This window comes from Stegostoma tigrinum, chromosome 42 (genome assembly GCF_030684315.1).
Source record: "Stegostoma tigrinum isolate sSteTig4 chromosome 42, sSteTig4.hap1, whole genome shotgun sequence".
Taxonomy (NCBI): domain Eukaryota; kingdom Metazoa; phylum Chordata; class Chondrichthyes; order Orectolobiformes; family Stegostomatidae; genus Stegostoma; species Stegostoma tigrinum.
In genome coordinates this window covers 2,215,419-2,286,724 of record NC_081395.1, presented here as the reverse complement: position 1 = coordinate 2,286,724, position 71,306 = coordinate 2,215,419, and the positions used below count along the sequence as shown (strand labels likewise).

Below are 71,306 nucleotides of genomic sequence, written 5' to 3'. Positions count from 1 at the left end.
GGGGCCTTTAATCCTTGGAAATGTTTGTCGTACAGTGGCTGTGGGTTTGTGGGCCACCGGGCCACTGTGATTCCTAGTGGTTTTGGGAGTTTTGTCGTCAGTTCCAATATGTTCTTGATGTAGGGCAGAATGGTTAGCATGTTAGGGTGTATTGTGTCCTCCTGTTGTTGTCTGTTTTGTAGGTATCTATGGATGAAGTTGTGGGGGATGTCTGTTTAAAGCTAGGATCTCGCACAAGTGTCCTTCCTCTTTCCTGCATAGTTCTGGAGCGTCCACAACCAGAGCTACTGATCTTTGCCAAAACTTTGAATAGCCTTACATTGCAGTAGCTTATCAGAAGTCCAGTAATATTACGTTCACTGCTTCCCCTTTATCTAGTCTGCTTGTTACTTTCTCAAAGAACTCTAATAAACTTGTCTGACATGGTTTTCCTTTCATGAAGCCATGCTGCCTTTGATTTATCACATTACATATTTTGAAACACTCTGCTATGAACCTTACCGCTAGAGCCCCAGCTCTGAGTTTCCATGCCTGATGATTGTTGTGTTGACACCGTTCACAGCATTGACTTCCGAGTCAGATCTTGGAGATCCGTACAGAACAAAACCAAATTGGCAGGAATGCTGAGCGCCGTTCCTTCCTTTAGAATAGACTCTAACGTTTTCTTAATGACAGACTTTAAGGTAATGGACCAAGTTACTTCTGTTGTCTCCTTCACTTTTCAGAATAAAAGTATTGCTTCCTTTAGTATCCAAAGCTACATCCAAATAGGTCTGGGTGATTTCTTAGTCTTTAGCTCCATTCCAGAAGTGACAACACTGTGGTGGTGGTTGTGGGGGGGTGTGGAGGGGCTGCATTAAGTGGGGTACAGGTCACAGATTTACGACAGCAATAGTGCATCAGCTAGTAGATTTGTGAGGCTCTTCAGGGAAAGAATGCCCCCTCGGAATTGACAAGGCTTATGGAAAGACCAGGTTTGGAAAACCCTAGAGTGAGGACAACATAAGAAATAGAAGCAGGAGTAGGCCATCTGGCCCTTCCAGCCTGTTCCACCATTCAATAAGATCATGGATGATTTTTTCATGGACTCAGCTCCACTTACCTCCCCCCCCAAACCCCCCACCCCAGCTCACCATAACTCTTATTTCCTTCACTGTTCAAAAATCTACCTTTGCCTTAAATACATTTAATGAGGAAGCCTCAACTGCTTCCCTGGGCAGGGACTTCTATAGATTCACAACCATTTGGGTGAATAAGTTCCTCCTCAACTCAGTCCGAAATCTACTCCCTCTTATTTTGAGGCTATGACCCCTAGTTCTACTTTCAACCATCAGTGGGAACAACCTCCCTGCTTCTGTCTTATTTGTTCCCTTCACAATTTTGTGTGTTTCTACAAGATCTCCCCTCATTATCCTAAATTCCAATGTGCATACATTCCGCATTCACATTGGGGTAAATATCTACATGAAATATCCATGCTGAAATTAACCAGTAAACCCACAGCATGATACAGTCGCGACGAGCACAGACACCCTCGTGACCTCGTGGCTCATCAGGCAGTTAGTTATATAATACATTGCACATTAACACAACAGTACACCCCTCCACCTTTATAAATTCCTGCCTGTTCATCTACAACAACTGTCAACAGATCACACTGTAATGACTCAATCCCCACCTGATAAGACTGTCCCACAGAGAGTTACCGAGAAGTCTGGACCTAGATTCTCCACGGTTTTGAAGAATGAAAAGTGATACCATACGTAATTCTTACAGGGCTCAACAGGCGAGATGTAAACAGGATCATAGAATCCCTACAGTGCAGAAACAGGCCATTTGACCCATCAAATCATCCAAACAGCTGTTTCCCCCAGCTTAGGAGGAGGGTCAGTATCTACAACCTGGACAATTTCAGGAAAAGGGCAGGCAGTTCAGGACAGAGAGGAGGATGATTCCCTTCACTCAGAGGGCAGAGAATGTTCGAAATTCTCTATCCTGGAGGCTCTGGTTGCTTTGTCATTGGGCAGGTTCATGAATTCTCAGATTTTCAATTGTAAAGCATCAAAGCATATGGAGTAGCACAGAAAAATGGTGTTGGGGCAGAAGGTTAGCCGGGACCTGGTTGAATGATGGAGCAGGCCCAAGGGGGCTAATGGCCTATCCTAGAACTTTATTTTTGCATTTTAGTTTGGGAGTAGGGTGGGAGAATGAGCATTGAGCAACCAACAAGGGAGGAGATGTAATTACAACATAACATGTTTACAGGAGTAAGTTTCTGTTCCTAATGTGAACATTCAATTTGATTGTTTCAAACCCAGGATCCTAAGATCTGGGATTAATGACATCTCCAGTTCTTGGTCCGATTTTCCTCCACTCTGTCATCGTAGTCAATATAATTTAGCCTCAACTCCTCATCACACGGAACACTGATTATTCTGTATGTCTCACTATCATAATCCTCAGTAACACTTTTTGAATGTTTAAGCATTCGATCTGCCAATATAAACATTCAAAATAGAAGCTGTGTATGTAAACTGTTCCCTGTCACAGGGTAGCAGAAGTCTATAGCCAGCAGGCAGCACAGTCGAGTAAGTCTCAGAGTCCCAGGCAAGGAATAAAGAGCTATTCTATTCATGAAATGTCTGTGAACAACATGCAGAAAATTTACTAAAGAGCATTCTAAAAATTAACCCCTTGTCTCCCCCATTCCGCAAAAAATCTGAGGGCTGGGGAGAAGCAATAGGGGTGATTACAAAGTGCAGCAGAGTTGGGGTAGTGGGTGGGTGGGGGATAGGGGCCAGCAGAAACAAAAAGAATGCTGGAGAAACCCAGCAGATCTGACTGCATCAGTGGAGAGAGAACTAGTTCACTCTTCGATTCTGGTTGGACTCTTCTTCTGTTCTACTGCCCTCAAAACATTAACACAATGCATTTCTCTCCACAGACGCTGCCAGACCTGCTGAGTTTCTCCAACATTCTATTTCCCAGCATCTGCAGTATTCTGCTCATCTTTGAGAGGACAGCAGCTTGTTTGAGGAATGGGGAACACTCAGCCCCTTCTTCCACTCTCTTCCCCAAAACCGGTAAAAGATACTCTGACCTCATCTGGGAACAGGTCGAACCCAGCCTCATTAAAGAAATTGACGACATCTTCCAGGCTGACATTGCCAATGTTATCTCAGATTCTCCAGCATCTGTAGTTCCCATTATCTCTGCCAATGCAATGCTGTGGCTGTGCTGCACTGGCTACAGAGACACTGTTGTTCACAGAGTCCAAAGTGTCATTGACAAGAGCAGGAGCTGTGCCTGGAGTTAATACTTAATCCTCAATCAACATCACTCAAATTGATCTGACCAGTGTTGTGGGATCTTGCTGTGCACTGCTGGGGCGACGACGGCCCAATGGTATTACCACTGAACTACCAATCCAGAAACTCAGCTAATGTTCCAGGGACCCGGGTTCAAATCCCACCATGGCAGATGCAGGGAAATGAACTCAATAAAGAGTCTACTGATGATTATGAAACCATTGTCTATTATCAGAAAAACCCATCTGGGTCACTAATGTCCTTCAGAAAAGGAAAGCTGCTACCCTTACCTGGTTTGGCCTACATGTGACTCCAGATCTACAGCAATGCAGTCAACACTTAACAACCCTCTGGGCAATTAGGGAATGGCAATAAATGCTGGCCTCGCAAGCGATGCCCACATCCTGTGAGTCTCCCACTGTGCAGGAATGTAAACATCAGGGAGAGACAATGGCCGAGTGGTATTATAACCAAGCTACTAACCCAGAGAATCAGGCAATATCCCAGAGATTTGGGTTTGAATCCTGCCATGACAGATGGTGGAATTTGAATTCAATAAAAAAAGTCTGGAATTAATAGTGTAATGATGACCAGTAAACCACTGTTAATTATTGGAAAATGTCCATCTGGGTCACTAATGCCCTTTAGAGCGGGAAATCTGCCATCTTTATCTGGGCTAGCTAACACATGACCCTAGACCACAGTAAGGTGATTGACTCCTAACTGCTCTCTAGGCAATTAGGGATAGGCATTAGATGCTGGACTTCTCCAGTAATACCTACGTCCTGTGAGTATATATTTTAAACATTGCCCCAGTGGGAAACAGACAGGGTGTCGAAAGGTAAGAGTGGAGGTTTGGGATGGGGGGGGGGGGGGGGGGGGGCGCGGGGGGGCATGGTACAGAGGGCACTGAACAAGGGAGGTAAAAATCAGGGAAACTGGAACTGGCCAATAACAGAAACAAAAAGAGAGTGACAATTGTCGCATTCTGCTCTGTCAGACAGTCCCTCAAGAGCAGGAGTTGTCAACTGGTTTAGAAACATTTCCCACCCAAAATTTAACTCAGCTGCAAATAAAACAAATGACCCAGTCACTACTATCTCCTGCAGAAGAGACTTCTGATTGCGAATAACCCTCTGAGCCAGGACATTTGTCCACATCTGTCTTCAGTGGGAGAGCCCTTTCCCTCAAACTGGGACCATCATTTCAACCTGCCCTCACAAGAGGAAACATCCTCTGGATATTCAGTCTGTCGAGACCCCTCAGCATCTTTCGTGTTTCAATGAGATCACCACTTATTCTTGTTTTTAAACATCTGAAAGTAATATCACCCACAACTGAACAGCCTTCCTTCCACCTACTCCATCACAGGTAATGCTGGCCCCTCCAAGGGGTCATGGAGCAGAGAGGTTTAGGGACGGAATTCCTGAGCTCAGGGAACCAGGCGCCTGAAGGCATGACCTCCAACAGTGGAGTGAAGGGAATTGGGGATGATTGAGAGGCCAGAACCTGAGGAGGTAGCAGAGTTAGGGAGAGGTGTACGAGATGGAGGAGGTGGCAGAGATAGAGTGGGGTGTGTATAGGCTGGAGGAGGTGGCAGAGATAGGGAGAGTTAAGGCCATAGAAGGATTTGAACATGGGTGAGACCCCAGAAGAAGAAACTAACAGAATCATACACACCTTGAGGCTGTTGATGGGGATTCACACAGACAAACCTGAGCAGACATGGTGTAGGCAGTCAGACACATACAGCTCAGTGGATGTAGGTCAGGTTTATGAAGGTGATGACAAATGGGTTAAAGACAATGGGTGCAGTTATTAACATGAGGAAGGTACAGAAAGCAAAGCTTTTACCTGCCATTTTACTCAGCCTATCAGAAGCCTCCCCACCAACAGGCCTCTCCATCTGCACAGGGTCCGAGACTGTTTGAGATTTCAGCTCTGGTCTCACTTTGGAGTCACTGGGAGGGGCTGTGTCCACAAGGGGCTGGGCCAGATGAGGGGTCAGGCCTTCGTCTCTTTCTGGCTCCTTGTTGGGAGAATATTGCTGGAGGGTTAGTTTGCTCAGTGCCTGAGGAGCGGTGGTTAACTGGGGCTGGGCTGTATCATCGGACCCCATGCAGCTCTGTCCATCCTTGGCTGTTTGATCATTCTGTGTGTCCCTCCTTCCTGAAGCGCTGAGATTGGCTACTTCCTGCTTCACAGCTGGTTGTTGGACTCCAGCTAGTCCCACTGAAGATGCTGACGCAGAATCTGAAACCTTGAGTGTTCCCTCAGCCACTCCCTCCTCGGCCTTTGCTGGACCATTAGCTGATCTGACAACAAATGTAGGGGTTTCAGTAACTATGGGTGTGGATTTGACAATGATCGATTGGGGTGAAGCTGGTTTCACGGAGACAGACTGTAGTTCCCCAAAAATGTGGCCCCTTTGGGCTGCTGATCTCCGAATCATCTCTTGTAAAGGAGAAGAACCTTCCACCACAGAATGCTCCCTGCTATCAGCACTGAAGACAGGAAAGTCTGCTGACCGCTGAGTTGTAGGAGAATCAGTTGGAGACAGGCCATGTGGGTGCCAGTGCAGTTGGTCCACATGGGACAAGGTTGGCAAGACTGGAGAACCAGATCTTGGCTCACGTTTGCCAGTATCTTCCACTGTAGACATATGCTCATCTAATTGGTAACTGGTGGCCAGAGGTAAGGAAGGGGAAACTGCACGGACTGAAGATACAACTTCTTGAGAAGGTATTGGTCTTTGTTCCGACACCACTTCTCCTGCATGACCAAGCCCAGGTGAAGTTCCAACCAGTACTGGGCTTTCTGCTGGACAGCCTCTGGTTTCTGCAGACAGTGTCCTATCTCCTCCAGGGCTTGTGGATTGAAGATTCACAGACTCTCTCTGTCTGTCACTGACCGCCTGCTCCCTAGACTCTGTAAGATTTAACAATGGCACAAAAACCAGTTTCTCAGTGGTGCCTGTATCACCTGACTGCTCGTTCCCACACCAGGGGGTCCCCACTGGGATGGACCTGACATCTTCAATAACAGTGTCATCAGATTCTCCGGAACTGTCTGCCTCCACATTCTCCAATCTCATGGACAGAACATGATCAAGGGCGGTGGTTCCTTCAAGGGCTGGGCATTGTGAGCTGCCCCAGGTTGAAGCTGGATCTTCACGGAGTTGGCGAGTTTCCTCACCAGGGGAAATCTCCTTTGCTTCTTTCTTCAGAGGTTGTGGCTCATCCATTGGGTCTTTGGGTGGTACCTCTGCTGAGGGGTCACTGCTCCTATTTAGAGGGTCAATCTGACCCTCATGCCCAACATCAGGCAGAGTCTTGATGCCAGCACTGGTGGATGTGGGTACTTGCACAGAGGGGTTCACAGGCTCATCTGGGGTAATCTTTATAAGCGAGTAAGGAGACAGTCCATCAGTTCCAGGGCCACTTACTGGCTTCAACATCTTGAATGAAAGTGCCAGGTCCATTTCAAGACCGCAGACCATTTTTCTTTCATTAGGCAGCTGAGAAAGTGGATCTCCAGGAATCAAATCCTGTGGTCTGCTCATTGATCCACAGACAGAAGGTTGAAAGCTTTTGGAAATTATGTCCATGGAAATCCCACCTCCTGTGATGGCATTTGGCCTGAAGACATCTCCTTCTGCGATGCTGCTTTGTCCGTCAGGTATCTCCTGTTGGACACCTGCTCGAGGGCAGGGCACTGTGTGCGGAAGGTCTCCTATCTTCAAATTGGACTTTGGCCCAATAGCAGCAACTGTATCAGCTTCAGTTCTGGCCATTGTTTGACCCAATGGATCAGTCTCAATCCCTGCTGTGAACAGGGGAGGCTTCTGAGGCAGGTTCAGATCCACCCTGCGCTTATCCACAATGGACAATGACTTTGAAGTGTCTTCAGCACAAGGTCCCTTCTCTTGCATTTCGACAAGCACCTCAAAAGGAGAGTCAGGACTAATTCTTTCCAACGAATCTTCTTCTTGTGAAGAATCAATTGAAGAAGGGTCACTTTTTGCTGGCTCCTCAGGAATGTGCTCTGCCCCAGTCCCATGGTGAACTCGCTCCATTTGACAAACTTCCACTGCTTCCAGTACTCGTTGAGATTCCTGTTTCCCAAATACCAGCTCAGGTTCGCTCATCCAACTGTAGTTATCAAAGACACTTCCTCCTGTCTGAGGGCCCCTGAAGGCTGTGTTCTTCCCAGAAGCATTCCCATCAAGGCTGCTCATTCCACGAGGGACTGCAGATCCTAAACGTTCCTGCTCACTGTCTGCCAGAGCAGTCTTCTTTGACGAGGGGTTCAAGGCAGATGATCCACCTTGACCCGAGAACACGTCAGATGTCACAACAGAGCCATGGGCAGAAGGTGGGAAAGACCCGATTGTTTCAGAAACGCTCACACAGCTTGGCTGTTGTGAAGACACACTGTGACCAGAGAGGAGCGTTTGGAGTTGCAATCTCTCTGTGAGCAGACAGCAAGAGAAATTCAGAAAACCATAAAAACCAGACAAACCAGTCTCACAGCATGCAATGCTTGTTGGATGCAAGGGAGACAGAAATGATCTCAGCAGCCATGCATGGAAGGACACTTGCCTCACAAATAAATCAGCAACAGCAATGCAGCACGAGGAAAAATGCACTTGTCACCACTGACCCCCTTACGAGATGAGGTAGTTAGGAAGAAAAATGGCAATTAAAAAGAGAACAGAAAACAAAAGAAAAGAATACAAACAACACGACAACATTTGCAGCCAGTACTGGGCATCAAGATTACAACTCAAAAGAGAAAGGATAGGTGTCATTGGATAACCTTCTGCCTTTAGAAAGGGTATTGTCACCAATGAATAAATACATTCCATTTCACCTTCTGCATCCCAAATCCCTCCTGCAATCCCACACCACAACACCAGAAACACTAGAACACTGCATCAAGACATCAGGATGACGACAATTCCCCTTGAAAGGGCTCCTTGAATTATCATAATAGACACAAAAAGCAAATAAAGCCAAGCAACTGGGACTCAAAGAATTGACTGCTCAAACTCTATAACTACTGCGTTCATGCATGGGCTCACAGCCTCTATTTAAGCTGGTCATACGGATATTACAATGAATTTATATAGGTCATCAATTAGATCTCAGCTGGAGTATTGCATGTGGTTCTGAGCGCCACATTACAGGAAGGACGTGAATAAACTGGAGAGAGCACAGAGGAGATTTGAAAATGGTTCCAGGGATGAGAAACTTCAATGATGAGGATAGTCTGGAGAAACTAAGATGGATTTCCTTGCAAAGGAGAAAACAGAAGTTTTCTTTAAAGTTATAAGGAGTCTGGACAGAAAATATAGGGAGAAATTCCTTCCCCCTTGTAAAGGGATCAGGAAGCAGAGGACAACAATGTTGGAAAGAATTTGCAAAAGCAGCAAATGGAGATGAGAGAAAGCTTTCTCACACAGCGAGTGGTTGGGTCAGGGCCGGGACGTGTTGTGAAGAATGATTCAGACAAGGCATTCAAGAGGGCATTGGAAGATTATTTAAACAGAAGCAATGTGTAGAGTTACAAGGAAACGGCAGGAGACTGGCACCAAGTTAAATGTCAGACACGATGGGATGAATGGCCTCAGTGCACCATAACAAGTCTGTCTAGACAAACTCCGAATCACTGCCATGGCCTCAATATAAACTGGAGGGTCATTAAGGTATAATTACAAGATTGTATCTAGTAAACCTTTTTAATTCATTTGTGGGACCTGGGCATCACTGGTTGGCCCAGTATTTATTGCCCGTCCCTAGGTGCCCCTTGAGAGTGATTTGGCGGTGCCAGTGTTGGGTGGGATGGTCAAGGTCAAAAATCACACGACACCAGATTATAGTCCAACAGGTTTATTTGAAGCTTTCGGAGTCTCGCTCCTTCTTCAAGTGTCAGTGAGAGAGGTGTCATCAGACACAGGCCCCTTGAGAAGATGGTGGTGAGCTGCCTTCCTGAGCCGCTTCAATCCACCAACACAGACTGAGAATTATCAGCTTGTGTTTGTCTCTATTTGCCTTTCCACTCATTCACTCCTTTGGGTTTGATGTTCTGCTAGCTGGTTCATTAATGTCCAAATCCAGGTGTTTTGAGAATGTGGCTATTTGTTAAAAGAAAGATTACATAAAATAATCCTAAAACAGAATGTCACAAAGTGGAACGATGAGATGCCGCTCTTAACCATTGGGGAAGACACCATGAGCTGGCCAAAGGTCAACATTAGCCCTGGGGTCAATCCCACCACCTTCCTTTCCAAGGGTCAAAGGCTCCTCCTGGGGTGCTCAATTCCCAGGCCTTACTGCCAGAGATCAATTCCCAGACTAGATCCCCAGGGTTAATCCCCTCCAAGGGTCAGAATCCCTCCCTGCCCCTGGACAGAGGTTGGATTTTGGGGAGAGCATGGGACAGATGCCTCAGGATTGAGTCCAGATGACAATCCAGGCCCTGAGCTCAAAGCAATGACCTATCTAAACTGACATTGAAGATTCTATTTTTATAAGTTGCACTCCTATAAACACAGGGTTTACGGGAAATGAAAGTAGAGGTAGAGAGGGTTAAACTTGCCTTCAGTTAGAGAGATATGCTGAGAGGAAGAAGAAAGCAAATTATCTGAAAAATATAAAAATAGCAGATAATTAGACCCCAAGGGAATCCATAGGAGTGACAGAATGAGCCTCCTGTCTCTGCCCATTTCCCAGCCAAGATGCTCAAGAGTCCTCATCGACACCCCCTTTCTCCCTCGTCCTACATTACAGACAAGCTTAGAGATAGCCATTAACACTGTCCTCACAGCTTGTAACATCTCCTATCTCTCTGCTATTGGATCATTAGAAACGTCCACTCTCACCATCAATGTCCTGCTCTCCCAATGATGATTGATCTTCTGTAGCATTGCTCATGGTGAGCCAGTGGATGGGTTAGATGACAACAATGCTCCAAAATGTATTATTCTAATAATGTACAGCAAGATATCTTTCAAAGAAACAAAGAAACCTCCAGCACAGGAACAGGCCCTTCGGCCCTCCAAGCCTGCGCCGATCAAGATCCTCTGTCTAACCTGTCATCTATTTTCTAACGGTCTGTGTCCATTTGCTCCCTGCCCATCCATGTACCTGTCCAAATATATCTTAAAAGACGCTAACGTGTCTGTGTCTACCACCTCCGCTGGCAACGCGTTCCAGGCACCCACCACCTTCTGTGTAAAGAACTTTCCACGCATATCTCCCTTAAACTTTCCTCCTCTCACTTTGAACTCATGACTCCTAGTAATCGAGTCCCCCACTCTGGGAAAAAGCTTCTTGCTATCCACCCTGTCTAAACCCCTCATGATTTTGTAGACCTCAATCAGGTCCCCCCTCAATCTCCATCTTTCTAATGAAATAATCCTAATCTATTCAACCTCTCTTCATAGCTAGCACCTTCCATACCAGGCAACATCCTGGTGAACCTCCTCTGCACCCTCTCCAAAGCATCCACATCCTTTTGGTAATGTGGCGACCAGAACTGTACACAGTACTCCAAATGTGGCCGAACCAAAGTCCTATACAACTGCAACATGACCTGCCACCTCTTGTACTCAATGCCACGTCCAATGAAGGAAAGCATGCCATATGCCTTCTTGACCACCCTGTTGACCTGCGTTGTCACCTTCAGGGAACAATGGACCTGAACACCCAGATCTCTCTGTTCATCAATTTTCCCCAGGACTTTTCCATTTACTGTATAGTTCGCCCTTGAATTTGATCTTCCAAAATGCATCACCTCGCATTTGCCCGGATTGAACTCCATCTGCCATTTATCTGCCCAACTCTCCAGTCTATCTATATTCTGCTGTAATTTCTGACAGTCCCCTTCACTATGTGCTACTCCACCAATCTTAGTGTCATCAGCAAACTTGCTGATCAGACCACCTACACCTTCCTCCAGATCATTTGCATATATCACAAACAACAGTGGTCCCAGCACAGATCCCTGTGGAACACCAATGGTCACAGGTCTCCAATTTGAGAAGCTTCCTTCTACTATTACTCTCTGTCTCCTGTTGCCTAGCCTGTTTTTTATCCATCTAGCTAGCACACCCTGGACCCCAGGTGACTTCACTTTCTCCATCAGCCTGCCATGGGGAACCTTATCAAACACCTTACTGAAGTCCATGTATATGACATCTACAGCCTTTCCCTCATCAATCAACTTTGTCATGTCCTCAAAGAATTCTATTAAGTTGGTAAGACATGACCTTCCCTGTACAAAACCATGTTGCCTATCACTGATAAGCCCATTTTCTTCCAAATGGGAATAGATCCTATCCCTCAGTATCTTCTCCACTAGCTTCCCTACCACTGACGTCAGGCTCACCGGTCGATAGTTACCTGGATTATCCTTGCTACCCTTCTTAAACAAGGGGACAACATTATCAAGTCTCCAGTCCTCTGGGACCTCACCCGTGTCTAAGGACACTGCAAAGATATCTGTTAGGGCCCCGGCTATTTCCTCTCTCGCGTCCCTCAGAAACCTGGGATAGATCCCATCCGGACCAGGGGACTTGTCCACCTTAATCTCTTTTAGGATACCTAACACTTCCTCCTTCCTTATGTCAACTTGACCTAGAGTAAACAAACATCTATCCCTAACCTCAACATCCGTCATGTCCCTCTCCTTGGTGAATACCGATGCAAAGTACTCGTTAAGAATGTACCCCATTTTCTCTGACTCAGCGCATATGCTATAGGGAAATACTGCCTCTCAATAACCACTGAGCCTAATTGGATTATCTCACCCTTGGCACCTTCCCATCCATTTGCAGAAGGGGTGACACTTGATTGTTCACTTCCACCCCCCTCACTGTCCAAGATCCCAAACACATCCTCCAGGTGAAGCAGCATTTCACTTGTATTTCTTTCAATCTGCTCGGCTGTACTTACTGCTGACAAAGTAGTCTCCTTTACACTGGGAAGACCAAACACAGACTGGGTAATCACTGTAGAAAACTTCCACTCCGTGTGTAGAAATGACTCTGACCTTTCAGTTGCTTGTCATTCAAACATACCATCCACTCTCATGCTACTGTTTCCATCCTGGGACTGCTGTAGTGTTTCAATGAAGCTTAATGCAAGCTGGAGGAGCACCACTTCATTTTTCATTTTGGCACTTCACAGCCTTCGGGGCTCAACATTGTGTTCAACATGATGACTGTCCTCCATTCTGATTCCACACTACCCCCTTTCCCCACTCTGTCACTTGTTTGTTGTCAGTGAGGCTGACCTAGTTCCTGCTATTAATACCTATTCTTTATCTATAGCACTCCTCCACTACACTCCCTTAGCACTTCCTTTTGTCTTCCATCTGGGCACCTCTCTATCTGCCCCCTTCTCTCCTCCTCCCCCTCTGTCAGTAGCACAAACCCACTATTTGTCAGGCCACCTCACTCCTAAAGAAAAGTTAAACAGGACTCAAAAAACATTATCTGTTTCTCTCTCTCCTGATGCTGTTGGGCCTGCTGAATTTCACCAGGATTCTGTTTCTGGGATTACAGGAGGTAAGTTATCACTTCCAAAATTTCAGCAAGTTCCCAACTGCCCCCATCAGGGTTGGGGGAAGCAAGGACTCATCATAACATGGAATAGATTTTCAGAGGAAGTGGAGGAGGCAGACAGTTCAGATGCTCAGAGGAGAAAACAAAGTAATAGACAAAAGAAAAAGGACAAAAAAGCAGCTGGAAGCTGACAAGTGGTAACTGGAATGAAAGGAGACTGTAAACACCAGCATCAACTCAATGGAGCAAATGGTCTGGTTCAGAGTTGTGTGATATGTAAAAAATATCTTGTTATCTTAAAAATAATCAAATTGTGTAGAATCACCCAGTATAGGTGGAGGCCATTCGTCCCATTGTGCCTGTGCTGCCTCTGTGAAAGATCTACCCAATTCATACCCCTCCAAGCTCTTTCTCCTACAAGCCTGCAAATCTCCCTGATGCCCCTCCTTTAGAAAGTTCCTGTTGTTCTTTCAGGTACTGCATCCCAGATCAGAACAACTCAATGCCTCAAATAAAACATTCTCATCTCCTCTCTGCACCGCCACCCCAGGTCCTTTCCCCGATTCTCTTCAACCTGGGCACCTCTGGTGACAGACGCGCTTGCTGAACAGTATCTCCTTATTCACCATGAGAAGTCACCATTGTTTTAGAGAGATGGAGAACTCTAGTTTCTCAGTCTACCATCCACCCCACCCCCCAACCTCAAACATTACAACACCATTCCAATGCACGGCATCTACAGTGACACAGATAATACCACACAGTATGCTGATCCCACTCTCCATGCTATACTTTGCGACACGGTAGATCAGATGATTTGATCAGTGCTGGAGTGAAAGTCCACAAAATGCATAGATGGAAGAAACATGGGTACATTAGTAGGCCATTCACCCCACTGAGACTGCTCATCGATAACACCTCCCACACCACCTTATACCACTCACTACCATTTGTCTCTGGAAGCCTATCAATCTCTGTGTTGAAATGCACTCAGTGATTGAGCTTTCAATGCTTCTGGCTGAAGACGTTCCTCCTCATTTCATCACTAAATAGTCTGCCGCTTTACTGAGATTGTGTCTACTGGCTCTAGACTCAAGAGTCAGGGGAAACATGCTCACTACATCCAATCTGATGGTGTAAGTTTCAATGAGGTTACATCTCATTTTGGGCAACTCAAGCAAATACAGATCCAGTCCAACCACAGCAAGACCTGGATAATGCCCAGGCTCAAGGTGATAAGTTATAGTCACACAACACAAAGTCACTGCCTGGCATTATCTCCAAGAGAGAATATAATCATTGCCCCTTGATTTTCAATGACATCACTATCACTGAATGCCCTGCTGTAATGTGCTGACCGGAAATGAATGCAGTACTCAAAGCCACACTTTGAGTATGGACTAACCAAAGTCTTATAAAGCTGCAACAAGACATCCTGACACTTGTACTCAATTCCCTGGCCAATAAAGACAAGCATGCCATATGCCTTCTTCACCACCCTATCTACTTGTGTGGCCACTTTCAGGAAGAATTAAGAATATTTGAATCTCTACCTTGTTTTCTTTTTTGCCTATCATTCTTACCTCCTCGACTCCCCAAAGCCTGCCAATCTACAAGGCACAAGACAGGAGTGTGATGGAAGATTCTATAGCTGCCTGGAAGGTGCAGCTCCAACAACATTTGGTAAACTCTCAACATCGAGGAAAAAGCAGCCTGCTTGATTGACACACATCCACAAACATCTACTCCCTCCACCACTGACCCTCAAAAGCTGCAGTGTGTATTTTTAAAAAATTCACTCACAGGATGTGGGTGTTGCTGGCTGGGCCAGCGTTTATTGCCCTTCCCTAAGTGCACGGAGGGGCAGTTAAGAGTGAGCCACATTGCTGTGGGTCTGGAGTAGCATTTAGGCCACACTAGGTGAGGATGGCAGTTTCCTTTTAGCTCATCTTTTACTTTTTACATAGTTAAACAGGCTTTTACAAATCTGCCCTTATGCTACTCTCTGGTTTGTATTTATATTTCCATTCCCCTTCCTTGATGAGTTTCTTGGTCATCCTTTGAGGGTTTTTAAATTGCTCCCAATCTTTAAGTTCACCACTTTTATTGGCTTTGTTATAAGCAACTTCCTTTGATCTGAAGGAATGTTTAATATGTTTTGCTACCTATAGTTCGGTTGTCTTTTCCATTAGTGTTTACACCTTAGAGGATGTACATCAGTTGCAGAGCAGGGAATACTTTAAATGACCAGCATTGATCATCTATTGTCCCTAGTTTTTTATGGTATCTTCCTAATCCATCATAACCAACCTGTCCTTTATATCTTCATCATTTCTTTTCAGATTTAAGCCACAACTTACAGAATTAACTATATAACATTCAAATTTAATGTAAAATTCCACCATACTGACGTCACGCCTTTCTAACAGCAATATTAACAATTAATTCTTTCTCACTACCTAATGCAAAACCTTAAAAAGCCTGATACCTAGTTGGCTGTCCAACAAACCATTCCAGAACCCAATCTGATACACACTCCAGGAATCATCCATCTCAACATTATTAGTGTTCATTTGGTTAACCCAGAAGGTGTAAATTGAAGTTGCCCATTATGACCCATTATTACAACATCGTGTGCATCTCTAATTTCCTGGTTGACTTGTTACCCAATGTTAACCACTACTGTCTGGCCTATAAAACGGCTCCCAACCATGTTCACTGCCTCTTGCTGTTTCCTAGTTTTCATCAAAACTGATCCAACATCTTGACCCTTTGGTCAAAGATCCTGTCTCAGTAATGTACAGATTTCAGCCCTTATTAGAACATAGAACTGTACAGCACAAGAACAGGCCCGTCAGCCCACAATGTTGTGTCGAATGTGACGCCAAGTTAAACTAATCCCTTCTGCATGCCCTTGGTCCATGTTCCTCCACTCCTTATGTATTCCTGTGCTAATCTAAAAGTCCCTCAAACACCCGTATCATATCTGCCTCCACCATTATCCCAGCAACAAGTTCCAGAATCCTACCACACTGCCAAAAACTTGCCTCACATCTCCTTTGAACATCCCCCCTTCTCACCTTAAATGCATGCCTCCTAGTTTTAGGCATTTTAACTCTGGGAAAAGGAATCTAACCATCAACCCTATCTATACATCTCATAATGTTATCCCATAAAGTCATCCGATAATGTCATCTCAAAGTCTCCCCTCAGTCTCTGCCACTCCAGAGAAAACAACCTGAGCTTTTCTAGCCTCTCCTTATAGCTCACACCCTCTAATCCAAGCAACATCCCAGTAAACCGCTTCTGCACCCTCTCTAAAGCCTCCATATCTTTCCTGTAATGTGCTGACCAGAAATGAATGCAGTACTCAAAGCTACACTTTGAGTATGGACTAACCAAAGTCTTAAAAAGCTGCAACAAGACATCCTGACACTTGTACTCAATTCCCCGACCAATAAAGACAAGCATGCCATATGCCTTCTTCACCACCCTATCTACTTGTGTGGCCACTTTCAGGAAGAATTAAGAATATCTGAATCTCTACCTTGTTTTCTTTTTTGCCTATCATTCCTAAGTGATCAATGTTCTTCGTCTTACAGCTCCTCATCATGCTCACCATGTTGCCACTTCAAATCAACTCCTTTACCTTAACTTTTCTGTTCAAATCATCAACTGTATTGTAAATACGATGCACATTCAGATAGAGTGCCTTTAGTCATGCCTTTCTAAGATTGTTCTCCACTGTATCAGGATTCTATTTGACTCATCTTTAAATTTGCTGGTGTCTAATTTCACAGAATACCGACTCTGGCAGAGGCATGGCAAGGGCTGGGAGGCCCAAAGTGGGACAGCAGCAGTGGAATGGAAAGTTGGACTCAAGTTTTTTTTTTAATCTTATTTTAAGTTAACGCTAATGGCGCCATATATGTCCAGCGAAGGTACACACTTTTCACTCTATTTTTACACTGGATACATGTGATAATAAATGATTCAATTAAAATAATTCAGTTGATCTGCTCGCTGCTCCTAGTTTGATTTCCCTCAGATCTGAACTGCTTTTCAGTTTCTCAATCCTCTGCCAGCCCAGTTTAAATCATCCCCAACAGCAAAGCTCCTTATGAGGCTATTAGTCCCTGTGCTGCTAAGATGCAACCTGTCCATCTTGTACAGTCCCATTCATCCAGAACCAGTTCCAAAGTCTCAGAAATCTGACGCCCACTGTCACACCAGTTCTCCAGCCACATGTTCAAATTGTTAAATTCAACCCGACAGTAATCCTGAGATTATCACTTTTGAGGTCCTGATTTCTAATCTCCACTTTAGCTCCCTGAAATTTACTTCAAGGAGCCCATTCCCTTTCCTACTTGTGTTGTTGGTACCAACATAGACAACCACCTCTAGCTGTTCACCACCGCCCCCTTTCTTCAGAACAACATCCTGCAGTTGCTCCGTGATAACACAGAATCCTGGAGTCACATCCACAGCTGCAGAACCACCTCTGTTCCCCTAAATAATACACCAGCTTTCACTACAGCTCCTCCCCACTTTCTCATGGGCCACTGACTGGGATCTGACTGCACTCCTGAGGTTCACTTGCCCACACCACTACCCAAAATGGAAAATTGAGTGACAAACAACATCATTCCAGGGAACTCCTGAAAGATCTGTCTGGTTCTCTTTGACTACCTGACAGTCACTCTTTTACAATCTGCCTGCACATTCCCAACCTGTGGTGTCATGACCATCACCACAAGGACTCCAGGAACCCGCTGAGCTCTTAAATCCTTATGTAGCCAGTGACAAACACTTGTGTTGTCAAGGACATGGAGCATGCACACTATCCACCTGCTGTACGGCTGAGTTACCCTGTCACGTGTTAACCTTACAGACTACTTGGTGTAAGTAGGCTAGCCTACAAGTGGCTCCTTCTGCAGCTGTAGGAACCCAGTACCAGAGAATGAAAAAGATGATTAAAATAAGCACTTACTACCCACACAAGTGAACTCCTTGCTCACCAAACTCATATCTTCTCACTAGCTGCAAACTAAACTGAGAGATTTAAGTTCACACATATTTTTAAACAATCTGTTCAGACATGGTATAACACACCTCTGGACTGGGAGGACTTGAACCCAGGCTTCCTGAGCAAATTCAAAATGGCGGCAGACTATCAGGGCTCATCCACTCCCATCTGCTTTCTTTTCTTCTTTTTACTTTCTGTTCTTTAAAGCCTTGAGAGTGGTGGGTGAAGGAGGTGGTTCCCAGTGAAATCAATGCCAAGATGAGCCGGGCATGGCTCTGACCCAGCTTGGGGTCTCCTGGCAAGCGAGCAGCAGGTCATGTTCAGTCCCGACCGCTCCAGACCAGCCACGTTCTTTTTCACTCTTTGTCATCATTTTTACTTTCCTTCAACTTCCTGACGTCATGGTGAGACCAGAGCAGTGTTGGTAAGGACGCCTGGATTTGTAGGCCCGATGCATGGACTCCTGGAAACGCATTGGGACGTCGGCTACAGCAATGACAGAGCAGGGACTCCTGGCTGTGGCAGGCCCAGAGCATGGACCTCTTGGCAGCAGTGAGTCATTGACTGCAGTGGAATTGGTGCCTGGATTGGGAACTCCTGGCTGCGGTGGATCATTGATACTCTAAGCTGAATTTCAGTGACAGATTATATTGATTACCTCATTAACTAATCAACTGCTCTCTAGTAGAGCTGGTTTACTATTGCAAAAATTTGGAAAAAACCTATTTCTAATTTAGAATTAACACACACCCTCTCCCAGTGAAGCTCATTTAATGCTACAGCTGCCAATAAACTACAAAGATATTCAAGAATAGGTAACCAGCACAGACACAACGGGCTGAAGAGACTCTCTCCATGCTGTAATTAAAAATCTGACTTTAAACAAGCCACCAACCAACCGTCTCCCTGGCTGCAACGTCACACCGTTCGGTCAACAGAACCAGGCAAGTTGTTTCCACTGCTGGGTGAAACTAAAACTGGGGGCAATATCCTCAAATTAAGGGGAAGCAGACTTAAGACAGAATTAAGGAGGAACTTCTTCACCCAAAGGGTTGCAAATCTGTGGAATTCCCTGCCCTGTGAAGCAGCTGAGGCTTCCTCATTGAATGTTTTTAATGCAAAGATAGATTTTGGAACAGTAAAGGAAATAAGAGTTATGGTGAGAGGGTGGGTAAGTGGAGCTGAGTCCACGAAAAGATCATCCATGATCTTATTGAATGGTGGAGCAGGCTTGAAGGGTCAGATGGCCTACTCCTGCTCCTGGTTCTTATGTTCTGTGAACTGCAACCCTATAGCTATACCTACAACATAGTTGTGATTCACTTCACTCTGAAGGCCTACATCATCCCTGCCCTCACTTGAGCTGTGGCGACCGTCCAGGTTAAACTCACCCTGAGAGACAGCAGCCTGCTCTCCCATTTAATAATCCCGTTCATAGTTAGAATTCAGGTACTGTTAGCCAAGACCATAAGACCCTGATAAACAAACACAGGGTCAACCCAGAGCTCAGTTGATCAAACTGCCCGTACTTTCTGAAGGCAGCAAGCATTTCAATGTTGCACACCACATACGAACAGCCAGAAATATGAGACTCCAGGACGTGTTACTGTATTGCTACATGCTGACTGACACATTCTGTATCCCACACACAATGTTCAAGTTCAGATTCCGTCCCCAATCTCTTGGTATGTTTATCCTCTCAAACCCCTCAGCTTCCTCCCCCGTGTTGGTTCAGCACCCCACTTACCAAACTGGGGGCTACACCACCACAGGCACCAGCTCTGCACCTTCAACTCTGCTGAACTCACCCAAGAGATTGCCACATCCTGACAAGCAAGACATGGCAGAGTGAACGAGCACGCAATTCGATTCTGGGAGGCATCACAGGTAATGCTTTCAATGAGCAGCAGAAACGACTTTGAGAGGGGGACTCCCTGGCGATTGCCCCCTCCACCCCACCCCACTCATTTGACCCCAGGACTATATGGCATGTTACATGAATGGTTGAGGACTCAATCGAGTTTTGAAGTATGAGCGTGAATCTCATTGAAACTTACGAAACACAGAGAGAAAGAAAAACAGAAGTTGCTGGAAAAGCTCAGCAGGTTTGGCAGCATCTGTGAAGAAAAATCAGAGTTAACGTTTCGGGTCCAGTGACCCTTCCTCAGAACTGTTCTCACGTTGAGTGGTCATATGGCCTGGAGCTCAAGTCCACCAAAGAGGAGCTCAGCAGAGGGCAGAATCCCATTCCTGTTGGCTGACTGAGGACATTCGGGACTACTGAGCAAAACATGTCAACTAAACACTGATGAAAGACCTTGCATGTTCCCTGGGACCAAGAAAGGGCAGGGCTGGGAAGGTGATTGTGTTTAAGTCAAAGTCATCATGAGGAGCATGGATAGGGTGAGCAACCAAGGTCTTTTCCCCAGGGTACGAGAATCCAAAACTAGAGGGGCATTAGTTTAAGGTGAGAGGGAAAAGATTTAAAAGGGGCCTAAGGGGCAACTTTTTCACGCAGAGGGTGATGTGTGTATGGACTGAGCTGCCAAAGGAAGTGGTGGAGGCTTATACAATTACAACATTTAAAAGACATCTGGAAGGGTGTATAAATAAGAAGGGGTTATGTGGATATGGGCCAAATCCTGGCAAATGGGACTAGATCAGTTGGACTGAAAGGTCTGTTTCCATGCTGTACATCTCTATCACTCTCGAATATTGTAACGAATCACAATATTATAGTGAATTTGTTTGTGATGTGATAATGCAATGCATTTTTTAAAAAAATGAGCGAGATGCCTCAAACAGTTAGGAAGGCCACTGCAGCCTAATAAGATCAGCACCTCAGACTGGGTTTTGAGGTGCATCAATTCCACAGGAGGTCATCTGCTTCACTGCAGAGATAGAAAAGGCAGACAGTAAATCAAGTATCAAAATCGAGTATCAAAAGCTGCTGGTTGTTTAACGGTTCACTACCAGCTGTATGTCACAATCACACTTCCAGTGAGGTAAGAAATAAACCACAAACAAAAGTGAGTCTCCAGTCCCGTTTCTTGTCATTGGATGTTGCAACTGGAGTTGTTATAAGTGACAAAGTTTCCCTGGCTGCCTGTTTCATATCCTGACTAGCTGATGCAAGAGAGTGAAGTGAGACCACATATTGTGAGCACAAGATGCATGAGGAAGTCCACTCAATCCCAACCTGCTGTCCCTTCAACAACAAACTGGACTGATACAACTTTTCCTACATGCCTCAGAATTCCACAGTGTCTGGTTTGGAAGAAAGCAAGTAGCACTGAAGATTAGAATAGCACAGGAGTTTTCCAGTGAGGGAAAAGCCTCCCTCACACCCTCCCCCTCTCAGAAAGAGCACCAAAACAGAAAAATTAGGAGTAGATCACTTACCCCTCAAGCCTGCCTCACCATTCAATCTGATCATCTAACTCTTTCCCCACTTACTCCACAACCCTTTTAATCCCCTTAGCTCTAACGATTAGATCTAACCCCCTCCCAGAAAATGTTCAATGTCCAGGCCTCAACCCTCCCATCGTATCATTCAACCATCATCCCACGCCTCTCTCATTAAATTCCACTTCAAATTTTTAAAAGTTCTTTTATTTGTTCATGGGATGCGGGGGTCCCTGGCTGGGCGAGCATTTATTGCCCATCACTAATTGCCCCGAGAGAATGTGACAATGAGCTGCGTCCTTGAACTACTGTAGTTCATTTGGTGTAGGTTACCCCCAGGGTTGTTGGAGAGGGAGTTCCAGGATTCGACCCGGTGACATTTCTTCCCTGGGATCATCCTGCACAGAGAATATTTACATCACCTTTCACAAACTCAATGATCCAACACACTTCACAGCCAATGACAATCTTACTTGAACAGTTTTGAAGTGTAACATAGGAAATGCAGTCACCAATTTGCACACAGCAAGCTTCCACCAACTGCTACATGATAATCACCGGATCTCCTGTTTTGAAACAGTGGCCGTGACATGAGGGATTTTCTTTAAGATAATGCAGTGGTAACTGCTACATCAGCCAAAATAGACAAGGCCAATGGTGTGTTATTAAAAGATGGCACCTCCAACAATATAGCACACCCTTGATTTATTCAAAGAAGAGAGATCCGAGGAGGGGAGAGTCAGGAGGTAGGAACCTAGTCCTCTCCTTGGAAACTCTGAGGGCCCAACATCAGCCATTAGAGAGTGAAAAGGGAGAGCTACAGAATCCCAGCTTCATTGTTGAGACCATTCAGACAGCAAAACCCATGCAAAGTGTAACTGTTACTACAAGGTGGTGTACTGACCCCTCAGCACTGGGAAGCACTCACACAGCCCTCCCGAAACCCAGAAATAACTGCACTCCCACAGTGACATGAGGGTTCCTCTCAACACCTCCGCATGACAAGGCAGGGAGAAGCAGCTTACCATTCAAAAGCACCGGGTGGGAGTTACTGTCTGAGGGGTATGATGAAGGGGCAGGGAATGGGAGGTGGGGTGAGGGGGGAGGTGCATGTTTGATATTTATTATCCACTATGGAGGGAGGGTGTGTGTCTGGGATGAGGGGGCAGACAGGTTATTGTAGGTAGAGAGGTACTGTCTGGGTGAGGGAGGGGCTTGAGGAAACAGCCATTGTTGATGGGGATGGGGGCTGAAAGGTGTTGAGGTTGGTGGTGTAAGGTTGGGTGTTGGGGGGAATGGGAGGGATAAGATTGGGTGTATGAGGGACTGGTTATTGTAGGGATGGGAGAGTTGGGGTGGGGTGGGGAGGGGAGTGTGAGACTGACATCAGGGTGGTGGGGCAGCAGTGAGGACAGGGAGGATGGTAAGGGGGGGGTGGGGATGGGGATGACTAATGCCAGGTGAAGGGGCAATCAAGGTATAGGAGTGAGTAGGGGTGGTTAGGGTAATGGATGAGGGAAGGCCAGTTATTTCTGTAGGAGATGTGTCAGTAAGGAGGGGCGAGGGGCTGTGGGGGTGGGTACGGGTGGGGTCAGTTATTGCTGAGGGTGGATGAGGGGAGTGATGAGAAGGGAGTGAGGAGGCTGCAAGAAGGGGGCATGGTGGTCAGAGGGGGCGAGAGAGGGGGAGCTGGGGGTGTCGGGACAGGAAGGTTGTTGTGTGTGGGAGGGATATGGGGGCGGGGGGAGTTGTGTGTGGGGGGGATGTGGGGGGGGGGGGGGGAGTTGTGTGTGGGGGGGAGTTGGTGTGTGGGGGGGATGTGGCGGGGGGGGAGTTGTGGTGTGTGGGGGTGAGATGTGGGGGGACAGTTGTGTGTGGGGGGGGAGTTGGTGTGTGGGGGGGTGTGGTGGGGGAGTTGTGTGGGGGGGGGAGTTGTGTGGGGGGGGAGTTGTGGTGTGGGGGGTGGAGAGTTGTGTGGGTGGGGAAGAGTTGTGTGGGGGGGGGAGAGTTGTGTGGGGGGGGGAGAGTTGTGTGGGGGGGGGAGAGTTGTGGTGTGCGCGGGGTGTGGGGGGAGTTGTGTGTGGGCGGTGTGTGGGGTGGGGAGTTGTTTGTGGTAGGGAGTTGCTATGTGGGGGGGGGGAGTTGTGGTGTGTGGGGGCTGTGGGGGGGAGTTGTGTGTGGGGGGTCTGGGGGGAGTTGTGTGTGGGAGGGTATGGGGGGGAGTTGTTGTGTGTGGGGGCTGTGGGGGGGGGGAGTTGTGTGTGGGGGGGGAGTTGTGGGGTGGGGGGAGTTGTGGGGTGGGGTGGAGGGGGGAGTTGTGTGTGGGGGGGATGTGGGAGGGAGTTGTTGTGTGTGGGGGGGTTGTTGTGTGTGGAGGGTGTGGGGGGGGAGTTATGTGTTGGGGGGGTGTGGGGGGGGAGTTGTTTGTGGGGAGAGTGTGGGGGGAGAGTTGTGTGTGGGGGGTGGGGAGGAGTTGTGTGTGGGGGGTGTGTGGGGAGAAGTTGTTTGTGGGGGGGTGGGGGGGAGTTGTTTGTGGGGGGGGAGTTGTTTGTCTGGGGGGGAGTTGTATGTGGGGGGGGAGTTGTTTGTGGGGGGGGGAGTTGTTTGTGGGGGGGGTGTGGGGGGGAGTTGTGTGGGGGGGGAGTTGTGTGGGGGGGGAGTTGTTTGTGGGGGGGGGAGTTGTTTGTGGGGGGGGGAGTTGTTTGTGGGGGGGTGTGGGGGGAGTTGTGTGTTGGGGGGGTGTTGTGTGTTGGGGGGGTGTGGGGGGGGGTTGTGTGTGGGGGGGTGTGGGGCGGAGGGGAGTTGTGTGTTGGGTGGGTGTGGGGGGGGACGTTGTTTGTGGGGGGTGTCGGGTGGAGTTGTGTGTGGGGGGGAGTTGGTGTGTGGGGGGGATGTGGGGGTGGGGGGGATGTGGGGGTGGGGGGGATGTGGGGGTGGGATGTGGGGGGACAGTTGTGTGTGGGGGTGGAGTTGTTGTGTGTGGGGGGTGTTGGGGGGGAGTTGTTTGTGGGGGGTATGGGGTGGAGTTGTGTGTGGGGGATTTGTTGTGTGTGGGGGGGTGTTGGGTGGGAGTTGTTGCGTGTGGAGGGGGTGTTGGGGAGGGGAGTTGTGTGTGGGGGGTGTTGGGGAGGGGAGTTGTGTGTGGGGGGTGTGGGGGGGGGGAGTTGTGTGTGGGGGGTGTGGGGGGGGGGAGTTGTTGTGTGTGGGGGGTGTGGTGGGGGAGTTGTTGTGTGGGGGGTGTGGGGGATGGTGTGGGGGGGGGGAGTTGTGTAGGTGGGGAGTTGTTGTGTGTGGGGTGTGTCGGGGGGAGTTGTGGTGTTGTGGGGGGGGGGGGGAGAGTTGTGTATGGGGGGGGGAGTTGTTTTGTGGGGTGGAAGTTGTTGTGTGGGGTGGGGGTGTGAGGGGGCAGTTGTGTGTTGGGTGGTGTGTGGGGGGAGTTGTGTGTGGGGGGGGGAGTTGTGCGTGGGGGGGGGAGTTGTGCGTCGGGGGGTGTGGGGGAGAATTGTTGTGTGTTGGGGGGTTGTGGGGGGGGGGGGGGGAGTTGTGTGCGTGTGGTGTCGGGGGGGGGAGTTGTGTGTATGGGGGTGGAGTTGGGGGGTGTGGGGGAGTTGTGTGTGGGGGGGGGGAGTTGTTGTGTTGGGGGGGAGTTGTGTCTGGGTGGGTGGGGGGGGAGTTGTTGTGTCTGGGGGTTGTGGGGGAAGTTGTGTCTGGGGGGGTGTGGGGGGGGGAGTTGTGTCTGGGGGGGTGCGGGGAGTTGTTGTGTCTGGGGGGGTGTGGGGGGGGGGAGTTGTGTCTGGGGGGGTGCGGGGAGTTGTTGTGTCTGGGGGTGTGGGGGGGGAGTTGTGTCTGGGGGGGGCGAGTTGTGTCGGGGGGCGGTGGGGGGAGTTGTGGTGTCGGGGGGGTGTGGGGGGAGTTGTTGTGTCTGGGGGGTGTGGGGTGGGAGTTGTGTCTGGGGGGAGTTGTGCGTGGGGGGGTGTGGGGGAGAATTGTTGTGTGTTGGGGGGTTGTGGGGGGGAGTTGTGTGTGTGTGGTGTTGGGGGGGGAGTTGTGTGTGGGGGGGGAGTTGGGGGTGTGGGGGAGTTGTGTGTGGGGGGGAGTTGTGTCTGGGTGGGTGGGGGGGGAGTTGTTGTGTCTGGGTGGGTGTGGGGGGGGGGAGTTGTGTCTGGGGGGGTGTGGGGAGTTGTTGTGTCTGGGGGGTGGAGGGGAGTTGGGGGTGTGGGGGGGAGTTGTGTCTGGGGGGGGCGAGTTTTGTCGGGGGGCAGTGGGGGGAGTTGTTGTGTCGGGGGGTGTGGGGGGAGTTGTGTCTGGGGGGGTGTGGGGGGGAGTTGTGTCTGGGGGGGTGGGAGGGGAGTTGTATCTGGGGGGGGTGTGGGGGGGGGAGTTGTGTCGGGGGGGAGTTGTGTGTGGGGGGGGAGTTGTTTGTGGGGGGGGGAGTTGTTTGTGGGGGGGGAGTTGTTTGTGGGGGGGGAGTTGTTTGTGGGGGGGGGAGTTGTTTGTGGGGGGGGTGTTGTGTGTTGGGGGGAGTTGTGTGTGGGGGCGTGTGGGGGGGGAGTTGTGTGTGGGGGGGTGTGGGGCGGGGGGGGGGAGTTGGGTGTTGGGTGGGTGTGGGGGGGGGGAACGTTGTTTGTGGGGGGTGTCGGGTGGAGTTGTTGTGTGTGGGGGGGGAGTTGTGTCTGGGGGGGTGCGGGGAGTTGTTGTGTCTGGGGGGTGGGAGGGGAGTTGGGGGTGTGGGGGGGAGTTGTGTCTGGGGGCGGTGGGGGGGAGTTGTTGTGTCGGGGGGGTGTGGGGGGAGTTGTTGTGTGTGGGGGGTGTGGGGTGGGAGTTGTGTCTGGGGGGGTGTGGGGGGGGAGTTGTTGTGTGTGGGGGGTGTGGGGGGGAGTTGTTGTGTGTGGGGGGTATGGGGGGGGAGTTGTGTGTGGGGTGGGGGAGTTGTGTGTGGGGGTGGTGTAGGTGGGGAGTTGTTGTGTGTGGGGCGTGTCGGGGGGGAGTTGTTGTGTGGGGTGGGGGTGTGAGGGGCAGTTGTGTGTTCGGGTGTGTGGGGGGGAGTTGTGTGTGGGGGGGGGGGGAGTTGTGCATGGGGGGGTGTGGGGGAGAATTGTTGTGTGTTGGGGGGTTGTGGGGGGGAGTTGTGTGTGTGTGGTGTCGGGGGGGGAGTTGTGTGTGGGGGGGGGAGTTGTGTCTGGGAGGGTGGGGGGGGAGTTGTTGTGTCTGGGGGGGTGTGGGGGGGGAGTTGTGTCTGGGGGGGTGTGGGGGGGGGAGTTGTGTCTAGGTGGGTGGGGGGGGAGTTGTTGTGTCTGGGGGGGTGTGGGGGGGGGAGTTGTGTCTGGGGGGGTGGGGGGGAGTTGTTGTGTCTGGGGGGTGTGGGGGGGGGAGTTGTGTCTGGGGGGGTGCGGGGGGGGGAGTTGTGTCTGGGGGGGTGTGGGGGGGAGTTGTGTCTGGGGGGGTGCGGGGAGTTGTTGTGTCTGGGGGGTGGGAGGGGAGTTGGGGTGTGGGGGGAGTTGTGTCTGGGGGGGGTGGGAGGGGGAGTTGTATCTGGGGGGGGAGTTGTGTCGGGGGGGAGTTGTGTGTGGGGGGGGGAGTTGTTTGTGGGGGGGTGTGGGGGGAGTTGTTGTGTGTTGGGGGGGTGTTGTGTGTTGGGGGGGTGTTGTGTGTGGGGGCGTGTGGGGGGGGAGTTGTGTGTTGGGTGGGTGTGGGGGGGGAACGTTGTTTGTGGGGGGTGTCGGGGGGAGTTGTGGTGTGGGGGGGAGGGGGCGGTTGTGGGGGGGGGTTGTGTGTATGGGGGGGGAGATGGGGGTGTGGGGGCGAGTTGTGTCTGGGGGGGGGGGGGGGAGGTGGGCAGCGAGCGGTCCGGGCGGAGCCGCCTGTTCCGCAGAGCGCGCCCCCACGCGGGGCCGATAAGGACGGGAACGCGCTGACGCCGCAACGTCGCGAGCACCAGGGTGCGCGCGCGCTTTCATGCGAATTAAGAACGGACACGAGCCCACAGACCAGACACATCCCACACACCCAGACCCCCTCCCCAGCCCCTTCTCCCCCCATACACACACCCACCCGCACCCACACCCAGACCCCCCTCCTCAGCCCCTTCTCCCCCCTCCCCCCCACATACACACACCCACACACCCAGGCCCCTTCCCCAGCCCCTCCTCCCCAGAGTCCTCTTTAAGGTCCATTTCCTACCCCCTCAATTCACCCTCTAGTCCCTCCTTCCAGCCCATTTCCAGTTCCAGCACTGTCCCCCCGCCCCCTGCCCCAGCACCGTTTCCCCCCCCCCGCCCCCTGCCCCAGCACCGTTTCCCCCCCCCCGCCCCCTGCCCCAGCACCGTTTCCCCCCCCCCCCCCGCCCCCTGCCCAGCACCGTTTCCCCCCCCCCGCCCCTGCCCCAGCACCGTTTCCCCCCCCCCCGCCCCCTGCCCCAGCACCGTTTCCCCCCCCCCCCCGCCCCCTGCCCCAGCACCGTTCCCCAGCACCATCGCCCACCGCCCCCCAGCACCAATCTGTCCCTTGCAGCCCTGCCCTTGTCCCTGATGGTGCCGCTCAGGGCCCCAGGCCCGGCCTGGGAAGGGGCAGTGCAATGCGGTGATTTCAAGAGAGAATATCCCTACAGCCCTGACTCACCCAGAGAGGCGCCCGGAGAGGACGCGACCGCTGCATCTCCACTTTCTCCGGACGAGGAAACGAGTGAAGACTGGTTCTGAGCTTCCATTCTGCCGCCGCCTTGTCCTCGGCTTCTCTCCTGATGCAGCTGCCTGGGCTCTGAATGTGTAAAGCAGCGAGGCTCTGGTCACTGGGAGGAGCCCTAAGCAAAGAGCTGTGTCTGCCTGAAGCGGAGGATCTCGACCTTTGAGGGAGGGCGGAGGTAGTACCATCAAAACACAGACTGACTGATACTCGGGTAGATAGCACAGCGGGGTAGCTCGTAAGGGAGCAACGTGACATGGGCACTGGGGAAAGGTCCCACAACCTGTGTGCAGTCAGGGCCGAATTTCAGGAGAATATTGTTGCGTCGTCTTTAGTGTTTGCAGAAGCATCGGTGTTTATCGGGGGGGTGGAGTCAGTTCCATAGACAGTGTAAGAGTCTCGGTTTTACTCTCCTAAATTACGACAATGACTACAGTTCACCAAATACTGCAGAGACACCCTGACCTGGAGGAAGAAGCTGAAACAAAAGTGCAAACTTTTTATATTTGCATCATATAGATCCAAAAGATGCAAAAAATACTAAATATTACAGGACTGCTTGAACCTCTGACAGTGCAGCACTCCCACACGACAGACTCTGACATCTTGGCCCTGCCTCAGAATTGACCCTCTGATAGTGCAGTGTTCCCTCAGGACTGACCCTCGGACAGTGCGGCGCTCCCTCAGGACTGACCCTCTGACAGTGCAGTGCTCCCTCAGGACTGACCCTCTGATAGTGCAGTGCTTCCTCAGGACTGACCCAGAACAGTGCGGCGCTCCCTCAGGACTGGCCCTCGGACAGTGCGGCGCTCCCTCAGGACTGGCCCTCGGACAGTGCGGCGCTCCCTCAGGACTGACCCAGAACAGTGCGGCGCTCCCTCAGGACTGGCCCTCGGACAGTGCGGCGCTCCCTCAGGACTGGCCCTCGGACAGTGCGGCGCTCCCTCAGGACTGGCCCTCGGACAGTGCGGCGCTCCCTCAGGACTGGCCCTCGGACAGTGCGGCGCTCCCTCAGGACTGGCCCTCGGACAGTGCGGCGCTCCCTCAGGACTGGCCCTCGGACAGTGCGGCGCTCCCTCAGGACTGACCCTCGGACAGTGCGGCGCTCCCTCAGGACTGGCCCTCGGACAGTGCGGCGCTCACTCAGTACGTTATGATCTGGACAAAGGAACTGAGGGCATTGTTGCAAGATGGATGGATGGACAGATGGGTAGTGTTGAGAAAGCGATCCTGAAGATGACCAGCTTCTCACATGAGAAGCGGTCGATTTCTCTGGGTTTGTACTTGATGGTGTTCAGAATCTCATTGAAACTTACAGAAATACTGAGAGGCCTGGATAGATTGGACATGGAGAGGATGCGAAGGCACAGACTCAAAGTTAAAGGATGACCCTTTAGAACTGAGATGAAGTCAAATTTCTTTAGCCAGAGGGCGGCTAATCTTTGGAACTCGTTGCCACAGAGGGACATGAAGGTCAAGTCATCAACTGCATTTAAGACAGACTTGGTTGGGTTGTTGATTAGTGAGTGGATCAAAACTTAGGGCTATAAGGCAGGAGAATGGGATTGAGAAACACATCAGCCATGATAGAATGGCAGAGCAGGTTAGATGAACTGAATGGCCTAATTCTACTCCAATATCTAATGGTCTTATGATTCTCCAATCTTGTTGGTATTAAGCAGATTGACCAAGGAAGCATCAAAGAGGCACACTTTAGGGATGGGGGTGGGATGAGGTTGTAAAGAAAGGCAGAGAAATTAAAAGTTTGTCAATTTCAGATCTTGGAGTTACCATCAACTGAAGGCCTGGCTAGTGACAGATGAGTGGAAGGTTTGGTGAATGCATAAGAGCTAGACTTAGCCGATTAGAAGTAACGTCAACTCATGAAAATTTTTGATGAGAACAGAAATCTGCTTTTAAAAGGAGAGAAAGCAAGGCAGCCATTAAGACAGTAACTGGAAATGTCCAGCATTTAGAATTGCCCTGTCACTAAACTTTACTAACTCATCACTTTAGACAGCTCTTTTATGTTGAAGCCCAGGCCTTAAAACAGGCAGACTGAATCTAACGAAAGTAACCTCAACCTCTCCAGGCCCCTTTCCTCCAGCGCTCCCTGTGGTGAAATTTCACTAACTTCCTCCTTTCACATCAGAAATTGTCAGTGTGTGAGTCTGAGGTCATTCAGAGTCTAATTGTTTACTTATATTATCAGTTTTTTTTCCACTGGTGAGAAGTGTGAAATAGAATAATTTATTACTTTTCTCTTTGACTTTGTACTGCATTGTGACAGTGTGCAAATGTATTTGTAATATATTGTTCCTGACACAATGTCAAAGAACGTATTGTTTTATATGGGTGAGGATATTATACTTGATGTAAGATACAATGTATTATTTTCTTCTGAACTGCAACTGTGTCCTTTAAAGCTGGAAATTCTGCTTTTTAAAAACTTTAACTTGCTGTGAATTTTTACAATCCTAACTAAGAGACTGCTGCAGTTCAGTGAAATTACAAGACCTGCAGATGCTGGAGTCAGAGATAACAAAATGTGGAGCTGGAGGAACACAACAGGCCGGGCAGTATCAGAAATTTCTTCTGAAGAGGGTTCCCGAACCAAAACGTCAACTTTCCTGCTCCTCTGATGCTGTCTGGCCTGCTGTGTTCCTCCAGCTCCACACTGTGTTATTACTCCAGTTCAGTGTTGTTTTAATTAATGTAGGGTGTGGGTGTTGCTCCCTTGGACAGCATTTATTGACCATTCCCAAGTGCCCCTGACAAGGTTGTGATCAGTTGCCTGCGGTAGACCCACAATGCTGTCATTAGGCGATTTCACGTGTTTGACCCGGAGTTCATTCAACTGAAGTAAGTTCTTAGGTGTAACTTTGGAAGCTGCAGATATTCTGGGTCTGGTGTTTACGTTCTTGGAGCTCCTCATTTCTGTAAACACCTCAGCTTTACAACCTCCCAAAATCTCTGTGCTCCTCTGATTATGTTCATATGTCCTGACCTTCGTTTGACCATCAGGTTTCAGTTTCCTGGTCCATAAGTTCTTTAGCTTCCTCCCAAAGACTTTCTCACTCTCTCCCTCTCTCTGTTCAGAGACTTTTGAAAATCTACCTCTACGGTTAGGTTTTCTGTTCCTACCTTAATATCTTCTTATGTGGCTGACTTGTCTGATAATGCTACTGAAAAGAGGGTAATGGATGTTTTATTAAGTTAAAGATGCTACATAAATGCACATTTCTGTTGTAGAATTCACCTGATTTTTCTTGCACCAATTTCAATTAAGCTAAACATTGCTCTATTTTTATACTTATAACATAGCTGTAAAGTCTGGAATATTTGCCAGTGAAGAGCCTTCACTCCCTCGGCGCTGACCCTCCGGCAGTGCGGCGCTCCCTCTGTACAGGCACTGGGTATGATAGCTGACTTTAAGTATCTTGAGTCACTGGAATGCATTCAGGCCTGCAATGTTGATGTTCCAAGGGGACATTATTGTGCAAACCCAAACACATTCACCTTCTACTTCAACTATAAAAGCAGACTCAGCCACAGCTCCCAGCTTTTTGTGTGTCCTTACAAGGTAGAGAAAGCCATTCAGTTGGACATGGCACAATGAGGATCCTGGTCCTCAGAAACCGTCATCCACTGTGAGTCAGCATATTCAGGGAGACTGTTGGGGTGGGGAGCACAGTTTAAAATAAATTCAGTAGGAATCAACTTGGATCTCCATCTTGGCTGACAAATTTAACTTTATTTGGATTGTATTGTTTTGTTCAGTTTGTTCAAATTATTTGGCTGCACATTTGGAAACAGGAGAGCTGCACAAATCAATGTTTACTTTTAACACCTTGATAATCAGGCCCGGGATCTGTCATTCTTTCTTCCGAATGTGCTCCCTGACAGGTCCCCACAGTGGCACCAAGCTTCACACAGCATCAGTCCCTTTCTACAAAGCTCTGATACACATGATTTACTGTATCCTTCCAATATACCCCATGCCCTATACTGTGTCAATCCATTTACCCCACACCCTATACTGTATCCTTCCAATATACCCACACCCTATACTGTGTCAATCCGATATACCCCACACCTTATATTGTGTCCTTCTGATATACCCCACACCCTATACTGTGTCAATCCGATATACCCCACACCCTATACTGTGTCAATCCGATATACCCCACACCCTATACTGTGTCAATCCGATATACCCCACACCCTATACTGTGTCAATCTATATACCCCATGCCCTATACTGTGTCAATCCGATATACCCTATGCCCTATACTGCATCAATCCGATATACCCCACACCCTATACTACGTTGATCCGATATACCCCACACCCTATACTACGTTGATCCGATATATCCCACACCCTATACTACGTTGATCCGATATATCCCACACCCTATACTACGTTGATCCGATATACCCTACACCCTATAATGTGTTATTCTTGAGGGCGATGGGCTGCTGGTATTATCACTGAACTGTCAATCTGGAGACTCGGGGAATTTCTGGTGACCCAGGTTCAAACCTTTCCAGGGCAAGTGGTGGAATTTGAATTTAATAAACATCTAGAATTAATAGTCTAATGATGACCATGAATCCATTGCTGATTGTCAGGAAAAACCCATCTGGTTCACTGTCCTTTAGGGAAGGAAACTGTTATCCTTACCTGGTCTGGCCTACACATAACACCAGACTCTGAAAAATGTGGTTGACGCTTAACTGCGCCTTTGGACAATAAGGGATGGGCAATAAATGCTAACCAAGCCAGTGATGCCCAAATCCCATGGATGAGTAAATAATAATAAAAATTCCAATTTACTCCCCACTCCTTTACCTTACGGGTGGCATGGTGGCTCAGAGGTTAGCACTGCAGCCTCACAGCACCAGGGACCCGGGTTCAATTCCAGCCTCAGGTAACTGTCTGTGTGGAGTGTGCACATTCTCCCCGTGTCTGCGTGGGTTTCCTCCGGGTGTTCTGGTTTCCTCCCACAGTCCAAAGATGTGCTGACTAGGTGGATCGTCCATGCTAAATTGTCCGTAGTGTTCACGGGTGTGTGGGTTATAGGGGGATGGGTCTGGGTGGGATGCTTCAAGGGACAGTGTGGACTTGTTGGGCCGAAGGGCCTGTTTCCACACTGTAGGGAATCTAATCTAATCTTACCTTTGATACATTCCATATCCTTCATCTTTTATTTTGATCTTCCTTGTGAGAGTGATGCTTGTGTGCTTTGAATTTGGTGTTGATTGTAAATTGCTGGGAAGGTAATGGTGACACACCACCTCAAGCATGTGATAAAACTGCTCCAACTATCATTACATAAAACTCCAGGATTCTGACCCAATGACAGTGAAGGAACAGCGATATATTTCCAAGTCAGGATGGTGAGTGGCTTGAAGAGGAATTTGCAGGGGGTGGTGTTCCGAGATAACAAAGTGTGGGGCTGGATGAACACGGCAGGCCAAGCAGCATCTTAGGAGCACAAAAGCTGACATTTTGGGCCTAGACCCTTCAGAGAAAGTGTGTCTGCTGCCCTTGTCCCTCTAGATGGAAGCGTTTGTGAGTTTGGAAGGTGATGTTTGAGGAACCCTCTCCAAAAGGTAAGACTAAAGGGAAAAAATACTCTGTTTGGGATTATTAATGTTATCTATCAGGGTAAGATGTCTTCTGCTGCAATTTTTATGTCTGATTTTCCCAGTCAGTTAGCTCAGTTGAGTGGACAGCTGGTTTGCCATGCAGAGCATGACAGAGAATTCCTGCAATTACCATGACTTTTTGTTTCAACCTTTTCACTTGCCTGGCATTGTAACCCTCTCAGGAGTACCTCACTGCTATCCAAACCTGACCTTGTGAGGTTCAACAAGAGATGAGTGGATGTTGATGAGCTGGAGCTAAGCAGTCAAGTCTGCTGAGCCAGGGAAGGTCCATGAGATTGGGCTTCTCTCTGGCTGTGGATCATGCTGAGTAGCCAATTAGTATTTGAACCATCAGGGAGTGCTAGTGCTCTGAGCTCATCTCAAATCACATTTGAATCGCTGTTGTTGCTTGCCAGTGAGAAAATCAAGGCCAGCACTCAGTCCATATTGACAACGTATAGTCAATAATAATGCTTAACCTGAGGCCAGTTCAGACTGTTGCCCTGAATTCCCAGACAGACATTTGGGAAAAGGGATGAGTGCAAAAGGATTTAACAGTGAGACACCTGTCACCCACACCAGTGACTGGAACCTGTTTATCACGATTTATACTGTGGCCCTTCATTGCAGCATTCAGAGTGCGGGAGCTCACAGACTGTGATGACAGTTGAGCATGATGAGATCCAACTGCTAACTTGACAATTTGTTACAGGTGGGACCTCTTGGGTACATTGTCCCAGCTATTACTTAGATTAGCTGTCAGAACCTGACTTACAACTTTACAATTGCAAGCTAGTGAGGGAGCCAAGCAAACAGAAACTGCCTGATAATGGCAGGTGTCTATAAACCATCATAAAAAGATGTAAACTGGAAACCTGGTGCAGGTAGGATACAGGAAGTCCCCATTTAATGTTGTTCCTGTTTAACATTGTTCATTGAATCGTATTGATCACTGGGAGTTTCACATTGGGCCTGACACTTGACAATGTGACTCCCATTGCCAACATTTTTTTTATTTCAAAATATATTTTTTCATAAAAGATACATATGCACATATATTGTACAGACCGAACTGCATTTGTGACTGTGATATGTCAATTAAGCAAGCAAACATTGAAGTTTGACTCTTTCCATCAAACCAAAGGTACCTCTCACTCAAAGAAGGCTATATTTACATGCATTTGAGGCACCAAGAGGGTCCAATTACTGAAAATGTGAACAGCTTCTGCTGTATCCTGACCCACCCTGTCACTGCCAACTCTCAGCTTGAGACTTGCCTCTTGCCGCTTATCTCCAGAGCCAGGGTTTGAAAAGCAGCAAGCAGAAGAGGCAGGAAGTTCAATGACAGGAAAGGTCCACAGCAACTGTGTGGGCCAGAAATTGTGTGATAAGTTCAAATAGAGGCACTGCAAGAATTTGAAGACAGAGTTGACTTATGCTCTACACGCCAATATTCATATTTGAAACGAGGCAGCAAATGACTCTGAGGTTTATAAGGGTTTTATTGTAAATCTATAGTCTAAAATAAACATTGGTTTCCATATTTTCTTTCTGACCTATGCCCTATTCAGAAGCCAGCTCCTTACTGGGAAAGAACTGACTCCTCCTCTGTTTTAAATAAATCCAAACACTTCATTAAAAGGTCACCAAATTGGGGCAACACAACATGAACCAATAAAATTGAAAAATTAAAATACAAGAGAGGAGAAAACAGAAGTATGGGGCCATCAAATTAAACTGGTATTTGAGAGAGAGATCGTGCAATCCATCCCCTGCAGTGTCTACCCATCTCAAAGATATCAAGGATATTGGTGGAAAGTATATGAAGAACCTAACTCTCTCTCTTTGAATAAACCATCACCACCAAATGAACCAATTAGAACCTAACTCTTGATTTTCTAATCAACCTGTTCAGAGATGTTACGATGCACCACAGTCCTGTCGTCAAATCTGGAACTCCTGGTCTAGGGATAAGAACATTTCTACTGGCTGTAAAAATCCAGCTTTTGTTTTACAATAACTCACAACCAAAGCACCCATTTGAAGAACCCAACATTTTTATCTTTTAATTAACAAGCCCTGCCCACAGTAACCCAGCTCTTTTATTGTAAACACGCTCCAAAATTCGCTAACAAAAACAACTAAATGGTAGCAATTAACAAGTACAGCCCATGAGGGGCTAATATAACAGTTCTATTTAAGAAAGGAAGGAGACAGAATGTTTCAACCGATGAGTGAGTTAGTCTAACATCTGTCATTGAGAAAATGCTAGAGGTTATTTAAAGTTTTGTGGAAGATTTGTAGCTCGGATTGTGGATGAGGTTGTAGATATGCTCACCAAGCCAATGTATTTGATTCCAGGCATTATGTTACCCTGTGCCTCATCAGTGCGCCTCCGGTGAAACATCAGTGCTGTGTCCCGTTTGTAATTTATATGCCTTGGTTTGCTGGGGTGGTTGGCATTACTTCTGGTTTTTATTATTATTATCGAGGGAATGGCAGGACATTTAGGAAATCATAATGAAGTTAGGCAGAGTCAACGTAGTTTTGCAAAGGGGAAACTGAGTTTGCCAAATTTATTAGAGTTTTTGAGTGTGTACCGTGCAGGATGGACAAAAGGAAACCTGTAGATGTGTTGGATTTAGACTTTCAAAAGGCATTTGATAAGGTGCCTCAGAAAAGGTTTTACACAAGGTAAAGGCTTGTGGTGTTGGAGGCTCATCGGAGTTTGGAAGGATGAGGGGGGATCTAATTGAAACTTTCAGAATACTGAATGGCCTGGACAGAGTGGATGTTGGGGAAATGCTTCCATTGGCAGGAGAGATTAAGACACGAGGGCACGGCCTTAGAGTAAAGGGAAGACCTTTTAGAACAGCGATAAAGAGAAACTTCTTTAGTCAGAGTGTGGTGAATCTGTGGAATTCACTGCCACAGAAGGCTGTGGAGGCCAGGTCATTGAGTACATTTAAGACAGAAATAGGTAGGTTTTTGATTATCAATGGTTAGGGGGAGAATGCGGGAGAATGGGATTGAGGAACTTACCAGCCATGATTGAATGGCAGAGCAGACTTGATGGGCCAAATGGCCTAATTTCTGCTCCTATGTCTTGTGGTCTTATGGTATATCAGCACAGATTGAGGATTGGCTGACTAACAGGATACAGACAGTCAATATAAATGGGTCTTTTTCAGTTGGCAAAGCAGGAAACAGTGTGTAGGCCTCAACTATTTACAATCTATATTAGTGACTTGGATGAAAGGGCTGACTATATTATAGCTAAATTGGTTCTGATACACAGTTGGATAGGTGAGTAAGTTATGAGAAGGATACAAAGAATCAGCAAAGAGATATTGCTGGGTTAAGTAAGTGGGCAAAAAAAATTATCAGATGGGTTACAATGTAGTTAGATGTAAACTTGTCCACCTTTTCAGGAAAAATAGAAAAGCAGCATCGTATTTAAATGAAGAGGAATGAGAGAATGCAGTGGGGTGTTTTTGCATGTGAATCTCACACAGTCTGCACACAAGTAACAGCAAATAATGGGGAAGGCAGGGGGAATGGAGTATAAAGGTGGGGAAATCTTGCTGCAACTGCACGGAGTGCTAATGTAACCAACCTAGAGTACTACAGTGTTGGTTACCTTACTTAAGGACCATGTACTTTCATTAGAAACATGAGATAAAGTCCACTTGGCTGATTCCTGGAATGAATGGGATGCCTGGCAGACAAAGGATGAGTAGATTGGTCCATCCTCATTGGAGTTTGGAAGCATGAGGGGTGATTGTACTGAAACACAGAAGATTCTGAGGGGGTTGTTGGGGGAATCTACAGTGAGTTTTAAAAATGAGAGAGTCTCCCACTTTAGGTGAAGATGAGGAGGTGCCTCTTCTCTGAGATGGTGAATCTATGGAATTCTCTCCCCAGAGAAATCTGGAGTCACGGTTACTCAATATATTCAAAGCCGAGTTAGATTTTTGATTGACAAGGGAGTTGAGGGTGATGGGGTACAGCCAGGAAAGCAGAGTTGAAGCCACAATCAGAGCAGCCTCTTATCAAACTGATGGACTGAATGGCCACCTCCTATTCCTAATTATCATGATCTTACGATCAGAGTTTGATTTTTTTGCAATCTGTTTAAAAATTGAAGATCTGTCACCTTGCTGATTATAATAATCCAGAATCAGACTGAGCTAAAACAATGCAAAGCTGCTGCTTCTTATAAACTCTGCCAAAATGATTTGTTTCAGGTTAAAGTGTGTGATCACCCTACAGCTCACAACCACCACATAAAACAGAAAGGGAGAAATGGGGGTTGGGCGGCAGTGAGATGAGTGACGTTCCTGAACAACGTTTTCAATGCTGCAGCAGCAGGGAGAGAGGTGAGGGATGTGACTGGAAGAAATGGTGGATAAAGAAATGGAAGACTTAGGAGCAGATTTAAGCAGAAAAGAAAATGAGGGAGAGAGATGATGCAGGAATAAAAGATGAGTGTCGTAGGGAAACACTGAAATGAAGAGTGGGGTGGATGGTGACGTGAAGAGCTAGCTTCTAGAGATTTCTGTCTGCCTGTGGCACATCATTAAGTGTGATGCAGTGAAACATTGTATTCACAGCACAGAGTCAGCAAATTGGCAATGAGCTGATTTATTCACTGTCTTTACAGAGGGAACATAGAGCTGTCTGAGAGCCAGCTGGATGCTACAGGAACTCGGAGCTACTGAGTGCATCTTGTGGGACTGTCAACAGAGAGGGGTCTGATTGCGATGGGTGGGGGGCTGTGATGAGGAGGCATCACTTCCAATAGCAACCAGTAATAAGGTTTGGACAAAGAAAAAGCTTGTGATTATTTAGCACTTTTCAAAGTGCTTCTTTGAATAAACGCTGGATTATGTGTTCACGTTTTGGAATGGGGCCCAAACCCATGACTTTCTTAGTTAGAGGTGAAAGCTTAAAGCTGTACCTGCCCAAACTGATACTGTGACAGTTCAAGGGCTCCTCAGAAGAAGGCAGCAGTTTTGGGGCATGCTGGTTACCGGGAGCCTATGGATGGTGACCAAGTGGCTTGACACACTGAATCAGTGACCCCGGGTGGTAAAAGCAAAGGATGCAGGAGAGAACTACCCTTTATTAGCTAAATATGTTCCTGCTCCTTGGGATATTTCATAACAACACAGACGTTCCTGGATGTTGCCATTATTGATTAAATATACAGGGTTCTTTTTGAAGTTTGGAAGTTGTCGGTCCTTGCTTTTTCTCTCCTCCCTTATTGCAAATTTAATTTGTGTGTGCGTGCGTGTGTGTGTGTTTACAAGTCAGACAGCTACTTGATCATGAAATGGTAACAAAAAACGCTGGTGATCACAACAGGTCAGGCAGCATCCATGGAGAGAAAGCAAGTTAACATTTCAGTTTTACGTAGACTCAAAATGTTAGCTTGCTTTCTGTCCATGGATGCTATCTGACCTGATGTGATCTCCAGCATATTATTTTTTTGGCTTCAGCACAGATTCCAGCATCTGCAGTAATTTGCTCCTACTTGATCACAAAGCCTGGTTCTCGCTTCACCCGATCCCCTGAGGTCATAGAGGGCCAAAAGCATGAAAACAGACCCTTCAGCCCAACTTGTCCATGCTGCCCAGTTTTCACAATTTAAACTTGTCCCATTTGCCTCTGTTTGGCTTATAACCCTCCGTAACTATCTCTCTAAATGTTTATTAAAATGATCAAATTGTTCACTTCCACCACTACCTCTGGCAGCCTGTTCAGAACTCTCACCACCCTCTGTGTGGTACTGCTCAGTTATTAATCCAGTTGTCTTTCCCAAACTGACCCCTAATCCTGTCAGGTCTGAAGACCTCTCCCCTCTGTATAAGTGTCCTGTGCTTGAGAAACCACCCCACAGTCCACCTGATTTGTAAGGCCCAGGGACTGTACATCAAAACCATCACAAGGCCCTTGTACTGTTCAAATATTCTATAGAGAGGCCCAGACCCATCATAATGTTGGGTTCTCCACTCTCTGCTGACACCCAAATCTTCTTTCACTCCCTCAACTCTGCAGCACCTGAGTCTGGATATATATCAGCACTTACCAAATGTTTTCCCACTGAGATCTCATTTCCAACTTGATAATTGTCCTGAACCCTCAGTGAGATTCGAGGGAGTGAGGACAAACACCGAAGTGCTGGTGAAACTCAGCAGGTCTGGTTAGCATCTGTGCGGAGAGAAACAAAGTTAATGTTTTGAGTTCAGTAGACTTCTTCAGAGGTACATGGTGTGGGAGCTGAAGGAGTAGTGGAGGGAGCTCTCAGACAAAACGGTACTGCTGTTCTAACTCAGTCAGAGTTTCAGAAGTCACTTCTGCCTCAGAACTTGCGACTTATGCAAACTCCCAATCCCCCAGTTTGGAAAGCCTTGATCCAAATGGTTCCCAAAGTTTTCTATCACTGGAGGTATGCCTGCATCAGTTGTTAACTGATTGACAAGGGCTTAATTTCAGTTGAAATATTAAGTCTGGTTTTGGTTTCTGCGCATGACACGATATAGGATATACACAGTATCTGGAAAAGGTGTAGGGAGTACGGCGATGATTCTCTGTTTAAAACATCTCGTTATCAAAGATAAATCAAGATGCAGGATGATTCACTTTAGATGAGATCAAGGTTTATAGAATGATGAATGGGATAAGACTGCATCTCAGTAGATAGCTGTTTCAATGACATAGGTTAGAGAAGAATTGGGAGTCACCATTCCAAGCTGAATAAGGCAACACCAGTTCTGATGAAAGGTCACAGACCTCAAACATTAACTCTGTTTCCCTTCTCATTGTCAGACTAATACAGAGTTTTCACCATTTTCTGTTTTTATTTGGTTTCACTATGACCATTAATTCACTGCCTCTCAGACAGAAGAACAGGAAGGAGACAGTAAGATTATTCCATGCACCCAGCTCCCAGCCCTGCCTTTTAAATCAGCTTGAGAGATAAAAATGGCCCCCATCTGTCAGTGAGTCAGTGTGGGAACAGGACCATAATTTGGGGGTGTGAAGATTGGAGGTGTTAGAGTAATGGATGTGAGTTACAGTTGGATGCAGGGGAGAAATGAGGGGTGGTTGGGGAGAATGTGTAAGGTTTTGAGGTTCTGGCTGGAATTAGGCATAAGGTGAGGGATACTTGGTTGTTGGGGTAATGGGGATGGGAGAATTGTGGTTTGAAATATTTTAGGTTGGTGAGAGTAGCAGGTGAGGGTGAATGGGTAAGGCAGCACAGTCCAGTTTGTTTGCCAGATCCTCAAAGATTTCAGATCCCAAATGATCCATTTTAGAATCCTGTTCAAATTTCAATCAATCCTGTATCCTAGTGGATCCCATTTAGAATTCTGCTTTGATATCACAGATCTTAAGGGATTTAACTTGGAATCCAGCCCTGATCCTAAGTGATCTAGATCTCCATGAGAAACCCCAAGGCTTTCTATACTTATGCGAGGAACAAGAGGATGGCCAGAGTGAGGGCAGGGCCAATCAGGGATAGCGGAGGGAACTTGTGCACGGAGTTGGAGGAGGTAGGAGAGGTCGTAAATGAATACTTTGCTTCAGTATTCACCATTGAGAGGGACCTTGACATTTGTGAGGATGGCATGAAACAGGCTGATATGCTCGAACAGGTGGATGTCAGGAAGGAGGATGTGCTAGACATTTTGAAAAACATGAAGATAGATAAGTTCTCTGAGCCAGACGGGATATACCCAAGGTTGCTACGGGAAGCGAGGGAAGAGATTGCTGCCCCTTTGGCAATGATCTTCGTGTCCTCACTGTCCACGGGAATCATACCAAATGATTGAAGGGTGGGAAATGTCATTCCCTTGTTCGAGAAATGGAATAGGAATAACCCTGGAAATTACAGACCAGTCAGTTTTACTTCTGTGGTCCACAAATTATTGAAGAGGATTTGAGAGATAGTATTTCTGATTATTTGGAAAAGGACAGTTTGATTAGAAATAGTCAGCATGGCTTTGTGAGGGGTAGGTCATGCCTCACAAGCCTTACTGAATTCTTTGAAGACGTGACAAAACACGTTGATGAAGGCAGAGCAGTGGATGAGGTGGATATGGATTTTAGCAAGGCATTCAATAAGGTTCCACCTGGTAGGCTCATTCAGAAAGTAAGGAGGCATGGGATTCAGGGAAATTTGGCTGTTTGGTACAGAAATGGCTGTCCAATAGAGGACACAGGGTGATAGTAGATGGAAAGTATTCACCCTGGAGCTCGATGACCAGTGGTGTTCTCCAGGGATCTGTTCTGGGATCTCTCCTCTTTGTGATCTTTATAAATGACTTGGATGAGGAAGTGGAAAGGTGGGGTTAGTAAGTTTACCGATGACACAAAGGTTGGTGGAGTTCTGGACAGCGCAGAGGGCTGTTGTAGGTTGCAATGGGGCATTGACAGGATGCAGAGCTGGGCAAAGAAGTGGCAGGTGGAATTCAACTCAGAAAAATGTGAAGTGATTCATTTTGGAAGGTCGAATTTGAATGCAGAATACAGGGTCAATGGCAGGATTCTTGGCAGTGTGAAAGAAGAGGGATCTTGGGGTCCACGACCATAGATCCCTCAAAGTTGCTACCCAAGTTGATAGGGTTGTAAAGAAGGTGTATGGCTTGTTGGCTTTCATTGGCAAGGGGATTGAGTTTAAGAGGTGTGAGGTTATGCTGCAGCTGTATAAAACTCTGGTTAGACCACACTTGGAATATTGTGTTCAGTTCTGGTCACCTCATTACAGGAAAGATATGAAAGCTTTAAAGGGGTTGCAGGGGAGATTTACCAGCGTGCTGCCTGGACTGGGGGGCAGGTCTTATGAGGAAAGGTTGTGGAAGCCAGGGTTTTTCTTAGTGAAGAAAGATGAGAGGTGACTTGATAGAGATTTACAAGATGGTGAGAGAGGCATAGATAGAGTGGATAGTCACAGACTTTTTTCCAAGGGGAAATGACTATTACGAGGGGGCATAATTTTAAGGTGATTGGAGGAAAATACAGGGGAGATGTCAGAGTCATTTCTTCACACAGAGAGTGGTTGGCGTGTGGAATGTGCTGCCAGCAGTGGTAGTGGAGTCAGATACTTTAGAGACTTTTAAGTGACTCTTGGATAGGCACATAGAGGATAGTAAAATATAGGGTGTGCAGGTTAGATTGATCTGAGTAGGATAATAGGTCAGTACAACATCGTGGGCTGAAGGGCCTGTACTGTTCTATGTTCTATCTCACATGCTGAGAAATCCCACTTGGAATCTTTTCTACATCCTAAACAATCCCAAATCCCGTGTGACCCAAGATCCTGAGCAATCCTGTGTAAAATTGTGCCCAGATTTGCATAATTCTGTGTTCTGTGTGATTCTATTCAGAATCTTGTCCGTAGACCAAGCAATCCCAAGTTCTGTGAGCCTAGATACCAGGTAATCTTATTTTGAAGTCTGCATATATCCTAGTTTCTGTGTGATCCTTGAACAAGTACAATCCTCGATCTCACATCATCTTATTGGAAATCCTGCTTGGATACTTTAAGACCCCAATGTATATGTAGTCCATGATCCCACATGACCCCAGACCCATGTGATCAATTTGGGAAGTATGTAATAACTTTAAACTCTCATGACCCTATTGGGAATCCTGGGTCTCAATCCTGTAGCTTCCTCATCTTCTGTGTGAGCCCATTGAAAATGCTGCTGAGGTTTTGATCCACAAGTGTTATAACTGGGAATCCTGTCTGAATCCTAACCCTTATTGATTCAGCACCTCCCTCAATCCCATAGGGTTTTGTGCCCAGGCAAGAATCCCAGTGTAATATCATGTTGCTTCAACTCGTTAGGAATCCCACCCACGTTCCAGTCTCAAAGGATTCCCAGATCCCACTCTAATCTCTTGACCATCAGACCAAATTCCTGATCGATATAACGCCAGATTTCAATCAATCTCTTTGAGAATCTTGTTCAAATACTGATCCTCATATGAACACAGATCCCACTGGGATTGAGTTTATATACAAATGCATAAAACAGGAATAAAATCAGACCATTCAGCCTGTTCCACCAATTTAATAAGATTATGGATGATCTATTTGTGTTTCAGATTCCACATTCCTATCCACCTTCTACCACCCACAAACATCCGCTCCCCTGTGATCCTGTTTGATCTCACTGGAAAACCCATCCTGATTACAAGCCCTGCCCTTGCCTGCTGTTGGGCTGTTTTACCATCTGGCAATAGTGGGTTACGTCCCAGCCATAAGAAATTGGGTATGGATGTCAAGGTTTGGAACACCTGGCAGACGTTTATTACCACAAGTCATTATGTACAAATGTTGCAGTTCTCGACTATCCGGGATAATATTAAGCAATTAGTTTCCAACTAAATGTTACACTTCGAGTAGCCTGTCAGGTATCTGAAGGAAGACGGGAATGAGATGTTTAGACTGTCAGGTCATGTGCATAACGATATCACAAGCATGTCTCTCAAACAACAGCCGGCTCCCACATGGTCCCATCAGGAATCCTGAGCAGGAACTGAACTCTGTGTAAACCCGTACCATTACAACAGAGACCCGCTTCCAGCCTTCGGGGCATCCCTTCTTGATCCCGGCTGGGATCCCTCTCTATTCCAGTGCGAACCCACTCGATCCCAGTAGAGATCCCTCTCCGTCCTGGCGCGCTTTCCGGATCCAATGTTGCGAATGTGTGTGTTTCATGTTGAAGGGTGGTGACGTCGCGGCTGCCTATTGGTTGCCGATGATGTCATTCCAGCCCCGATCCGGGTATTTCTCTGTTTTTCTCTTTCGGGGGTTTTTATTCCGGGGGGAGGGGGGAGTAGGGGCCCTCAGGACGATCCGGTGGGATCAGGGGGTCCGGGGGGGATCGGGGACTGGGGTGGGAATCATTGAGAGATTTAGAAGGGGTATTGGGGGGAGAAATCCGGCGGGGAAGGGGGGGTGTCAGGGTATTCCTGGCGTAGGGGTAACTCAGTGGGTCTCCGCGATGCCCCTCCCCGGGACTGAGCCCCTGGCGCTGCTTCCACTTGCCGCCAGTTGCCCCTTGTCCTGAAGCCAAGCCGGGAGAGACTCCGAGTGCCCCCCCCCCCCTCCCCCCACACTCCTGGGGCAGGGTCACTGAGGGGGGTAAGGGCCACATTTCACAGGCGCCAGCTCAGGGGATGTGTGGGGCCGCAGATAGTTCACGGCTGAAATAGCGCAGCTCGGCTTTAGCTCCTCACCTCCAGGAGGTAAGTAGATCAGAGGGGTCGGCAAGGCTGGGCTCTGGGTGAACTTCCTATTTATTGTTTAGCCCTTCCAAAAACCCCGCGAAACTTTTTCAGAAGTGGTTTAGCCTGGCCCCTTGCGCCCAAACTATTTCCGCTCTTACCCCCGGCCCCGTGTTCTCTCTCAGCCTGCCGCCTGCCCTCTCCTCAGCTCCCCACTCCAGCCCTGCCCTCTTCCCCATTTCCCCTTCTCCCTGCATTCCTTCCTTTCTCAGCAGTGCCCGCTCCCCCAGCGCTGACCTTCTGACAGTGCCCACTCCCTCAGCACTGACCCTCCGACAGTGCCTGATCCCTCGGCGCTGACCCTCCGACAGTGCCCTCTCCCCCGGCGCTGACCCTCCGACAGTGCCCTCTCCCCCAGCGCTGACCCTCCGACAGTGCCTGATCCCCCAGCGCTGACCCTCCGACAGTGCCCACTCCCCTAGCGCTGACCCTCCAACAGTGCCTGATCCCTCAGCACTGACCCTCTGACAGTGCCCGCTCTCCCAGCGCTGACCCTCTGACAGTGCCCGCTCCCCCAGCGCTGACCCTCCGACAGTGCCTGATCCCCCAGCGCTGACCCTCCGACAGTGCCCACTCCCCTAGCGCTGACCCTCCAACAGTGCCTGATCCCTCAGCACTGACCCTCTGACAGTGCCCGCTCTCCCAGCGCTGACCTTCTGACAGTGCCCGCTCCCCCAGCGCTGACCCTCCGACAGTGCCTGATCCCTCAGCGCTGACCCTCCGACAGTGCGGCGCTCCCTCAGCACTGACCCTCTGACAGTGTGGTGCACTCTCAGTGCTGATCCCCCAAAAAGAGCCAATTTAATGTGACCTATGGGGTCCCCACATTCGATGTTTAAATTGGTTGTAACCCACAGAGGGTCCTGGTAGTGGGCGGTTTTGGGTCGGGGTGTGATGGATTCTCTTCTTGCATATCTAAGAGTGAAAGCGAATGCTCTTGTCTATTGCTGTGTATTTGGGATGAATCAGTCTGTCTCTTGCCCTGTGCCTGCTATCAGTGATTTTATATTTTGAAATTTTCCAGGTAAATCCAATCCAGGATGGGAGCTTTTCTGGACCGTCCCAAGACGGAGAAACAGAATGATCACGGTGAAGGGAATGGGATTCGATATGGGCTGTGCAGCATGCAGGGCTGGCGTGTGGAGATGGAGGATGCTCACTCAGCAGTGCCAGAGTTACAGGACCAGCTGAAAAACTGGTCCTTTTTTGCCATCTACGATGGGCATGCAGGGTCAGGGGTCGCCAAATATTGCGCCAAGAACCTCCTTCAGCACATAACCAACAACCAGGAGTTCAAGGGTGAGCTTCTTGCAGGCCACATCAAACCTTCCGTCCTTCCTGGTTAAGGACATATCTTAGCCAGCAGCCCCTGCCAAAAAAAAACCCTTGGTAGTACGAGCAGCTCAGGGATTGAAGACTTCAGGATTTTCCTGGGGTGAAGGAGACTGATGAAGATTTGATTGACCTTGTATATGACAGTTTTGATAGACGGTGGTGAGTTGTTTCTATTGGATGGTGGCTCAAGGACTGGGGGGACACAAATTTCTAGCTTCAGGTGAGAAATACAGGGACAGGTGAGGAAGACATTGTTTATATAGCAAGTTGTAATGATGTGGACCACAGCATCTTTGTGCGTGATGGAAGTTGAGAAGGTCACTTACTTCAGAAGGAAATTGGATGAGTGTTTAATCAAAATAAAGTTACAGCCTAGAGCAGGGCAGTAGAATTGGCTTGTGGGATGTAAACACTGGACTGATCCAGGGTATTGGATTGAATGGATTGCTTCATGGTAGACCAGCACTGCTACATTTGGCAGAATGACACTTTGAACTGTTTTGACTTTGTGATCTTGTTTTGTGCGTGTGAGATCCAGGTGAGCCATTTGAACCCAGCTTCCTGTGTTAAATCCTAAGCCAAACTTTGACCTTAGACTTTGATAATGAATAGATCCACGATAATTACAGTAGCCTCCCCCCAGCCAGGTCTGGGCTTAGAAAAACTGCACTTCCCATCCTGGCCGGACCCTTACCTCACCTTTACCGTTCCCCATTGAACACTGCATCTTGTTGGTGCTTTCCTACTCATTCATTTTGACCCTCACTGACCTACCTGGCCACTCCCCTCCCCCGACCCACATTGTTGTGGGGCTTTTGGCCTGGATATTGTACTCATGTTGAGAAACCCTCACACCCTCTGACTGTTACCTGTCAATCCAAGGCTGTTCAGAGAAAATCTTGAGGAAGCCTTTCTGGAGCTGAGAGTGTGACCAGCTCAAGCCGAGTTTACACTTTGCTGCGGCAAGTTGTGTTTGGTGTTTGATTTAGGGCACCTAAGTATATTCCTGGAGAAGGTTGGTTAGAGGGGGAGGAACAAACAAATATGATGCAATTCTGCTGAACTGCGTCTGAATGTTTCTGTGGATTTTGCAGGGATGATTGATGGAGGCAGTGATTCACAAGCAGCTGTCCAAAGTGTGAAACGTGCCATTAGGTCTGGGTTCCTGAACATTGATGAACATATGCGAAACGACTCAGAGCTGGGGAACAATGACATGGACCGCAGTGGCTCGACAGCAGTGGCTCTCCTGGTCTCGCCCACGCACATCTACTTTATAAACTGCGGAGATTCCCGTGGTGTGTTGCAGCGGGATCAGTCTGTGCACTTCTCCACTGAAGACCACAAGCCATGTAACCCACGTGAGAAAGAGAGGATCCAAAACGCAGGCGGCAGTGTTATGATTCAGCGGGTCAACGGCTCACTTGCTGTGTCCCGGGCCCTTGGGGATTACGACTACAAGTGTGTGCATGGGAAAGGTCCCACGGAGCAGCTGGTCTCTCCAGAACCAGAGGTCATGGTCATCGAGCGATCCCAGGATGATGAGTTTGTCATCTTGGCTTGCGATGGGATTTGGGATGTAATGAGCAATGAGGAACTGTGTGCCTTTGTCCGATCTAGACTTGAGCTGACTGACGACCTGGAGCAGATCTGCAACCTGGTGGCAGATACTTGCCTGTACAAGGTAAGACTGAGAGAGCAGTCCCCATCACAATCAGAGGCCTATCCAATGTAGGGATGAAGGGGCCATGACTCTATTCTGTATTGCTAGCGCATAGCTCCCTGCAGATGGGCCTTGTTGATTGAAAACTTCAGTTCATGCAGAGCCCACATCACCCTCCAGCTCATCTCCATCTCAATACTGTCTGACCCTGCCCTGACCATGAGCAGAGCCAGGCTCCTGAATCCACAGCCTCTGTATGGATGGGGTCACGCTCCAGTGTCAAAGACCCTGCTGGCCTCTTTTTGTACTGAAGGTCAGCCCTCGGTCAAAGATTATAGAGTGGGACATCCTGCGGGCATTTTGGGGATCTGGTAACAACATTGATACTCCGAAATCAAAACAGACTTCAAAATGAACCTGTGCCTCACTGGGGTACAGCTCCCACCCAAACGTGTGCACACACACACACAGTAACTGGGTATGAGTTGGGGAGTGGAATATTGGAGCATGTTAGGATGAGGGCTAAGTTGCTCCCTATTTACGGTGTAAACGTACTCTTATAGAGGCAGATGTGAGAATGAATTGTGCAAAACTCAAGTAATGAAGGGTTCAGTGGAAATGAACTTTGAATCAAGTTCAAGGACTATAGAGATTGTCAAAGCTGTGGCTAATAGGTGACGTTCGCCTGTGTATTTCCGTAGCAGCACCTGCTCAGCAATAACCTGCTCAGTGACGCCCAGTTTAGGTTCTGCCAGGGCCACTCAGCTCCCGAGCTCATTACAGCCTCAGTTCAAACACAGACAAAAGAGCTGAATTCCAGTCAGTGACAGCTTTTGACATCAAGGTTGCATTTGACTGAATGTGGCAAAACTGGAATCAGTGGGTATCAGGGGGCAAACTCTCTGGTGGCTGGAGTCATACCTGACACATAGGAAGATGGTAACAAAGTGTGGAGCTGGATGAACACAGCAGGCCTAGCAGCATCTCGGGAGCAGGAAAGCTGACGTTTCGGGCCTAGACCCTTCATCAGAGGGGTCATCTCTGATGAAGGATCTAGGCCCGAAACGTCAGCTTTTGTGCTCCTAAGATGCAGCTTGGCCTGCTGTGTTCATCCAGCTCCACACTTTGTTATCTTGGATTCTCCAGAATCTGCAGTTCCCTTTATCTCTGATCACATAGGAAGATGGGTGTGGTTGTTGGAGGTCAGTCATCTCAGCTCCAGGAAATCTCTGCAGGAGTTCCTCCGGGTAGTGTCCTTGGCTCAACCATCTTCATCTGCTTCGTCATTGACCTTCCCTCCATCAGAAGGTCAGAAGTGGGAAGGTTCACCGATGATTGCACAATGTTCAGCACCATTTGCGACTCTTCCAATACTGAAGCCTGTGTCCAAATGCAGCAAACCCTGGATACAACAGGCAAGTAACATTTGCACCACACAAATGCCAGGCAATGACCATCTCCAGTAAGAGACTATCTAACCACTGCCCCTTGACATTCAGTGGTGTTACATCACTGAATCTCCCACCATCAACATTCTGGGGTTACCATTGACCAAAAGTGGAACTGGACTAGCCACAAATACAGTGACTACAACAGCAGGTCACTCACCTCCTCACTCCCCAAAGCCTGTCCACCATCTATAAGGTAAAAGTCAGGAGTGTGTTGGAATACTCCCATCCGTCTGGATGGGTGCAGCTCCAACAACATTCAAAAAGCACAATACCATTCAGTATAAAGCAGGCTGCTTTATTGACACCACATCCACAAGCATCCACTCCCTCCACCACCGATGCTCAGTAGCAGCAGAGAGGGTCCCACATACAAGATGCACTGCAGAAATTCACTAATGATCCTCAGACAGCACCTTCCAGACCCACAACATCTCACATGTAGAAAAACAAGGGATACATGGCAGTACCACCCCCTGGAAGTTCACCTCCACGCCACTCACCATCCTGACTTGGAAATATATTGGTGTTCCTTCTGTGTTTCTAGGTCAGAATCCTAGAATTCCCTTCCTAATGGCATTGTGCACACGGACTGCAGCGGATCAGGAAGGCAGCTCACCCCCACCACCACCTTCTCAAGGGGCAATTAGAGATGACACTGACCCAGCCAGTGACACCCACATCCCGTGAACAAATAGACAGATTCGTGGGGTGCCCAAGTCAACCCCTTTGCCAAATCCCGTTCCCTCAATCTAGACCCCCTCACTGTGCATTCTGTAGCAGGTTTATGGTTAGGACCTGCCAGCATTGTCAGAGCAATAGCAGTGAGGCTGGAGCTGAAAACAGGAGGCTTTTTACAATCCTGACGTTGATCCTCTGGCTGGACGACCGGAGACATTGGGAGCTGGGAGACCCCATTGTAAGAGACATTTCTCTGTTCTATCTTTACTTGCTTCCCGAAACAAACAAGGGGAGGATACCATTCAGCCCCTCCAGGCCTGTTTGGCCATTCAGTAATCATCCCACCAGAGAGCCACTTGAGGCTTAGCAATTATACTGAATTCGTCTGTGACCAAGAGTTGTCACCTAAAGCAGGTATGCTTTGAAGGCCAATATGTAAATATGCAGGTGTTTTGGATGAAGCCTCAGTTTGTTTCTGTCACTCTTCCAACAGTGTGGCGCTCCATCAGCGCTGATCCTCCGACAGTCCGGTGCTCCATCAGCACTGATCCTCCGACAGTGCAGCGCTCCCTCAGCAATGACCGTCTGTCAGTGCAGCGCTGACACTCAGACTGTGTGGCACTCCCTCAGCGCTGACACTCAGACTGTGCAGCGCTCCCTCAGCGCTGACACTCCGACAGTCTGAGGCTCCCTCATTTTGCCCAATTCACTGAACCACTCACCAGAAAATATTGTAAGCTCTAATGATGTTTGAAAGTATCCAAACTAAGGAGTGCTGCCAGGAAGAATGGCTGTAACGACATCCAAATTTCATCAAATCCAAAAGGGTCACGAGTGACCTTTACAAAATCCATGTCCCATTCTATTGACTAAGGTGGCTGAATGATTTTAATTGCATTCATCAGGAATCAAGTTAATATGGAGGGAATGCTGAGGGAGCGCCGCGCTGTCGGAGGGTCAGCGCCAAGGGAGCGGTGCACTATCTTTTGATGGAAGATCAAACTAAGGCTGTGTCTATCCTCTTGGGTTGGGGGTTAAAAAGTCTCACCATTAGAAGGAGAATTCGAGCTTAACCCAGTAGCCTTGGGCCAATATTTATTTCTCAAGGTGACACAAACTCAGTTTTGTGAAAGGGTAACTGGACCAGAAATGTTAACTCCACCTTCTCTCCATGGATATTGTCAGACCTGTTGATTTTTTCCAGCAATTTATGTTTTGTTTTCGATTCCCAGCATCTGTTCTTTTGGGGTTTTTGTTTTGCCTTAATTAACAGGTTTCTTTGTGGGATCTTCCTGTGAACTGTATTTGCTCGATGATTGTACATTCTGTGCATTTGTTAGTGAAGATCTTTGCGATGTCCTGAGGTGAAGCAGTGTTTTTGAAATGCATACTGTTGTTAGTTTTATACTTGTGAGGATTTGACTTGCTAATTTAGTAGTGAAATCATGAACTTTGGACAAGTTGAATTTGGGGCTTCTGTTTGTGTCGTCTTCCACAGGGGAGCCGTGACAACATAAGCATCGAGCTGGTGTGCTTTGAGAATGCACCAAGACCCTCGGAGGAAGCGAAACAAAGGGAAGCTGAGCTTGACAGATTCCTGGAGAAACGAGTGAAAGGTCAGGGGCTGTGAGCAGGCTGGGCTAAGCCCTCTCAAGACTGACACTTTTGTTTTAAATTTTCAAGGATTTCCAGCTATTGATGAGGGAATTGACTGGAGGCTGTGTCAGTACTCCCAATGCTGACTGTGGATCTGATTGATTATTCAGGGAGTGGGATTTATCACAGTGATGGACTGTACTTTCTTTAATCCCCTGGACCTTGAGGCAGGGTTGGGGGTGGATTTTAACCTGGTATATCTTACCATGTGGTCATTTTTTCAAACTCCAGATCACATGAGAGTTCCTGTTGTAAATGATCAGAGAATCCAATCGGGAGAATAAAACTGATCCTTCCTTGTCATCTTAATGTTTCATTGCATTCTGTAATTGAACAACACTGGGCACCTCCCTGACAATGTGGAAAATTTGCTACATATGTCCTGTACACAAAAAGCAGGACAAATCGAGCCCGCCCAATTACTGCCCCATCAGTCTCCTCTGGACAATCAGTAAAGTGATGGAAGGTGTCAGTAACAGTGCTATCAAGCAGCTCCTGCTCAGCAATAACCTGCTCAGTTACGACCAGTTTGGGTTCCACCAGGGCCACTCAACTCCTGAGCTCATTGCAGCCTCAGTTCAAACACGGACAAAAGAACTGAATTCCAGAGGGTGAGGTGAGAGAGACAGCCCTGGACATCAAGGCTGCATTTGACTGAGTGTGGCATCAAGAAACCCAAGTAAGACTGGAATTAGTGGGAATCACTGGCAAACTCTCGACTGGTTAGAGTTATACTTCAGCATTTTTATTAGCATCATATCCACATTCACTCCCTCACTAGCAGCACCATGTACTATGTACAAGAAGCACTGCAGAAAATAACCAAGCATCCATAGCAAATGCATGACCACTTCCATGGAGAAGGACAGATATATGGGAACACAACCCCATGCAAGTTCCCTTCAAGCCGCTCACCATCCTAGCTTGGAAATATGTCGCCGTTGCTTCAAAATTCTGGAACTCCCTGTGTAATGGTATTTTAGGTGTCCCAACAGCACATGCACTTCAGCAGTTCAAGAAAGTAACTCAACTCTAACTTCTCAAGGGACAGTTAGGGATTGGCCAATGACACTCTTGTCCTTTTAGTGAAAAGAAAAACGGTATTGGGGCTGGGAGCTGCCCCTTTCTCTGCTGGTTGATTGTTCAGATACGGTTTAAGTCTGCCTCATCCTCATGAGATGAATACACCTGATCCCTGACCAGGGTGGCCCAGATCATGTTGCTTCTTCGTTCCCTTCCATCATTTCAGCTCTCAATCAACACAAACATTTTATATTTGTTTCTATGATGTTCACAGCATCTTTTCCTGTTTTCTTGCAGAGTTGGTGGCCACGTCTGGCCCAGATGCTCCTCTGGGGTTACTGGACATAATGCATACTCTGCTCATGGAGAACATTCCCAACTTGCCACCTGGAGGAGGCCTCATCAGCAAGTATGGAGCCCTCAGAGAGTCGGGGCCTGTTCACACTCTCACCTCCTGCCTCTTGGCCCAGACAGTGCTACCTTCCCAGTGATAACCCCATTCAGTGTATACAGTGCCTGACAGTGTGGTGTTGCCATGTACTAATCCTCTGAAACTGTCCACTTGCTTGGCACTGACCCTCCGACAGTGCGGCGCTCCCTCAGCACTGACCCTCCGACAGCGCGGCGCTCCCTCAGCGCTGACCCTCCGACAGCGCGGCGCTCCCTCAGCGCTGACCCTCCGACAGTGCGGCGCTCCCTCGGCACTGACCTTGTCACTTTATGTTGCTATGGGATTATGGAGTTAGACTTTGTGACTATGATACAGTTGATGATCACGTGTGTCTTCTACACCGATTCTGATTCAGAAACATTTTGTCGAAATAAGTTTCTTTTATGTTTGTATTGTTTCAGACGGAATGTCATTGAATCAGTTTATAATCGGCTGGTCCCTCCAAGCACTGATGAGGTGAATATTTACAAACAACTGATGAAGTTTGCATGTGGGTAGGAGATAACTTTTTGCCCCGTTATAAACAACCTTCTGCTCTGTCCTTGAATGGAACAGAAAGTAGGCGACGGTATCATGGTATTGTTGCTGGTCTAGTAATCCACACCCATGAACCTGTATTTGAATGGCAGGCAATGGAATTTGAAGTCAGTGAAAATCTGGTATTAAGTTCTAGTGATGACCATGAGATCATCGTTTTGTTTTGTGACAAACAGCAATCTGGTTCACTCATGGTCTCAGGGAAGGAAAACCTCTGTCCTTACTTGGTCTGGCCTTTATGTGACTTCAGAGCCACTGTAATGTGGTTGACTTTTAACTGCCCTCTGAAATGGCTGAGCAAGTCGCTCTAGTTGTACCAATCACTAAAATGTCTAAAATAAAAATGGAAACAGGACAGTCCATCTAGCATCAATCAGGGCACCAGAAATGACAATGGCAAGAACAGCCCTGTCTATCCTGTAAAAGACTTCATACTAAAATCCAGGTGCTAATTCCAATATTGGGAGACCTGCTTCACAGATTAGTTAAGCAACACCCTGACATAATCATACTCTCAGAATCATACCTTACAATGTCCCAGATACCACCATCACCATTCCTGGATATGTCCTGTCCCACCAGGACAGACCCAGCAGATGCGGATGGAACAGTGACATACAGTCAGGAGGAAGTTGCTTTAGGAGTCCTCACCATTGACTCTGGACCCCATGAAGTCTCAAGTCTCTAGATCAAACACGGGCAAGGAAACGTCCTGCTGACTAGCACATACCATCCTCCATCAGCTGATGAATCAGTACACCTCCATGTTGAGCAACACTTGGAGGAAGCACTGACGATGACAAGGGCACAAAATGTACTCTGGGTGGGGATTTCAATGTCCACTAGCAAGACTGGTTCAGGAGCAGTAATACTGATCGAGCTGGTCGAGTCTGAAAGGACAGAGCTGTGAGACTGGGCATGACAGTATCACTAAGAGTAACTATCGCACAGTTCTTGTTGAGACAAAGTCCCACCTTCTCATTAAGAATACCCTCCATCATGTTGTGTGGCACTTTCACTGTGCTAAATGGGACAGACTTCACACAGACCTTGGGATTCAAGACTTGGTATCCATGAGGGGCTGTGAACCATCAGCAACAGAACTGTACTCCAGCACAATCTTGTAACCTCAAGGCCCAGCATATCCCCAACTCAACCAGTACCATTAAACCAGGAGATCAGCCCTGATTCAATGGAGAGTGCAGGAGGGCGTGCTGGGAGCAGCACCAGGTATTCCTAATAATGAGGTATCAACCTGGTGAAGCCACCAAACAGCGTTACTTACACGCCAAACAGTGAAAGCAGCAAATGATAGACAGAGCTAAGTGATCTCACAACCAACGGATCAGATCTAAGCCCTGCAGTCCTGCCACATCCAGTTGTGAATGGTGTTGGACAATTAAAACAACTCACTAGAGGAGGAGGCTCCTCAAATATCCTCATCCTCAATGATGGAAGAGCCCAATAGGTTTGTGCATCATGGTAGTTTAATCATCTCATTATTCATTTTGATTTGATTTCTTTTGCTCTTGTTTTTCTAGGATTTGAGGGAACCCGATGCCACGTTGTAATGCGAGGTTCCAGATGTGTTGGGTATGACTGAGGAACAAAGTGCAGAAAACACTCACCCCTGGATTCTTTGTTTGATGGACACTTGCACATTGCAGATGAGATATCTTGAGTGACATATTTATATATTTGGATTTTTTTTTGCCAGTCGCCTGCAGCCGCTTCAGGACATTGTAGTTTGTTGCTGTTCCCTAGTGCTGTTGTAACATCTACATTCTTGAGCAGCAGCTCCTTCGCTGTCTAGACAGACGTCTCCTCCAACTGCAGCCTCTTCCCCACTCTGTACAGGGCTCCCGTCACACTGCAGCCCCTTCCACCCTCTGTACAGGGCTTCCCTCACACTGCAGCCCCATCCCCGCTCTGTACAGAGTTCCCCTCACACTGCAGCCCCTTCCCCTCTGTACAGAGCACCCCTCACACTGCAGCCCCTTCCACCATCTGTACAGGGCACCCCTCACACTGCAGCCTCTTGCCCACTCTGTACAGACCTCCCCTCACACTGCAGCCCCCTTTCCCCCTCTGTACAGAGCACCCCTCACACTACAGTCCCTTTCCCACTCTGTACAGAGCTCACCTCACACTGCAGCCCCTTTTCCCCCTCTGTACAGGGCTCCCCTCACACTGCAGCCCCTTTCCCCCTCTGTACAGGGCACCCCTCACACTGCAGACCCTTTCCCCCTCTGTGCAGAGCCCCCCTTACACTGTAGCCCCTTCCTCCACCTGTACAGGGCTCCCCTCACGCTGCAGTCTCTTCCCCCGCTCTGTACAGAGCTCCCCTCACATTGCAGCCCCTTCCCCACTCTGTACAGGGCTCCCCTCACACTGCAGCCCCTTCCCCCACTATGTACAGAGCACCCCTCACACTGCAGCCCCTTTTTCCCTCTGCACAGGCCTGCCCCCACACTGCAGCCCCTTCCCCCTCTGTACAGGGCTCCCCTCACACTGCAGCCCCTTCCCCCTCTGTACAGGGCTCCCCTCACACTGCAGCCCCTTTCCCCACTCTGTACAGAGCTCTCCTCACACTGCAGCCCCTTCCCCGACTCTGTTCAGGGCTCCCCTCACACTGCAGCCCCTTCCCCGACTCTGTACAGGGCTCCCCTCACACTGCAGCCCCTTCCCCGACTCTGTACTGGGCTCCCCTCACACTGCAGCCCCTTTTCCCCTCTGCACAGGCCTCCCCTCACACTGCAGCCCCTTCCCCCTCTGTACAGGGCTCCCCTCACACTGCAGCCTCTTCCCCCACCTCTGCACAGACCTCCCTTCACACTGCAGGCCCTGTCCCTCTGTGCAAAGCTCCCCTCACACTGCAGCGTCTTCCCCCCCTCTGTACAGGGCTCCCCTCACACTGCAGTCTCTTCCCCTGCTCTGTACAGGGCTCGCTTCAAACTGCAGTCCCTTTCCCCCCTCTGTACAGGGCTCCCTTCACACTGCAGCCTCTACCCCGCTCTGTACAGGGCTCTCCTCACACTGCAGCCCCTTTCCCCCTCTGTACAGGGCTCCCCTCACACTTCAGCCCCTTTCCCCCTTCTGTACAGAGTTCCCCTCACAGTGCAGCCCCTTCCCCTCTGTACAGGGCTCCCCTCACACTGCAACCCCTTCCCCACTGTACAGGGCTCCCCTCACACTGCAACCCCTTCCCCTCTGTACAGGGCTCCCTTCACACTGCAGCCCCTTTCCCTGCTCTGTACAGAGCTCTCCTCACACTGCAGCCTCTTCCCCCACCTCTGCACAGACCTCCCTTCACATTGCAGGCCCTGTCCCTCTCTGTGCAGGGCTCCCCTCACACTGCAGCCCCATTCCCCACTCTGTACAGAGCTCCCCTCTCACTGCAGCCCCTTCCCCCGCTCTGCACAGGCCTCCCCTCACACTGCAGCTCCTTTACCCACTCTGTACAGGCCTCCCCTCACACTGCAGCCCTTTCCCCAATCTGTATAGAGCTCCCCTCGCACGGCATCTGCTTTCCCCCTCTGTACAGGGCTCCCCTCACACTGCAGCCCCTTCCCCAACTCTGTACAGAGCTCCCCTCAGACTGCAGGCCCTTTTCCCCTCTGTACAGGCCTCCCCAACCACTGCAGCCTCCTCCCCCTGCCATACAGAGCACCCCTCACACTGCAGCCCCTTTCCCCCTCTGTACAGGCCTCCCCTCACACTGCAGCCCCTTCCCCCTCTGTTCAGGGCTCCCCTCACACTGCAGGCCCAGTCCCTCTCTGTGCAGAGCTTCCGTCGCACCGCAGCCCCTTCCCCTCTGCATGGGGCTCCCCTCACACTGCAGCCCCTACCCGCCTCTGCACAGGGCTCCCCTCACACTGCAGCCCCTACCCGCATCTGCACAGGGCTCCCCTCACACTGCAGCCCCTTCCCCCTCTGTACAGGGCTCCCCTCACACTGCAGCCTCTACCCCTGCCTCTGGACAGGGCTCCCCTCACACTGCAGCCCCTTTCCCCACCATGTACAGGGCTCCTCTCACACTGCAGCCCCTTTCCCCACCATGTACAGGGCTCCCCTCACACTGCAGCCCCTTTCCCTGCCTCTGGACAAGGGCTCCCCTCACACTGCAGCCCCTTTCCCTGCCTCTGGACAGGGCTCCCCTCACACTGCAGCCCCTTTCCCCACCATGTACAGGGCTCCCCTCACACTGCAACCCCTTCCCCTCTGTACAGGGCTCCCCTCACACTGCAGCCCCTTCCCCTCTGCATGGGGCTCCCCTCACACTGCAGCCCCTACCCGCCTCTGCACAGGGCTCCCCTCACACTGCAGCCCCTACCCGCCTCTGTACAGGTCTCCCCTCACACTGCAGCCCCTACCCGCCTCTGCACAGGGCTCCCCTCACACTGAAGCCCCTTCCCCCTCTGTACAGGGCTCCCCTCACACTGCAGCCTCTACCCCTGCCTCTGGACAGGGCTCCCCTCACACTGCAGCCCCTTTCCCCACCATGTACAGGGCTCCCCTCACACTGCAGCTCCTTTCCCTGCCTCTGGACAAGGGCTCCCCTCACACTGCAGCCCCTTTCCCTGCCTCTGGACAGGGCTCCCCTCACACTGCAGCCCCTTTCCCCACCATGTACAGGGCTCCCCTCACACTGCAACCCCTTCCCCTCTGTACAGGGCTCCCCTCACACTGCAACCCCTTCCCCTCTGTACAGGGCTCCCCTCACACTGCAGCCCCTTTCCCCACCATGTACAGGGCTCCCCTCACACTGCAACCCCTTCCCCTCTGTACAGGGCTCCCCTCACACTGCAGCCCCTTCCCCTCTGTACAGGGCTCCCTTCACACTGCAGCCCCTTTCCCTGCTCTGTACAGAGCTCTCCTCACACTGCAGCCTCTTCCCCCACCTCTGCACAGACCTCCCTTCACATTGCAGGCCCTGTCCCTCTCTGTGCAGGGCTCCCCTCACACTGCAGCCCCATTCCCCAATCTGTACAGAGCTCCCCTCTCACTGCAGCCCCTTTCCCCCTCTGTACAGGGCTCCCCTCACACTGCAGCCCCTTTCCCCACTCTGTACAGGCCTCCCCTCACACTGCAGCCCCTTTCCCCACTCTGTACAGGCCTCCCCTCACACTGCAGCCCCTTCCCCCGCTCTGCACAGGCCTCCCCTCACACTGCAGCTCCTTTCCCCCCCTCTGCACAGGCCTCCCCTCACACTGCAGCCCCTTTCCCCCTCTGCACAGGCCTCCCCTCACACTGCAGCCCCTTCCCCGACTCTGTACAGGGCTCCCCTCACACTGCAGCCCCTTCCCCGACTCTGTACTGGGCTCCCCTCACACTGCAGCCCCTTTTCCCCTCTGCACAGGCCTCCCCTCACACTGCAGCCCCTTCCCCCTCTGTACAGGGCTCCCCTCACACTGCAGCCTCTTCCCCCACCTCTGCACAGACCTCCCTTCACACTGCAGGCCCTGTCCCTCTGTGCAAAGCTCCCCTCACACTGCAGCGTCTTCCCCCCCTCTGTACAGGGCTCCCCTCACACTGCAGTCTCTTCCCCTGCTCTGTACAGGGCTCGCTTCAAACTGCAGTCCCTTTCCCCCCTCTGTACAGGGCTCCCTTCACACTGCAGCCTCTACCCCGCTCTGTACAGGGCTCTCCTCACACTGCAGCCCCTTTCCCCCTCTGTACAGGGCTCCCCTCACACTTCAGCCCCTTTCCCCCTTCTGTACAGAGTTCCCCTCACAGTGCAGCCCCTTCCCCTCTGTACAGGGCTCCCCTCACACTGCAACCCCTTCCCCACTGTACAGGGCTCCCCTCACACTGCAACCCCTTCCCCTCTGTACAGGGCTCCCCTCACACTGCAGCCCCTTCCCCTCTGTACAGGGCTCCCTTCACACTGCAGCCCCTTTCCCTGCTCTGTACAGAGCTCTCCTCACACTGCAGCCTCTTCCCCCACCTCTGCACAGACCTCCCTTCACATTGCAGGCCCTGTCCCTCTCTGTGCAGGGCTCCCCTCACACTGCAGCCCCATTCCCCACTCTGTACAGAGCTCCCCTCTCACTGCAGCCCCTTCCCCCGCTCTGCACAGGCCTCCCCTCACACTGCAGCTCCTTTACCCACTCTGTACAGGCCTCCCCTCACACTGCAGCCCTTTCCCCAATCTGTATAGAGCTCCCCTCGCACGGCATCTGCTTTCCCCCTCTGTACAGGGCTCCCCTCACACTGCAGCCCCTTCCCCAACTCTGTACAGAGCTCCCCTCAGACTGCAGGCCCTTTTCCCCTCTGTACAGGCCTCCCCAACCACTGCAGCCTCCTCCCCCTGCCATACAGAGCACCCCTCACACTGCAGCCCCTTTCCCCCTCTGTACAGGCCTCCCCTCACACTGCAGCCCCTTCCCCCTCTGTTCAGGGCTCCCCTCACACTGCAGGCCCAGTCCCTCTCTGTGCAGAGCTTCCGTCGCACCGCAGCCCCTTCCCCTCTGCATGGGGCTCCCCTCACACTGCAGCCCCTACCCGCCTCTGCACAGGGCTCCCCTCACACTGCAGCCCCTACCCGCATCTGCACAGGGCTCCCCTCACACTGCAGCCCCTTCCCCCTCTGTACAGGGCTCCCCTCACACTGCAGCCTCTACCCCTGCCTCTGGACAGGGCTCCCCTCACACTGCAGCCCCTTTCCCCACCATGTACAGGGCTCCTCTCACACTGCAGCCCCTTTCCCCACCATGTACAGGGCTCCCCTCACACTGCAGCCCCTTTCCCTGCCTCTGGACAAGGGCTCCCCTCACACTGCAGCCCCTTTCCCTGCCTCTGGACAGGGCTCCCCTCACACTGCAGCCCCTTTCCCCACCATGTACAGGGCTCCCCTCACACTGCAACCCCTTCCCCTCTGTACAGGGCTCCCCTCACACTGCAGCCCCTTCCCCTCTGCATGGGGCTCCCCTCACACTGCAGCCCCTACCCGCCTCTGCACAGGGCTCCCCTCACACTGCAGCCCCTACCCGCCTCTGTACAGGTCTCCCCTCACACTGCAGCCCCTACCCGCCTCTGCACAGGGCTCCCCTCACACTGAAGCCCCTTCCCCCTCTGTACAGGGCTCCCCTCACACTGCAGCCTCTACCCCTGCCTCTGGACAGGGCTCCCCTCACACTGCAGCCCCTTTCCCCACCATGTACAGGGCTCCCCTCACACTGCAGCTCCTTTCCCTGCCTCTGGACAAGGGCTCCCCTCACACTGCAGCCCCTTTCCCTGCCTCTGGACAGGGCTCCCCTCACACTGCAGCCCCTTTCCCCACCATGTACAGGGCTCCCCTCACACTGCAACCCCTTCCCCTCTGTACAGGGCTCCCCTCACACTGCAACCCCTTCCCCTCTGTACAGGGCTCCCCTCACACTGCAGCCCCTTTCCCCACCATGTACAGGGCTCCCCTCACACTGCAACCCCTTCCCCTCTGTACAGGGCTCCCCTCACACTGCAGCCCCTTCCCCTCTGTACAGGGCTCCCTTCACACTGCAGCCCCTTTCCCTGCTCTGTACAGAGCTCTCCTCACACTGCAGCCTCTTCCCCCACCTCTGCACAGACCTCCCTTCACATTGCAGGCCCTGTCCCTCTCTGTGCAGGGCTCCCCTCACACTGCAGCCCCATTCCCCAATCTGTACAGAGCTCCCCTCTCACTGCAGCCCCTTTCCCCCTCTGTACAGGGCACCCCTCACACTGCAGCCCCTTTCCCCACTCTGTACAGGCCTCCCCTCACACTGCAGCCCCTTTCCCCACTCTGTACAGGCCTCCCCTCACACTGCAGCCCCTTCCCCCGCTCTGCACAGGCCTCCCCTCACACTGCAGCCCCTTTCCCCCTCTGCACAGGCCTCCCCTCACACTGCAGCCCCTTCCCCGACTCTGTACAGGGCTCCCCTCACACTGCAGCCCCTTCCCCTCTCCGTCCAGGGCTCCCCTCACACTGCAGCCCCTTTCCCCACTCTGTACAGAGCTCTCCTCACACTGCAGCCCCTTTCCCCCTCCATACAGGGCTCCCCTCGTACTGCAGCCCCTTTCCCCCCTCTGTACAGGCCTCCCCTCACACTGCAGCCCCTTCCTCCTCTGTTCAGGGCTCCCCTCACTCTGCAGGCCCTTTCCCCCTCTGCACAGGGCTCCCTTCACACTGCAGCCCCTTCCCCCTCTGTTCAGGGCTCCCCTCACACACCAGGCCCTGTCCCTCTCTGTGCAGACCTTCCCTCGCACTGCAGCCCCTTCCCCTCGCACTGCAGCCCCTTTCCCCACTCTGTACAGGGCTCCCATCACACTGCAGCCCCTTCTTCCTCTGTTCAGGGCTCCCCTCACACTGCAGCCCCTTCCCCCCCCCCTCTGCACAGGGCTCCCTTCACACTGCAGCCCCTTCACACTGCAGCCCCTTCCCCCTCTGTTCAGGGCTCCCCTCACACTGCAGGCCCTGTCCCTCTCTGTGCAGAGCCTCCCTCGCACTGCAGCCCCTTCCCCTCTCCGTACAGGGCTCCCCTCACACTGCAGCCCCTTCCCCGCCTCTGTACAGAGCTCCCGTCATACTGCAGCCCCTTTCCCCCTCTGTACAGGACTCCCCTCACATTGCAGCCCCTTCTCCCCCTCTGTACTGGGCTCCCCTCACACTGCAGCCTCATTCCCCACTCGCTGCAGAGCTCCCCTCACACTGCAGCCCCTTTCCCCCTCTGTACAGGGCTCCCCTCACACTGCAGGCCCTTTTCCCCACTGTATAGGGCTCCCCTCACACTGCAGCCCCTTCCCCGCCTCTGTACAGAGCTCCCCTCATACTGCAGCCCCTTTCCCCCTCTGTACAGGACTCCCCTCACATTGCAGCCCCTTCTCCCCCTCTGTACTGGGCTCCCCTCACACTGCAGCCTCATTCCCCACTCTCTGCAGAGCTCCCCTCACACTGCAGCCCCTTCCCCCTCTGTTCAGGGCTCCCCTCGCACTGCAGGCCCTGTCCCTCTCTGTGCAGAGCTTCCCTCGCACTGCAGCCCCTTCCCCTCTCCGTACAGTGCTCCCATCACACTGCAGCCCCTTTCCCCACTCTGTACAGGGCTCCCCTCATACTGCAGCCCCTTTCCCCCTCTGTACTTGACTCCCCTCACATTGCAGCCCCTTCTCCCCCTCTGTACTGGGCTCCCCTCACACTGCAGCCTCATTCCCCACTCTGTACAGAGCTGCCCTCACACTGCAGCCCCTTTCCCCCTCTGTACAGGGCTCCCCTCACACTGCAGCTCCTTTCCCCACTCTGTACAGAGCTGCCCTCACACTGCAGCCCCTTTCCCCCTCTGTACAGCGCTCCTCTCACACTCTAGCTCCTTATCTCCTCTGTACAGAGCTCCTCTCACTTTGCAGTCTCTTTCCCTCCTCTGTACAGAGCTCCCCTCACAATGCAGTCCCTTCCCCCCTCTGTACAGAGCTCCTCTCATACTGTAGCTCCTTACCCTCTCTGTACAGAGCGCTCCTAGTGCTTCAGGCCCTTAGGGCTACAGTGCAGGGCTTCTCAAGGTTGGTACTGTGTTATTATTGTTTGTAACTGGAGTTTTCCTGCACCATCTCCCCAGCCTCGCTGTTCCAGTTTAACCCTCACTGCAACTTAAATCCAGCCTCACAGATTCCAGATTGAGCATGGCTCTTTGTCATCAGCGTGTGTCTGTGCGCATGTGTGTTGCACGTGTGAGCAATGCTGCTACTGGGAGCTGAAATATTGGATCCATCATTGTTCTTGTTGAATTGCCCACATCTCAGCCACAGGTACTGTCCCCTCTATGTGTCAGGGGATTAGGAGAATGGTGGTAATTGGGTTGACGGGGTTAACAAAACATGTTGAGATGGTCAGTGTCTCTGGATGGTCAGTCCCTGTGCCTAAGCAGGGGCCAGCTCCACTACTGTGGAGTTTCTGATTGAAAGAAGATGTATTGGTGGTGTATGGAACAGCATTTCTGACAGTGTGTACATGTGAGACAAGACTTAATGTTCCTTATCTCCTCAGACCTGCTGCTCAGGGGTGTAGCATGTAAAGGGTGGTCAGCAGAGGAATCTTATTGATCATGGTTTTGGCTCAGTGTATCCAGCCTGGTCACTGTCCCCGGACGGTCAGTGCGTTGTGACGGTCAGCGTCTCCGGACAGTCTGCATGTTGTGACGGTCAATGTCTCTGGACAGTCAGCATGGTGTGACGGATAGTGTGCGTGTTGTGACGGTCAGCCATTGTGACGGTCACTGTCTCTGGACGGTCAGCATGGTGTGATGGTCAGTGTGTTGTGATGATCAGTGTCCCTGGATGGTCAGTACGGTGTGACAGTCAGTGCCTCTGGACAGTCCGTGTGTTGTGACGGTCAGTGTCTCTGGACGGTACTAGGATAGAGTGACACCCAAATCACATGGACTGTCCAGGGCCACTGACCGTCACAACACACTGACCATCCCTCTGTACAGAGCTACCCTCACACTGCAGGCCCTTTTCCCCTCTGTATAGGGCGTGGTGTGGCAATCAGCGTGGTGTGATGGTCAGCATCTCCGGACAGTGCGCGTGTTGTGATGGTCAGTGTCTCTGGACGGTCAGTGTGGTGTGACGGTCAGCGTCTCTGGACAGCGTGCATGTTGTGATGGTCAGTGTTTTGTGACGATCAACGTGTTGTGACGGTCAGTGTCTCTGGACAGTCAGCATGTTGTGATGGTCAGCATGTTGTGATGGTCAGTGTCCCTGGACGGTCAGCATGCTGTAATGGTCAGCGTGTTGTGACGGTCAGTGTCTCTGGACGGTCAGCATGGTGTGATGGTCAGCATGATTGGACGGTCAGTGTGTTGTATGGTCAGTGTCCCTGGACGGTCCATGTGATTTATGTGTCACTGTATCCTAGTACCGACACTGTAGGCACAGTTTCCATTTGAGATTAAATTCTGTCTCTGTGAATGATTCTGCCTTTGGGTTTGCTTACCTCCCCTCTTGTACAAATGACCTTTTATTAATTAAACTGTTACAGTTTTAGGCCTGACAGTCGATGTGAGGTGGGAATTGGGGACTGTTGGCTGGCATGGATCACTTGAGGCACTGCTCAGACCAAGTTTACATCTCCATCCAGGGAATGGGGGTGTTTCTAATTCTATTGGTTTATCTCCCTGTAGATTTATCCTTGGTTGCTTGCTCAGTTTCAGCAGGGTGGTGGGAAGGATCAGCATGAGCTCTCTCTATCCTGATTTCAGTGGTCCCCCATGTCCTATGGGATGAGAGAGAGCTTCGTCAGGGAGTCGGAAGTACCAGGCCCCCCATGCAAGATCTCCATCATTTAGGTTAAAATGTTAAAAGCCAGCCTTTTATTTTGTTGTAACCATGATGAGGGGCCCTACAGGGGGACTAGACGGCTTCAGCAACGAAAACAGCGATTTCTAAAACTAACAGAACATTAAAATGCTTTCAACTGTCTACACTGACTTTGTTTTCTCTATCATAGAGTCGTAGAGTCGTACAGCTTGGAAACAGACCCTTCAATCCAACCAGTCCATGCCGAACATGCTCCACACTGAAATATTCTCACATGCCTGCGCCTGGCCCATATCCCTCCAAACCTTTCCTATTCATGTATCTATCCAAATATTTTTAAATGTTGTAATTGTACCTGCATCCACCAGTTCATCAGGAAGTTCATTCCACACACAAACCACCCTCTATGTAACAAAAAAGCCCCTCGTGACTTTTTAAAATCTTTCCCCTCTGCCCTCAGTCTTGAAATTCCCCCAGTGGGATATCTGTCTGTGTGCCTGAGTGCAGCATCAATGTGTCTTGGCATGGTTCTGGGCGCAGTACCTGAGAGTCTGGGTGTGGTGCCGATAATCAAAAATAAAGGAAGATAAAAAGATGTGGTCTTTCCAACACTGGCGGACTAAATGGTTTCTTTCAGATTTCCACTCTTTGTGATAGAGAGAAGACGGGCTGAGTGGCTTCCACTCCCTGGACCACTTGCAAAAATGTGTTGCACCAATAGGTGGTGTCAATGAGCCGGCTGGCCCTCCGTGTTCAGCTGCGCCACCCAGTGGGTCTTGGTGATTTCTCCCCCATTGCCAAGATGAGGCCGTTCAGCCCCTCCAACCCATCCACCATTTAGAACAAACAACAGTATAGAATAGGAACAGGCTCTTTGGTCCACCATGTCATTGCTGACCATGATGCTATTCTTAACTAATCCCATCTGCCTGCGCATCGTCTGTATCCCTCTATTCATTACCTGTTCATGTATTTGTCCAAATTACTTTTAAATATTGCTGTCATATCTGCTCCTACCATCTCGCCCAACAGCACATTCCCAGGCACCTACAAACTTCTGTGTAAAAAAAAATGCACCTCACACATCTTTAACTTACCTTTCATCTTAAACCGATCCTCCCAGTATTGGACATTTCCACCCTATCCATTCCTCATAATTTTATATACATTTGGTTCTGATATAATGTGATAGTTCTGTTCTTGTGTGATCTTACATTATAAGGAAATTGTGCAATAACCACAAAATTTAAAGTGACGAGGAGGGAATCGCGTTATAGCCTATACAGGTAGGGAAAGTTCATATTGTATAAATAGCGTTCTATAATTCTTCAGTTGCACTTAAAACCAATTTGCGTTGAAGAAACATGCGTTACCTCAGAACTGACTGTACTTCCATCAGGTCACCCTCAGTTTCTGATGCTTTAGTCGAAACAATCCAAGTTAATCCAATCTCTCCTTTATAGCTAATACATAACAATCCAGGAAACATCCTGATAAACCTCTTGTACATTCTAGAACATAGAACGTAGAACATTACAGCCCAGTACAGGCCCTTCGGCCCTCGATGTTGTCCCGACCTGTCATACCGATCTCAAGCCCATCTAACCTACACTATTCCATGTACGCCCATATGCTTGTCCAATGACGACTTAAATGTACCTAAAGTTGGCGAATCTACTACCGTTGCAGGCAAAGTGTTCCATTCCCTTACTACTCTCTGAGTAAAGAAACTACCTCTGACATCTGTCCTATATCTTTCACCCCTCAATTTAAAGCTATGCCCCCTCGTGCTCGCCGTCACCATCCTAGGAAAAAGGCTCTCCCTATCCATCCTATTTAACCCTTCTGTCCAAAGCCTCCACATCTTTCCTCTGTGTGGTGACCAAAATTGCACACAACACTTCTAAGTGTGGCCTAGATATAGCTTTGTACAGCTGCAACATTACTTGCCAACTTTTGTATTCAGTCTGTTGACCAATGAAGGACAGTGTGCCATATGCCTTCTTTACCACCTTATCCACTTGTAATGCCACTTTCAAGGAGCTATGACCTTGCAAGATCCCTCTGTATATCAATGCTCCTCGGGGTCCTGCCAGTTGCTGTATACTTGCCTCTTGCATTTGACTTCCTAAAATGCATCACCTCATACTTGTCTGGATTAAATCTGCCATTTTCCCATGTAACTTTCCAGCTGATCTATATCCTGCTGTATCCTTTGACAACCTTCCTCACTATCTGCGATTCCACCAATTTTCATCTTGTCTGCAGACTTACTAATCAGACTACCTACTTTCCATTCAAATGATTTATATTGATTACAAACAACACGGATGCCAGCACGGATCCTTCCAGAAACACCAATGATCCCAGACCTCCAGTCAGAAGTACACTATCCACAACTACCCTCCGTCTTCTATGACTAGGACAGCTTTTCTTATCCGACTTAGCAAGTCACTGTGGATCCCACATGACTTAATTTTCTGGAGCAGCCTACAATGTTAATTAGATCATTTAAAACCTCAGACTAACAAACCTTGGAGCTTTATCAACTCTGAGCAGTAGAAACTCTGATGTAGAAATATCAGTTCTTGACTTTTAGACAACACTTCTTTAACCAGCTGCAAGGTTTCCATCATCAGTGATACCTGTTTTGGCACAAAGTTCAGATTTTTTTTTACCAAATACTGAGTTTAAATCCCTTACTGCAGCTGAATTCAAAGTGTAATCATTGAGATTACCTCTAAATAAAATTGCAACATCTTGCTTTGTGCTTAAAGGTCACTTATGATGGTTATAATAGTTCCAGTTATTGTGAAATAATTAACTAGTAAGTGTTCAGTGAGGGACAGAAGTCCAAATAATTTGTATCCTCAGCTCATGGTTACCTGCTGTTTGCCAACATTTTCACTTATGAAGACTTGCATTTATATACCACCTTTCAATACCTCAGGGCTCCACAGCCATCAAAATACATTCTGAATTGAGATAGAAAACTCTTCCAAATGTCATTGAGACTTTCCGTCCTGGTGTTTGATGAAGAGATAAATATATCGAGAAACCAAGAACCCCCCTTTGTTCTCATTCCAATAGTGGCTGATGGTAATTAACATGCATACAGGAAAGATGACAGGGTTTCTGATTTTTGGAAATATGAGAAATGGACCGCCAATGGGGCAGCCCTCTCTTTCTCCCCCTCTTTCCCTCTTGATGTGGCTCCTCTGATAGTGCTGCAGAATCTCAACGCTCTGTTTTTGCCAGGCAGCGCACCCTTCAACATAGTCCTTCAGAGTGTAACCTTTTCTCTGACTATGTGAAACTCCCTCAGTGCTGACCCTCCGTCAGTGCGGCACTCCCTCAGCGCTGACCCTCCGTCAGCGCGGCACTCCCTCAGTGCTGACCCTCCGTCAGCGCGCACTCCCTCAGCGCTGACCCTCCGTCAGCGCGGCACTCCCTCAGTGCTGACCCTCTGACAGTGCGGCGCTCCCTCAGCGCTGACCCTCCGACAGTGCAGTGCTCCCTCAGCACTGACCCTCCGACAGTGTGGCGCTCCCTCAGTGCTGACCCTCCGACAGTGCGGCACTCCCTCAGCGCTGACCCTCCGAGTGTGGCATTCCCTCAGCACTGACCCTCTGTCAGTGCGGCACTCCCTCAGCGCTGACCCTCCGACAGTGCAGTGCTCCCTCAGCGCTGACCCTCCGACAGTGTGGCGCTCCCAATGTTAGTTTTGGGGTAGGGATGGAACCCAGAAGCTTCCTATTTGGTGATGAAGCCTTCTCACCATTCTGCCATGTCTGACACTTGGGAATGGGGACATTCTGCTGTTAACTCCTGAAGGGAAGGAACGATACAGGCACTGAAGATTCCAGCTTCAATGGTCAGTCTGATCTGCTATTTTTCTTCTTGATTTGGAAGGTGGGCTGAGAACTGCCCTCCTGAATGCATGTGAAAGCAATGACACAATCATGTTCTGCTGCAGTGCACCCTGCAGTTGGATAGTTGACTTGGAAGGCTGACAAATAACTTTAGGGCTTTCTCCCATGTGTGTCTCCAACATCCCCACCCTCGTTTCTTGTTGGAGCGAATTTTTGACAATCTTTTTTCTTCGTTGGATTTGCACAATTTTAATTTGCATTACTCACAGCCCTGATAAATCCTGTGTTAACCTTTCATCCAGTGCACTCCCATCACTTCTCATTGAAGCCTGATTTAATTTTGTAGGTATTTATTGTCAAAGTCGCTTTCTTGAACTGGATTAACACAGCTCTGTAAATGCTCAGTCAGTGTGGGACTAGAGGACACAGCAGGACTAGCTCAGAAAGGCAGATTTAGTCCTGAAAGAACATTTATAAGAGTGTGTCTATTGGATAGTTTCACAATCACTTCTACTGAAAAGATATTTTTGCTTTGGGATTTAGGTGCATTGAATTCAGATTGACAATCTGCGCTGGTGGGATCTCGACCCTCATTACACATTATTTACTGACTCTCTTGATCTATCTCACTCACCCTCCTCTAGTTGTTGCTAGTGTTAATCTCACACAGTGTCAATACTGTTTCAGATCATGCACTGTGGCTGCGTTCCCACTGGGAATTAATGAGCTTTTTGTCATGCCTCAGATACTCAAATGTTCACTGAGCCAAGACTCCCCAATTCTGACTCAGTGAGACACAGCTCAAACCTTAGAAACCAGGTCAAAACAGGACTTCCCATTGATCAGAGAAAGACAGAGATACAGACAGCAATGAGGGAGACGTAGGCAGAGATACAGTGAGTGAAAGAGACAGTGAGAAAGGGATAGATTTAGTCACATGGACACAAAGAAATTGAGAGAAGACTGACTGCAAGACAGAGATAGATGAACAATGATTGAGAGAGGGTGGGGGTGAAGAGAGAGAGAGACAGAGAGGTCGAGAGAGAGAGAGAGAGAGGACAGAGATGAGTAAGTTTGTAACTCCACTTGTATAGAATTAAAATTAGGCTCATTGAGGTGTAGAGGGAAACAGCTAGACAGATATGGCATAAAAATCGTTTCTCCTTGCTCTCTGTCACTTTCTTGAGGAACAGGAGGAGGCTGTTCTTTCCCACCATTCACTGACAGGCTGGATGATCTGTGACTTAACTCTATGTTTCCACCCTTTGCTCCATTTTCCCTTTAACACTGTCGATTCACACAAATCTCTTCAGATTTATAAGTAACAAATAGTTTGTGAAAGAGGCTTTGAAAGCTCAGAGCACCCTGTGTGTATTGTTCACCTTTACTCCTGAAATGTTTGGCCTCAATTTTAAACACATTTGTCCCACCCAGCCTCCAATCCTACACTCCCCAGTTGGCAGAAACAGGTCCTCTCTCTCTGTCTCTGTATCCTCTCAGTTTCCCTTTGTAAACCTATATCAAATAATTTATTTGCTTTACCAAAGGAAGGGAACATAGCTCAGAGTTTGTGGAATATTTACTCATGGGGTCTGTATTATTTTCGTAAACCTCTGCCACATTCCCTCCAAGCCCAACACATCCTTTCTGAGGGGTGATGCCTAGGACTGCTCCCAGTCGTGGTCTAACCAGGGCTTTATACAGCTGAACTGTGACATCTTACTCTCTGTATTCTGGTCCTCAACATAAAACCACCAGCAATACACAAGGATTAGGTTCTTTTCTGAAGGTGTTCTGATGTGTTATTGCCCTGTTTTACACGTGCAGTATTTTGAGATTTTCACTGCTTTGCATTATCCCTTTTGGTCTAAAGTAATCTCACACTTATCAACATTGAGATCATTCAGAAAAGCAGAAATTGCTATAAAAACTCAGCAGGTCTGGCAGCATCTGTGGACAGCTGAACTGATCTGCAACAGGGTCACTGGATCTGAAAAGGTTAACCTGCTTTCTCTCCACAGATGCTGCCAGACATGCTGAGTTTTCCGAGCAATTTCTGCCTTTGTTTCTGATTTCCAGCATCCTCAGATCTTTGGTTTTTTTGAAATTGTTCTGCCAGTTTCATTTTGTCAATCAATCTCAATATAACTTTCAGCTTTCATCTAATCTACACTTTCTCCAGAAAGGTGGTAATTTTAAAGCAGAGCTGGATAAATTTTTGTTAAACAAAGATATGAAGGGAAATGAGCCAAATGTAGGTGTGTGGAGCTGGGCCACAGACCAGTCATGATCTCATTAAGTGGCAAAACTGGCTGAAGGGGCTGAATGGCCTAAACCTGTTCCTATGTTCTTGTTTATCCCACCTCTGCCTTCCTCTTTTTGTCTCTGTCTATCCCTCCCTATCTCCGCCTCTCTCAGGCTCTCTCTTG

The 71,306-nt window shown here is 49.3% G+C and overlaps 2 protein-coding genes across 4 annotated transcripts in view; one reads left to right on the top strand and one right to left on the bottom strand.

Annotated features, from left to right (window-relative positions):
- LOC125449448 (reticulon-1-like) overlaps positions 1-7,774 on the bottom strand; it is an 18,568-nt gene extending 10,794 nt beyond the window's left edge. Inside the window, exon 1 of the mRNA XM_048525241.2 lies at positions 5,163-7,774. Coding sequence (XP_048381198.2) covers positions 5,163-7,545 — 2,383 coding nt within the window. The 5' untranslated portion in view covers positions 7,546-7,774. The remainder of the gene's footprint in view (positions 1-5,162) is intronic.
- Positions 7,775-27,793: 20,019 nt separating this feature from the next.
- On the top strand, positions 27,794-55,517 carry LOC125449449 (protein phosphatase 1B-like). 3 transcript variants are annotated; one of them, XM_048525243.2, is made up of 7 exons: positions 27,794-28,166; positions 45,968-46,242; positions 47,373-47,962; positions 51,569-51,686; positions 53,047-53,158; positions 53,602-53,656; positions 55,279-55,517. In XM_048525243.2, exons 2-7 carry the CDS (start codon positions 45,984-45,986, stop codon positions 55,306-55,308), a joined length of 1,164 nt encoding a protein of 387 aa, XP_048381200.1. In that variant the 5' UTR covers positions 27,794-28,166; positions 45,968-45,983; the 3' UTR covers positions 55,309-55,517. The 3 variants fall into 3 exon arrangements, with proteins under 3 accessions (XP_048381200.1, XP_048381201.1, XP_048381199.1); XM_048525244.2 differs by lacking the exon at positions 27,794-28,166 and adding an exon at positions 44,417-44,440; XM_048525242.2 differs by lacking the exon at positions 27,794-28,166 and adding an exon at positions 44,616-44,904.
- The last annotated feature ends 15,789 nt before the right edge of the window (positions 55,518-71,306 follow it).

Coding starts and splice junctions, on each gene's coding strand:
- LOC125449449 (XM_048525243.2), top strand. CDS start 45,984: ATGGGAGCTTTTCTGGACCGTCCCAAGACGGAGAAACAGAATGATCAC. Junction 53,159..53,601: donor GGAGGAGGCCTCATCAGCAA/GTATGGAGCCCT, acceptor GTATTGTTTCAG/ACGGAATGTCATTGAATCAG. Junction 53,657..55,278: donor TCCCTCCAAGCACTGATGAG/GTGAATATTTAC, acceptor TTGTTTTTCTAG/GATTTGAGGGAACCCGATGC.